Source organism: Alosa pseudoharengus, unplaced genomic scaffold, assembly GCF_046254945.1.
Source record: "Alosa pseudoharengus isolate Yale_2024_CS ecotype anadromous, Long Island Sound unplaced genomic scaffold, YU_APseudo_1.1 YU_APseudo_1.1_scf_23, whole genome shotgun sequence".
NCBI lineage: Eukaryota > Metazoa > Chordata > Actinopteri > Clupeiformes > Clupeidae > Alosa > Alosa pseudoharengus.
In genome coordinates, this window is record NW_027468685.1 from 10,368,903 (window position 1) to 10,439,171 (window position 70,269).

At 42.1% G+C, this 70,269-nt stretch overlaps 5 protein-coding genes and 1 non-coding gene across 8 annotated transcripts; 4 read left to right on the forward strand and 2 right to left on the reverse strand.

Annotated features, from left to right (window-relative positions):
• Positions 1-11,473: 11,473 nt before the first annotated feature.
• sgo1 (shugoshin 1) lies at positions 11,474-16,866 on the forward strand. 2 transcript variants are annotated; one of them, XM_076300926.1, is made up of 10 exons: positions 11,474-11,596; positions 12,215-12,386; positions 12,522-12,703; positions 12,814-12,857; positions 12,963-13,048; positions 13,405-14,382; positions 14,570-14,764; positions 14,888-15,043; positions 15,730-15,907; positions 16,546-16,866. In XM_076300926.1, the coding sequence occupies exons 2-10, from the start codon at positions 12,239-12,241 to the stop codon at positions 16,679-16,681; spliced, it is 2,103 nt and encodes a 700-aa protein (XP_076157041.1). In that variant the 5' UTR covers positions 11,474-11,596; positions 12,215-12,238; the 3' UTR covers positions 16,682-16,866. The 2 variants fall into 2 exon arrangements, with proteins under 2 accessions (XP_076157041.1, XP_076157042.1); XM_076300927.1 differs by having other exon boundaries at positions 14,891-15,043.
• A 1,109-nt stretch (positions 16,867-17,975) lies between these two features.
• Positions 17,976-21,740, forward strand: rpl14 (ribosomal protein L14). Its single transcript, XM_076301392.1, has 6 exons — positions 17,976-18,050; positions 18,801-18,902; positions 19,001-19,095; positions 20,032-20,131; positions 20,665-20,718; positions 21,638-21,740. The coding sequence occupies exons 1-6, from the start codon at positions 18,048-18,050 to the stop codon at positions 21,698-21,700; spliced, it is 417 nt and encodes a 138-aa protein (XP_076157507.1). The 5' UTR covers positions 17,976-18,047; the 3' UTR covers positions 21,701-21,740.
• Positions 21,741-30,505: 8,765 nt separating this feature from the next.
• On the forward strand, positions 30,506-40,436 carry topaz1 (testis and ovary specific TOPAZ 1). Its single transcript, XM_076300928.1, has 17 exons — positions 30,506-30,577; positions 30,953-31,008; positions 31,998-32,041; positions 32,223-32,278; positions 32,468-32,554; positions 32,911-32,974; positions 34,346-34,497; positions 34,640-34,732; positions 35,166-35,281; positions 35,781-35,847; positions 36,567-36,738; positions 37,200-37,300; positions 38,255-38,420; positions 38,631-38,783; positions 38,932-39,135; positions 39,334-39,517; positions 39,824-40,436. Exons 1-17 carry the CDS (start codon positions 30,560-30,562, stop codon positions 40,032-40,034), a joined length of 1,944 nt encoding a protein of 647 aa, XP_076157043.1. The 5' UTR covers positions 30,506-30,559; the 3' UTR covers positions 40,035-40,436.
• trnaq-uug (transfer RNA glutamine (anticodon UUG)) lies at positions 31,066-31,137 on the reverse strand. Its single transcript has one exon. It is a non-coding gene; the product is annotated as a tRNA-Gln (tRNA).
• A 1,610-nt stretch (positions 40,437-42,046) lies between the features above and the next one.
• Positions 42,047-46,917, forward strand: aste1b (asteroid structure-specific endonuclease 1b). 2 transcript variants are annotated; one of them, XM_076301395.1, is made up of 5 exons: positions 42,047-42,149; positions 42,930-44,354; positions 44,704-44,917; positions 45,155-45,347; positions 45,604-46,917. In XM_076301395.1, exons 2-5 carry the CDS (start codon positions 42,939-42,941, stop codon positions 45,950-45,952), a joined length of 2,172 nt encoding a protein of 723 aa, XP_076157510.1. In that variant the 5' UTR covers positions 42,047-42,149; positions 42,930-42,938; the 3' UTR covers positions 45,953-46,917. The 2 variants fall into 2 exon arrangements, with proteins under 2 accessions (XP_076157510.1, XP_076157509.1); XM_076301394.1 differs by having other exon boundaries at positions 42,120-42,296.
• A 24-nt stretch (positions 46,918-46,941) lies between these two features.
• wipf3 (WAS/WASL interacting protein family member 3) lies at positions 46,942-58,099 on the reverse strand. Its single transcript, XM_076301728.1, has 8 exons — positions 57,807-58,099; positions 56,455-56,572; positions 55,624-55,756; positions 53,025-53,189; positions 52,354-52,716; positions 52,018-52,320; positions 48,594-48,752; positions 46,942-48,404 (listed from the first exon to the last, which is right to left on the reverse strand). Exons 2-8 carry the CDS (start codon positions 56,554-56,556, stop codon positions 48,256-48,258), a joined length of 1,374 nt encoding a protein of 457 aa, XP_076157843.1. The 5' UTR covers positions 56,557-56,572; positions 57,807-58,099; the 3' UTR covers positions 46,942-48,255.
• Between the last annotated feature and the right edge of the window lie 12,170 nt (positions 58,100-70,269).

Here is a 70,269-nt window from a genome sequence, read left to right on the forward strand (position 1 = left end):
TATTTCATGTTTTGGACCCCTATTGTGCTCCTGGATCTGCCTGTTGGTTTATGGACTAAATAAATTATATTTTTGTATGGAACTGCTGTCTCCTGCCTCCCCTCGACACCACCTAATCCAGTGGCGCACCTCCCTAAACGTGGGGTGGTCGCCTCGGTCCCTCACAGGGAGGCATAAGTAAGGAAGGTCATATTGACATAAAAAGTACATCAGGTGAATCTGTGTTTAATTCTGATTTGAATATCTCCTCCCAAACGGCTAAAATAAGGCTAAAAAGGACAATAATGTAGTTTGTTACATTACATACAGTAGGGGCGGGATATGTGTAGACAGTTGCCATATTGGCATTACGAACTAACCCTATACATTGCTATGGAGAATTATTTGAGTGCTGTGTCTCCTCATTAGAAAGTCTTTGCCTATACCCTCTTAACTCACATAACAGCCTACAAACAAACATGATTGTTACCAAAACAATGCACTGAGATAAGAAAAATGCTTGTAATTGTATTTTGGTCAACAATAGCTATACCATAAGTGAAGTGGAGAACTTATTGTTATTATAGTTTCTAGCATTAGGCTACAGTCACCAAACAAACCAAGAGACCTGGAATTTGATCTGAGAAGGCCTTGGTCAATGACATTTGCAAAATATTACACCTGCCTCATAGAAAAATAACAATTTGGCTGATCGTGATGTGTCTGTCAAAATGACACTTTTTTATTCATGTACATGGCCTGCTGAGGATGCAGTGAAGGCTGTGAGGTCAGAGTTCAGACTCGTGCTTTACAAAGAATGAGACACGATTGGATAACGACCCATCTCTCCTATAGGCCGTTACTTGTTGTTGGCTAATGGCTACTTGAATATGAGAAGTGATTGGGGAAACCAATAAACATCGTTTTTAACAGTATTTTTCTGAGTGCCTTATTGTTTCTTCTTCATGAAAATGGTTAGGTCTTCTGAGAAGACTTGGCAAGCATCGTACGTGATATCTGTGCTGTTCAGAGATATGCTGCTTTAGGGCCTTTATTTCTGACTATGGGACCTGTTTTTGGAAGGTTGGTGATCATGATGCAAATCAGTTACTGATGTACACGAGACTTTGTTCAGTGGTTTATGAGTAAGTAATAATCTCCAAGTGAGGCTGTATGGAGGGTAAGTGACAGTGGCGTAGCACCAAATTCTGCCCCCCCCCCCCCCCCCCCCCCCAAACCAACCCAACCAACCAACCACAGGCTGTAAGCATGAGGTTCACAACTAACTACTATCTAATCACACATTGAATTAATCTAACAACTCTTATATGTACTGTATAACAGAAAATAATCTTATTACCCAAGATTTCACTGAATTTCTGTTTTATTTGAAGAATGTTTAAAAGCTAGAACATGAAATGAATGAAAACACTTTTGGCTGAGAGAACAGCTATCTATACCAATTTAACACTTTTGGCTGAGAGAACAGCTATCTATAGCTAACTGAGTGTGATGCGTTTCACAAGTTAGCTTTGCTACTAATTTGACAGCCTTTCCTCATGAACCTATAACATTGAGCCTACTAAGTTAAGCTATTAGCTCATAATAATTTTCGAATTAGTAGGCTATTGAAATGTTGTGGTAGGCTATAAATCAGGCATGATGTTATTTCTAATTTTGTGTTAATGCTGTTTTAGCACTGATAATCGTGGATTCGCGGTGGTATTGAAGTGTTTTGTAACCTTCAGGAGTTCATTTCATTTGTAGACTATTGCTTTCACATTGGGCTCACCTTTCTTGGGAAAGAAGTATGTTAACACTTGTTTTCCCTCATTTCTTTTTTTCAACCTTTCTTGCCTCTCTTTTCTTTTCTGGGAACCGGATTTAGCTTTCTTAGACTTAGACATCTTCACACCGTGACTGTCTGCATTCAGTGCATTGCCGCTTCGGCAGAATGAATGTTACTTCAAAAATGCGCCTAGCAGGGGAAGGCGGACTGAACCATTTCGTGCAAGGGAGAGGGTGCCTGCCCTCAAACAATGTTGGCTTGGACACAATTTAATACATCAATCAATTGATGCATTTACCCGAAATATTTGCATCTATATTAGTTAATAACATTTATTAAGATCTTTAAATTAAGGAAATTATCTATTATTAAGGAAAATAAAATTTAACTCCTTAGGGGCCCTCCCCCCACTTGGGGCCCGGGTAATTTATTCCCACTTGTCCCCCCACTACGACGCCCTTGGTAAGTGAAGGAATTCCATACATTGGTGAAGGCCTCTGGCATCTAGTTGGCACCCTCTGGTGGTCAATGCATTGCCTAACATGCAGCTGCTACATTCTACTCTACCCATTTTCAATAATTCCTCACAATGATGTGTGTTGGTTTTCGAAAACAAACTTTAGTTTTTCATGTGAAAGCACTAACTGCACTGATAGTTTATTGATCGTACAAGTCTTATCATTTGATGGTAATTTCATTTCTTTAGAGAAAAGCTCGTACTCAATTAAATTGCTCAGCCAACTGGGAACCAAACCTGGTGAAACAATCCTGAACAGGAGATGACATAGCACTTATAATTTGCCATGGGGGTGGGTGTGATTGAAGGTAATGTTATGTTGACAACATGGGTGATACTCAAGGGGTGTGCTGTTGACTGAAAGAGTAAATAAGGCAGATACCCATGCAAACTATACCAACATTTTAATAAAGCTCAGCATTTTCAACATTAACTTTGTTTGTTTTTTTATGTAAACAAAAATAGGCCACAATTTTCACAAACGTCTCTATACAAAAACACATTCTCAAAAAGTGTTACTTAAGTGCCAAGCTACTCAAGTGCCAAGCTTCTCTGTCAATGTTGAAACACCTAAGAAATAGGAAAGTCAATAAATAAATAAATGAAAGACAATAGTCTCACATTTCACTTTCGACTGACATGTTGGTGGTACTGTACCTTTGACAGCTACAGGATGATTGGGGAGAAGTCACAATGGAACGGCATGTCTGAGTGTGTGTGAATCTGTAGGTCAGGGTGTGTGTGACTGTGCATATCAGAGTGTGGGTGAGCGTCGGACTCTCTCCTGCTGGACAGGGTCTGTGAGGGCCCTGGCTGGGTTCCCATGGTTACGGAGCTGAGGGGGTTGCTGTCTTTGGTCAGAGGGGTGTGGAGGGGGAAGAGTGTGTTTGTGTGAGTGTGTGCATGCGTGTGTGTGTGAGGGAGGGGTGAGGTGCTGTAGTGGGATTGCGGTTGCAGGTGAAGGGAGAGGCGTCCAGGCCCCTGAAATGCACCTGGCTGGGGTGGGGGCGGCTCACTGGAACACAGACGTGACGGCACTGGTAGACACATATACACACACCATGTACACACACACACACACACACACACACACACACACACACACACACACACACACACACACACACACACACACACACACAAACAGGAAAACAGGCACAGGCAAACACAACAACAAATCACATGGGTAACAATGTCAATTTCTCAACAAAACTTCCTTTCAATAAAACTGTGCATGAGGTAGTTTGAGGTGAGGGAGACGTACTTGGGGAAAATACACAGCCTTGACATTTTAACTGTCACATTTTATGTTTCTCTTGGTCATTTTCAAAATGCTAAAACCTAGATACTTTGTTGATGTCTCTGAGAAAACAACAAAGTAAGGAATGCGTGCCATGCGTGTGTGTATTTACCCTGATGCATCTGATTATTCTGTTGACAGCAGGCAGGCACCAGACTGTTGGTCGTTGGCAGGCTGTATGTCATGTGGGTAGGGGTGTGGGTGTGGCCTGCGTGGGTCGGGCCGCTGTTCATGTATGTGGGATTTATATATGGGAGATTGGAGAGGTACTGCTGATTGAGTGTGTTTGTGTGTTGCATGGGCTGCGTGTGAGTGTGTGTCTTTGACGGATAGTGCATTGTGTTTGACATAGGCACAAACACAACATGGTGCTGTGGATCCATCTTCAATGACGACAGGTCTGTGTAATTGCTCCTACAACTCAACAAAAGACAACCATGAGGCAACGAAACACAAGCACTCTGGATTGCATAAAAACAACAAACTACGGAAACTATAGTTTACCTCTCTTTATGATGCATAACACATGTAATGATCTGAAGACATCTAAGACATTCTTATGTTTTTCTACTGGGGAAAAAAAAGACCTTAAATGTGTTGGTCTTACCATGTGTCAACAGTAGGCAGGTTGACTATATGTTGATTAGGGTCGAGAGAGAGAGACAGTGAAGCTCTACGCAGTGGAGGGGGACTATGCATGGGAGGGGGGCCTCCTTCCTGAGATACATACACCTGTCCAACGCATGCTACGGAGAGACAGACACCCACCCTTTATTTGATTTAACTTGTCTATTCAATAAACGCTTTAGACAGACACTAGCCTTACCTGCGGGGCTGCTCAAGCTACCAATGAGGGAGCTGTAGGGTGGGAGGGTCTGTGTGTGGGTGGGGGGCTGGGGGAGCACTGACGGAACAGTCCCGGAAAAATAAGATGTTCTGGAGGCAGACACAAACGCACACGTTAGGCGCACGGCAAGTCATCAATGCGACCAGTTTATGTCACTAATGCTCCATGTTAGTATGTGGTGGGGCAGCCGTGGCCTAATGGTTAGGGCTTCGGGCTTGTAACCGAAGGGTTGCCGGTTCGATCCCTGACCCAGTAGGAAAAATGTGGGCAGGGGAAGTGGTTGAGCATTGCTCTCCCATGCCCACATCCACGGCTGAAGTGCCCTTGAGCAAGGCACCTAATCCCTCACTGCTCCCCGAGCAGTGTGAGGAAAACCCTGCTGATCTGTGTGTGTGTGTGTGAGAGAGAGATAGGGATACAGACCTCTGGGTGGTTTTGTGTGTCTTTAGTGGTCCCTTCCCTGTTTTCCGCCATTTAGCACGGCGATTCTGAAACCACACCTGGAAGAAAAGGATATAAAGAATCGTCCTATTCAACACAATTCAAATGTGTGTGTTCCAGCCATCTGGTATTACAATGACGAGCTTTACTGTTTTTAGGTACCAGAAATGTTGAAAAAGTAGAAGGTAAAATGAAACGAAATGCCACTAACCATGATCCTTTGGGGTGTGACTCCAACAGATGCAGCAATCTCCCTTCTCCGATCTCCATCAGGATAGTGATCATCCTGAAACAAACGCTCCAACTCCTGCAGCTGATCTAACCACAAGCATGTCAAGAACACACAAGCACACATATCCTAGCACATACAGTATATACAGATGGCCATCATACACATGAGGACCTATGCAATATATATTCATTTAAAAAAACTCAACTCTTTCACAAGTCACTTTCCTTTTACTTCGTTTTCACATTTTTTTTTGGTTAAAGCACTATTTGAGAGAGAGTGCACCCAGCATGCTTTGAACAATGTGGCATTGAAAAAAAAAAAAAAAAAAAAAAGAAGTTACACTTCAATGAAAGTCATAGAAAACCTACAATACGTCACATAGAAACTTATTATCTAGTTGAAAATGACGGTGCTCGCCTCCCCTTTACACCCGCCCACCTAGCTTCACAGCTTTAATCATATCTATTCTCGACATCGCAACCACTTTCGGTTTGGGACAACTGAAGTGAATCAAAAAATGACAAATTCAGTCAGGTAATATGAGCAAGTTGGTAGTTTGGTAGTTAATCCTAGAACTATATTGCCCTTCTATGCTACTATATTACCCTTATATGCTTTTATTTGTTATTATTATTTGGTTTTGTTTATGTAAAGCACATTAAATGACCTTTGTGTATGAAATGCGCTATATAAATAAACTTGACTTGACTTAATCCAGTGGTCGTCAACTTCAGACAGTAACACTTTTGCTATTCTATCCAGCTTGTCAGAATAGTTCCATACAGTGGAACCCAAGTGCAGCCCATTCTTTCACACAAACATATGGGCATTTTTGGGCAGTAACCAGGCGGTAACCAGGTACGCCATGCTGTTGGAGGTGCAAACAAACGCTGCATCGCCACTGAGATCACATAGTAAGGAGCTGGCTCAAGGGTTATAAAAGTATTTTTTCCTGTTTAGTTGTATAATGAAAGCTCAGTTTTTATAGCCATCCATGCGTGTTCACTTCTGGCTCCTTGGCTATGAATTTGGTAACTATAGCGGGCTATTTGACATCTTTAATACTAAACATATCGGAGCTGTCAAATGTTGAGTTACTCCAGTCTAGATTATTTTATATGAATCACTCCTATCCAAAGTAAAGTGCCTGTTTCGAATTTAACTGATGGTCAAATCAACCAAAACTCCGATAATGTTTGCACTTCCAAGTGGTCTGTGACGTATGTTTGTGTGAAAGAATAGACTGAGGAAATGAGGAAGAGGAAATGACCATACCGCAATGTCAAGAATACTGTAGGCCACACTCGGGCACACTCACCTGCTGAGTACAGTGTCCGTGTCTTCTTCTTGGGCACAGGTGGCAGTGCGGTGTGGTCAGCAGGAGGTGCTTGTGCTTGCGTGGTCAGGGGAAGCACTGGGTGGCCGTGGCCAGTGAAGCGTGTGTACTGGCGAGTGGTGTACACCTGCGTCAGCTGTACCTCCATTGGGGGAAGCAACGTGCTCACCTCCAGTGTTTGAGAGTTGAGGATGCCCGTCTGGTGCTTCCCCAAAGCAAGTGCCTCTGGCTGGGCATCGGGAGGTTGGAGGGGTTGTGCGACGTGTCTAAATGCCAGGCCTGCACTCAGGACGCTTTGCTCTAGGGACTGCTCACACACAGACAGGACACCACCTAGGGTCATGTCATTATTCGCTCTCTCCTCACATTCACTCCCAATCCTTCCTTTCTCCTCAGTGTCTGTCTCTCCACTCATCTTCCCCTCCATCCTTCTGCTCAAACACAACATCTCTCTCTCTTCCTTTACCTCTATCTGTTCTGACTCTTCCTTTACCTCTATCCTTTCTGACTCTTTTGCCTGATTAATTTCCTCTTGCTTCACTATTTGCGCCTCTGGCTCTTCTTCATGCTTCTTCTGTATGTTTTCCTCTGTATCTTTGCTCATCTTTGCTGTGGTCATTCTCCCACTCGTGTTCTCCCCATCCCCTGCTTTTCCCATCTCTGGTGTTGAGGTGTTGTTATGCTGTGCATAATTTCTTTCATTTTCCTCCTCATTATATTCTCTCTCTTCATCTGCCTCTTGCTTTCTTTGGTAATAGTCTCCTTCTTCATCACAGATCAGGAATGGACTACCTAAAGGCAACAGGGAAATTAGCAACATAAACTGACCAAAAAGAGGCTATCAGTATTCAGTATATCAGTATCTGTAGAACCTTTTCGCCAACATTTATGGAGCTGGGGAACTGCTATATAACATGTTGGTAGTCATCCCTGTCTACACCAACGCCTGTTATTTTTCCCCATTTTGTTACCTTTTGTTGTTGGGAATAGGCTACATGTTATGTTGTTATACAACTCATGAGCTACATTAAATAATTCTGAATGACACAATTCCAACCAGTTGCTGGAATTATGATATCCTCATCATGCTGTGGCACTGATTGTGTGGCACGTGCTACCAATTAGGGTTGAGGTTGATGAAACACCTGTGCAATTGACACTTTTTCCATGGATTCGGTAGCAGACCTCTTAATTTTTTCCATATGTTCGCCTACCAATTATTAAACTTTTTAGAGAAAATAATTAATGAAACTAAATGATAACGTCTCAGTTGCTACCTTCAAAGAAAATGTCTTAAAAAGTTGCATTAAGTTAGTGTGTAGGTTACACTGAGCGAGTCTTGAAATCCACTTACGTTACAACAATATGCCAAGCTAGACCTAAAATAGCCTAAAAACCTAAACCTTCATGCCGGTAGCCTGTGTGCCCAATGAATTTAGAGACCCACGTTGTGACCTTGATTGCTTCTAATCCTACAAACACAATTCGCTATCAATCAACTAGCAATGACTACGACTGTAACATTATACAACTTCCTAATGGCCTGATAATAGAGCGCTGCAAACAGCAATGGCCTCCCTACACAAAACAACTTTGACAAGATTTGGGAAAGATTGTAGTCTTTTGAGTAATGCTTGAATGGGGGGGGGCATAAGTTAAAAGAATCTTTTCCAAATCTTGTCGAAGTTGTTTGGTGTAAGGAGGCCATAAGCTGTTTGCAGCGCTCTATATCCGTTTCCAACCTCAATAAAGTTTCCACTTAATAATGCAATTAGCTTCATGCAAGTAATTTGGTAATTAAAACGTTAATTCATTTACCGAAGTCGTGCATGGACATATCCTCTTCCAACCGTCCTCATGAGCAGTAAACTAGCAATCAATTTCTGCACCCTTTGGTACTTTGCTCTCAGTCTGAGAAGATCTGAGACCATTAGCTTGATTAGACATCATTTACGGTGGTAGTCTTCCATTATCACGTGACACAAATGCACCTGCTAGTCGCACTCCAAATCGGGGTTGGAATAGGGCTAGGACTAGGGCAGATTAATTTTGATGTAGGCCAGCGGATTTGTATCAATTGCAAGTCGAAATCTGCCCATGAACGGAAGACTACTGATTATGGGAATGACCAGGCAGGACGCGGTTTTTGCAGTGAGGTGCGTCATTTTTATGTTGTTTCGTATCGGCTAAAGCGTTTTGCGCGCTGCTTATGCGCCCTGAGTGCATCGAATTGAAAAAAAAAATCAACTTCAAGCAGAAAAGCTTGTGTTTTTATGAAAACTGCCGTCCTGTTATCTTGAGACACCCAGCCACTGTCTTGTGACTGTCCTGTCCTGTGACACTCAGCCAATGTCCCGTGTTCTGTTAGTAGTGCCCGGAGACACCCAACCACTGTCCTGTGACACCCAGCCACTGTCCTGTAATTGTCCTGTCCTGTTAGTATAGTGTCCCAAGACCCAGCACTGTCCGAGACCCCCAGACACTGTCCCGAGACACCCAGGCAATGTCCCATGACACCCTCAATGCCTCAAACTGTGTCTTGAACTGTTGGCAGCATGAATCCCTTCTCATGGATACTATCTTTGGGTCTAATAAAATGAAGTAAAGACAACATTTTGATACAACTACCTTAATCATTTTTAACAAATTGGTTTGCACTAATGCTGCACATTTGTATTCTGTCATTTTGTCAATCTGTCTGATACAACTAGATTGCTTTGCTCAAAGGAAAAGGCCTTATGTCAACTTTTTGTCCTTATAAACAAGGGAAGACAAAACCAGTTCAATGATGCTGTATGAATTCAAATTGCCCAGTGAAGGTGGCAGTATGTAGGCCTATGTTGACATATGGTTCGAACCCCGACCAGTAGGCACGGCTGAAGTGCCCTTGAGCAAGGCACCTAACCCCCTCACTGCTCCCCGAGCGCCGCTGTTGTTACAGGCAACACTGTGTGTTCACTGTGTGCTGAGTGTGTTTCACTAATTCACGGATTGGGATAAATGCAGAGACCAAATTTCCCTCACGGGATCAAAAGAGTATATATACTTATTTATACTACTTATTTTCAAGCCTCACATGTCTCTTATCACCCCACAAAAATGGCAATGACATTAAAAGAAATATCTTTGCATGTTGCATTTTCTTCCTGATCCGTTTGTAGGCCTATTAATAACTGATTTGTTTGTGTATGGTTGTGTTGTTTTGAGTGTATGATCTTTATTGTCAACACAAAAAAGACATCAATAAAGAAAGGAATTTAAAAAGACAGATTTCATTGTTCAGACCTGCACTGTGTGCCACATTCATCAGCGTGGACTGGCAATGCCAACCACCGACCTCAGCACAATGGGTGCTCTAGCCTATCTTCACCTTTGCACCCATTGTGGAATTTGCCAGCAATTTAAAACTGCTGTTAAAACCTTCATGAATTTAATATTGCCCTATTTTTGTTGAATGGTTTTAATGGTCTGTGTAAGGCCCTTAGGGTCAAGAACGGCTTCATTAAATAATAACAACAATTCTATCAATTATTATTATTATTATTATCGTTATTATTATTATAATAATAATAATAATTATTATTATTATTATAGTAGTAGTTCTAGTAATATATTGTTATAGACTGTTCTAGAGGGGGAGCTGTTCGACTTTGTACAGATCGCAGAGGGGGAGCTGTTCGACTTTGACGTGGAGGTGCGTCCGCTGTTGGAGGTGCTGGTGGGCAAGACCATGGAGCAGTCGCTGCTAGAGGTGAGGGAGGAGGAGGAGTTGGCCAGCCTGCGGGCGCAGCAGCGCGCCTTCCAGGAGCTGCGCAACGCCGAGCTGGTGGAGGTGCAACGGCTGGAGGAGCAGGAGCGACGCCACCGGGAGGAGAAGGTGAGCCGGGGAGGGAGGAGGTCAGGGTCACGGCTCCCACACACAGTTGCGTGCGTTGCAGTGCTGGAGACGCATCCCGTTTACTTTATATGGGCTTACGTCATCCATTGCCGAACTGAATTGTGGGTCCGTTGCGTCGCGTTGCCACTCGGAGCCCTCATAGTGGCAATTTATGAACGCACCCTATATTAGCTTTAGTTAGACTTAAGACTTTGCACTTTGTCCACCTTTTAAATGAGGGCCCTTACTGTACGTACACACCGCCGCCGCGGTGAGCTGCAAAAGAAGCTCTGGCCACCCTGTCAAGGACGCTTGTCAAAGAGTACGGGGAAGCTTTGGACGCTTTGGCCGCTCTGACGTGGCAGCATTCTACGTTGCTTGTCGTTTGCCGCTGAACCGCGTCATAGCTCATTAGCATAAAGTTGACCAAATTTCACGTTTCTGCTTGACGCTCAAGTCGCTCAAGACGCCCAAAAGGCGACGCCGACGGATTTGCCCCTTCTTGCAGCTTAGAGAAGCCAGCTTTCATTGAAAATGAATGACTTCCTGTATCTTTTGCAGCTCAAGTCGGCGGTGGTCTGTACGTACAGTTAGCGTGTCTTTCCTCACTAGGAAATTCTATTGGTTGTCACCCATAACTTTCAGTTTAATGGGGCCGTTGTGGGAAAGCACAGACAGAAGGAGAGACAGACATAAAGAGTTTTGGGAATGAATTGAGTGTACACTCGACTAGTGCACTTGGGAATGAATTGAGTGTACACTCGACTAGTGCACTTGGGAATGAATTGAGTGTACACTCGACTGGTGCGCTTGGGAATGAATTGAGTGTACACTAGACTAGTGCACTTGGAATGAATTGAGTGTACACCTCATAGCTGAAGAAATGTAGCAAAATCAATGTATAACAATGAATAAACTATTCTCCTTATTATATTTGACCTACATTCTAATCTGTTCCCTGTTCAATTTTAAATATTATTATGTTGTTTTGTATTTATGTGTCGCTTTGGACAAAGGCGTCTGCTAAATCCATAACCATAACCATAACCATAGAGGATTTTTGACTCTGACTCGCTACCTGGAAATGACGCAGTTGCAACTGGTCTCCATCCACCAATGATATCACTCTGCGCCTAATTCGAATCCTTAGCTATCGCTAGCTAGCCATGAAAGCGAATCGAAGGAGATGAACGGCATGTTGTTTATTGTTTTCATCACCTCACAAATTGAGTTGCTGTACATTGACCAGATATAAACGATCCATTGTAGAACCAAGCGGTAAGTTGTGTAACAAAAACTACAATCGTTTGCGTTTCTCTCTTCTGTGGGAATCAGCTCGTTGTTTGGTAGCTAACGTTAGCCACCCAGGTAGCTTCTAACGTTAACGTGAATGTCTTGATGACATTCGGGGTCTTAGGTGGGCTAACGTTAGCTGTTTAGGATTGTACGCCTATTTAAACAGTTACATTATAAACCTTAATCAGTCAGGAATACATGCCTATAAGCTACAAAATCAGCAACACCACTTTAACACAGCTAGTTAGCATAATAGTCATATGGCCTCGGTATTGGCTAACATTTTACATGTTGTCACGTTATGCTAGCCAGTTAACGTTAACGTTAGTCAGGCTGCAACAGCTAACGTTAACGTTATACTAGTTGTATACCCGTAACGTTATGGGTTGCACAACTAGCCATGCATTTAACAAATCTTTCGAAAACCACAGGTCCTCAGAATGTGTTAACAATAAGCAGTAAACTACTGTCATGTTCCAGCTTGGATCAGCTTATTTCGTACTCAAAACATATGGTTAGAGCATTACTTAATACATCAAGGTAGTTGTTGTTGCAAGATTGGGAAGGACAGTCAGTGTTTAACGTTTTGTTGCAATCCAGTTCCCTAGCTGGTTGGGCACAATCATGGCACGAGAGCGGGCGACGCAGCCCCAGAAAAAGTCTTTCCAGCAGAGTCTGGATGACATCAAAGAGAAGATGAAGGAGAAGAGGAACAAACGCCTTGCAAGCGCGTGCGCGGTCAACAGAGGGAAGCCAAAAGGCAAAACAAATGGTGAACTACAAATCCTCGAACGCACAATCTCTGGTTTCACCACCTTATTAGCACATTGTATTAACCATATTAACTGATATGGAGTGATCATGGATATAATCAAAACGTTACTATCTATGTCCACCTGTGGTTCAGGTCAGGTGAAGCCCTTTGTGCTGAAGAGTGTGCAGGTGAACAACAAAGCACTGGCTCTTGCACTTGAGGCAGAGAAAGATAAAGTGCGACAAGCCCAGGGGGTCATACTGCAGCTGAAAAGAGAAAGACAGGCCCTCTTCTTTCATCTGTTATTACTGAAACGGACTGCCTTAACAACGCAGGTGAGTACACATATTTACATGTTATAGTAACTTTGATAATTGATTGTTTTGGATATTCTCTTCGATCACTGATTATTAATACCGGTATTGGACTTTCTCCTTTGCTTCAGAGTTCCACCCCTGAGCCACAACGACAACTGGATTCTTCTTCCAGGTCAGCAGTTTGCAGTGTTTGTAGTAGTAGAGGGTGAGATGTGAAAGCATTCTGGCAAGTAAGATGCACAGGTGTTTCAACATAGCCATACTTTGTGTTTTGCAGTGGTCTATCGGGTTCTAAGAAAGGGGCTGGAGGTGATATGTGTCCTGACGACTTGGCTAAACAACCAGTTGAGGCTGTCAGCACGGGTAGGTGGAAGAAAACACACTAACAACAAACTTCACGCCAGAACACACAAATTCCATAGGAACAAGTTTCAAATCTACTGAAGGCCATTGTAACCCAGTCTAAATCTGACCATTATCTATCAGGGGGGCAGAATAACAGGAACCTTCAAAATGCAGGTTGTCTCTGTAGAGCATGTTATAACACTGTTAATGACTTGGAAAAACTATTTTTCCCCCTCCCATTTTATTCCCTGCTGCATTGTGCAAATGCTGAAGAGTGTAATATTTGCAGTACAAATAAAACAAGGAACTGCTCTGTGTCATACTATGTAAGAATATCCCTTTTATATATACCATTGTGTGTTTTTCCTTTCAAGGCGGCCATTGTCATGATAAGATATCACCACAGTTACCGGCAACGGTTGGAACAAGGCGTCGACGTAAAACTGGTGGACGGAGGTCAGAATGTATTGATCCAGCTTATCCACCACTTGCTGCTACGGAGAACGCAAGCACACAGGACCAAGAATCTCGACTGGTTGAAACTCAGGAGGAGGTAGAAGAAGAAGCTGGACTTCATGATTGCAGTGAGATGATGGAAACTTGTCTTGAACCACATAATGTACAGACTAAGGTGCACCACGCCCCTGAGCAGCCCAAAAAGAGAGGTCGACCCCCCAAACAGGCAACTCAAAAACAGGCAGCTCCCAAACAGACGGCTCCCAAACCCGCAGCTCGCAAACAGACAGCTTCCAAACAGACATCTCAGCTCTCCACCGAGGGGAACCAACCCCAAACCCAGATCCCGGATCCCCCTTGCCCAGTGAGAGGGAGGCTGTTACAGACAGGCCCACATGCCCGAAGGGTGGTTGCTGCTCCGCTGAAAAGGCCCTGGGAGAACAGCCGACCTCGCGCGCGCTCCAAGAGCCGAGATCGCACAGGTGTCCGTGCCACACAGCCACCGCCTAGCAACTCTCAGAAACACCAAGCCCCCAATATCAACTCCTCCCTGAATATGAACGACACGTTTGACTTCGACTGTGAGGAAGCAGTGCACATGACCCCTTTCAGAGGGGGCCCCAAGGCAGAACAGCGCTCAACTGAAACGGCTCAGGATCCACCTCAAGAGGACACTCAGGATCCACCTCAGGAAGACACTCCGAAGACTAACAGCTCATTGTCTGAGGATGAGGAAGAAGGTGATAGCTTGTACATTCCTAACAGCAGAACATGCAGGAGGCAGGATGTCCACAGTCCCCCCAGACGGGCACGCTCAAAGAGAAGGGCTGCGCTCCAGGAGGCTAATCAAGGAAAGACTGGCCACCGTCGCACCTCGGACATCAAGCCCCAGACAGGTAAGAAATGTATTGTGTTCTTGAAGGGCATGGTAATACTAAGCTGGAGGAGTTACAACATGTAATGAACTAGCTCCTTATTAAGGAAGTGACTTGTCCGATTGATTTTGTCAGTTTGATTTTATGGGGTAGCAGCCTTTGTATTAGTATTCTGGTCATTATTTAAGAAATCCATTTAATGTTCTAGAGAGGGATTCCAGGAGGACAGAAGCTATCATTGATGACCAAACCGAATCCTCTGACAAAGAAGGGCTCAGAGTCTCAGAATCCTTTGGCGCAGGAATCCAGCCTCTGCAGTCTCCTTGCACCGAATTACTCCCCGATTCCCCGGTGTTTGTTTACTCTGAGAATCTCGACCTGTCGGAGTACAACAAAGCCACTGGTACAGATATGTGTAGTCTCTACTTAGCCACTTCCGCTCCTTGGCCTCAATATACAGATATGCAAACATTACTTACACCTTCGGTGTGCTAAACATCACTGCTTATCCTTTTATATATTTCAGCAGACCTGGAAGATGAAGGGCCAAGGTCTCCAGCTTCTTCTGATATGGAAGAGGAGCTTTTGTTGATTGAGGACCCGTTATGTGGACTGCCAAGCCGAAGCCAGTCTCTGGGGCTGGAGCGAAAAAAGCCCTCACTGAAATTCAGGAGATGTGCAGGCAAGGATCATTTGTTGTTATCAGTGTCTTTATGGTTAAATGAGGGTTCCCACGGTCATGGAAACCCTGGAAAAGTCCCAGAATTGTAAAATCCCATTTTCCAGTCCTTGAGAATCATGGAAATCAGGAAATTCTTTGAAAGTTTGTCAGTCATTTCATAATTAGCCCCAACCTGCACCATAAAGTAAACAATTTTGTACCTATACACCGTGAACATTTGTATCAGAGAGAATGGGTGGGAGCCCTGTGAAGACATAGTCAGGGACCACTTGCTATACCTTCAGAGCACCAGTGGGTCGAGAAGAACCACTGGGTTTGAATGATTCATCATCGCTACTCGGCTACATTAATCAACTTTCTATGTTGGGTATTTAACAAGCACTAGCTCATGGACTGTATGACTGGCTTTAAGGACTGAGTACCTCTCTTTTGTCTGCTGCCAGTGCCTTTCACTTTCACATATTGTTTGTCTTATTAATTACTTGATACAAGTCTTTAATGGGACCAAATGGTTGATTGATTGAATGATTTATAATGACTGATCATTTGTTCATGTCACATTTATTTATTCATTCATTAGAATTTGTTCCCATCGTCTATACAATTTTTTAAATATACATTTTTAACAAATTGTGGTGGTGAGTGATGTTGGTTGTTGTTACAGCATGTCCTCTGTGTTTCTGCAGGTGGAGCAGTGGTACGGTCAGCGGTCGGCGTGGCTCTGACTGACATGACCAATCTCTCACCAGCGGCCCGGCGAGCCCTCCCTTCTGTTCAGAGCCATCCGCTCCCTGGCCACTCCCCCGTCATCCGTAAACGCAGATGCACTGCTGCTGTTGATTACAAGGAGCCTTCAATTAGCAAGTAAGCCTCAGTATTATATACCCTACATGTTCTAGTGATATGTGCAGTATATAGATATGATTTCAAGGTTCATGGTCAAGGTTTACTCTGATTAAAGAAATTTATATTGCTAGGGGAAAAAAATATCTCTTTAGGGTAAAGACATAGGGTAGACATTCCATTGCTGTCTCCTTTCAATTGGTGTCATACCATCATAATCTAAACATGGCTGAACTTCAGTTTAGTCTAGACCTTGACACCCCCACCCCAAATACTGTCATAACACCGGGAATACACATGGAACTACATAGACAGTAGATTACCCCTTAAAGGTGTACTGCTACACCGGTGTGAAGGGAATGTTGGAAAATGAACATTCTAAAAAATAGCAACATAGAATTTTAGAACCTTGAATTTTTGTGGAACGGAATCGGAATCTTATGTTAGAATGTTCAAAAACCCACACCTTTTAAGGGTTAAGCAGAGACAGTGTAACAGATGCAGTGGCACTGATCTAGGTTTGGCATTTACAGGCATTTACTTCGTCTTACACATAATTGGGTTATTGGGGTAACACTTTTTTGAAAAATATATTTTAAAACTGCAATAGAAAGTTATTTTGCTGACCCTAGCTCTCCTTTTTCACCTCTTCTCTACAGGAAGCTGAGACGTGGTGATAAGTTCACAGACACAAAGTTTCTTCGCTCACCCATTTTCAAACAAAAATCTCGCCGCTCACTCAAGAGGATGTCCAGTCTCGGGAAATATAATGAATCATTTGTAGGGTGCCATTGACTGTCTTTCTGTGTAGATGCACTCTTAACTGTTTGCTCGTCCCCTGTCTTATCTCTGTCCTTTTTAAGAAAACCATGATTTATTTTACATGATTTATTTTATATACATTTTACCTTGTATCATATCTTTTACATGATCATTAAAGTTTGATAGACACATCAGATTAGAGATCACTTTTGAAGTTATTTTATTATGCCTCTTGTCTTTTATGTCATGACTCGGCCCTCTATGATTAGGATTGTGTCGTTGATTTGAAAGTCTTGGTGTCTCTGAGTTCAACATTTGCTGAAAGTGTTTCATTGAGATGTTCCTTGAATGAGATGTTCCTTGAATGTGAGGAGTTCACTTTTATATTTGACATCAGTATGCAATTAACTATTGGCCTTGGGTTCACTTACAGCTTACAGCTTTCAGTAGCGTGTAGGAGCATGAAGAGGAGCTGCATCATTTCATCATTTACATTATTAAATGGCATGGTGTGCCATGTATGTGCCGCTTGCCAAGTTTAAATGAGCTAGTGCAGGGATTCCCAAACGGTGGTACGCAAGATAAAAAGGGCAATGTCGGAAAAGTGTTAAATGATTATTTTAAAATCTTAAGCCTATGTTCTCTTTGTTCTTTGTGTTTCCTAATGTTGTTCTCCACACTGTTTTTTAGTGTGAGAGTTCATATATGGCGGCTAATTTAATATGATGACTGGAATGCGTCAATTGAATGCTTTATGTTTTTATGTGTCAGATGGGGGTACGCAAACCAAGTTAGGATGTGTGTGTGTGGGGGGGTTGGGAACCGCTGAGCTAGTGGGTTGAGTCAGAGAATAAACGGGCTCTAGTTAAGGTTGTTCGTATGTGTGTGCCCAAGGACACTAGGGGGACACAAAAACACCAGTTTCCTGCTGACTGTTCACAGGATAGATACTTTATTGATCCCCAAGGGGAAATTCAAGAAGCCATTTCCTGAAAATCCTATTTTTCACTTTAAACGAATTAGTTCAATTAGTCACGTACAGTGGTAGTCACTTTAAGGGGGAATAAGCTCGAATACGAAAGAGACGAGTTAACTGACTGGTGGAGAGGAAAATATAGCAGGGTCACAGTAAAATCCTACAGAGGAACTCGTGTTCTAAGTTTTGTTGTAACATTAGTGGAAATAGTCAAATCAACCAAAATATGGGCACTAATAATATATCATTTCAACATGTAAACGGGAATGGGCCACACCACAATAATTTTAGTTTGAGACGGGCTCTGGTTTGGTTAGCGCGCTGAGGCCAACTTTGCGAACTGCGCAAACTCCCTTTTAAGGCGGAAGGAGTATCTGGGCTGAACGGAAGTGGGTTCTTTCTTTCTGATCTCGGACTGCAGACATGGTAGGCATTCGACATTTTACGGCGAAAACTTATGTTGTTTAATGTGAACTGTAATGTGTTATTGCTCTTCTACACACTATACAGTTAATATATGTGTTCATGAACCGGTGAAATTTTACAACTGGTGCTAAAATAGCCAAATAATTAGTGTATTTCTTGGAAGTTGTTGGAAGTACTGTATGCTCTCCAAAACGTGGTCGTGTAGCCAGCTAGCCATTGACGTAGCTAGTTTGCTAGCCACTTTGTTGAGCTATGCGGCGTCTTGTTTGGGCAGATTTGGGTGTATGAACTTAGTTAAAAGGGCTTTAGAAACGGATCAAGATCAGTTATGGATATATCACTCATGACAATGTTGAGAATTAAGGCAGTCCTATTGAAGTGGTCGATGTTAGCATTAGCCAACTACAGACGTTCACCTAACGTCGACTTAAGCTAACGTGGAACAGGATATTCTTAAGTTTTTACTCCCTGCTGAAGTTACTTAATTAATTTATGTGCTTGATGGAAAGATCTGTGTAGCTCAAAGTTTTTATCTAACTCAGTGGAGAGAATCATGGGTCCTGTGTGCATCGATCCAACATTGCGTTGATGTTATTGTGAGATGGTAAAAATATAATTCCACTCACGAACGTTATCATGTAAGTTTGCGAGAGGACTCAACTTGACAACAATCATTCAGTGTTACGTTAGACAATGGCAAGTGTTTCCATTTGCTTGCCATAATTTCTGACTCAACACCGTATCTTCCAGGTGTTCAAGCGCTACGTTGAGATCGGCCGCGTCGCCTACGTTGCCTTCGGGCCCCATGAGGGTAAACTGGTGGCTATCGTGGATGTCATTGACCAGAACAGGGTAAGTAAAGCTAAGTATTTGAATAGGAAATCTTGGAGTCAAAATGCGTTGACCTAAGATATGAGTTGTGATGGTGACTGCCTTTGTCTCTTTGACAGGCCCTTGTGGATGGCCCATGCACTGGTGTGAAGAGGCAGTCCATGCCTTTCAAGTGTATGCAGCTTACCGACTATGTCATCAAAGTGGCACACAGGTAAGCGTCTTGAACAGAAGTACGGAAAATAAGTGCACTGGAGACGTGTTTGATAACTTTTCGCTCTACTTGTCTAATTTGAAAGCACTTCAGCAGAGACTTTAACTTCAGGCTCAGCACATCACTTATCTTGTTTGTTAGCATTCCAATTTTGTAGTGCGTTGTCTGAATGTGCAGATTGCATAAGTATCCACCAATATGAATATCTTTCCCTCGGTGCTAGTTAAACTGTTGAAAATACCGCATTTTGTCAGCTACTTGGCTTTCGGTTTAGTACCGAACAGGTCCTTTTTGCAAGGTAATGTGTGATTTGAAGTTGGATTTGTGGATTCTACACACAAGTGGACCTGCTTCAGTGTTTCCCATACATTGACTTATTTGTGGCGGCCCACCACAATATCAACATTGACCACCACACAATGATTTTCCTGGTTGTACTAAATTGTGCTTAAATCTGGTTAGAATTATAACCACACTGCACTAATTTGTTAAAAACTGTTGCATTCAGGTTAATTCTGCAAACCTACCACCACAAATAGAATTCAATTCTGTGGGAAACACTGCTGTATTGTGTAGACTACAACTACTACTATTACTGCTACGCACTGCAAACAAGCAAGCAGCACGTCTCCATCGCATGCATCATATTTCCATACACAAAGCTGTATTGTACTGGTGCTATGCTGGTAAATCATGTGTGGCACAAATTGTTTTTTTTTGGTAGTGCATGTGATGTATATGTTGCACTGTACAGTCCTCCAATCCATTTTGTTTGGAGTAGATGTGTGCAGCTCTTAATAACGTTGATTGTATGCTCATATTTTGTGGGTTGGATCTTCTTGTTGATCAGTTATGTTTGTATATGCCCATCCTACATGCAGTGTGGCTGTTTGGTACTCAAGTGTGTTATGGTGTTTTTTTTCTTCTGTGTTTCAGTGCTCGCCAGAAGCATGTGAAGACTGCCTGGGAAAAGGCAGAGGTCGCCAAGAAGTGGGCTGAGAGCAGCTGGGCCAAGAAGATTGAAGCCAGACAAAAGGTAATGATCCCACTGACTACTTTGTTTGGTTGGAAAACACTCAAGACACAGGAAGTCCTCACTGGAGTGCTGCTGCACCGTTGTCATGTCACTCTGTTTATGGGTGTTAGGATATAAAGGTCATTATAAATACCATTGGGAGGTTGGCTTGTGCTATTAAAGTAAACAGCTTTAACTATGCTATGACTGATTCTAAAATGAATTCCTGTTGCTTTCTGTTTTGCCCTTGCATCCATGCATCTTTGTCAAACCAGGCATTTTGATCAGCAAACTTGCTGGCAAGAGATGACCCCATGACTTACCCACAGCAATGTACATCATATTTGTGAAAAGACTGCTTGATTTTCGGCTTGTTGTGCAAATTAGCTCAATCTTAAAAGTTCCCAGCTTCCCCCTTCAAAGTGTTAAAATGTTTACATTGTTTGTTAGCATGTTAACATTTCCTTATCTTTGAATACTGATTTAGGTTGTAATGGTGCAGGGTTGACTGAGGGGAAGTATTTCTGATTATTTGCTGATGTGTCTCTCAACAGAGGGCCAAGATGACCGACTTCGACCGTTTCAAGGTTATGAAGGCCAAGAAAATGGTGTGTACAACTGAACTGTTCAATACAATCCATTATATTTAAGGGATGGTTGACCTGAAATTTGTATTTGCCTCAAAAGATTTTTGAAAGACTACAGTCTCAGACCCTCTCGCATCTAAAGACAAGCCATAGATTTTTTAAGTCAGGCTATGATTTTGCAATGACTAGGGGTCTTGCAGGCTCACTATTTACAAGACCGCAATTAGATTCCTTTAAATTATTTCCCATTGTGCACTAGATATCAGCAAGAACTGAAACGATAGCCTTTCTAATACAAAAGTCATATGTTTGTGTTTCTGCAGCATTTTCATGTGACAAAACAACTCTATCGGTTAGGGATGTCACATCGTGGAATAGCTGACTAATAATTTATAAGAAACAAAATGCCAAATAATTATATAGGCTACAGCTGTCGCCTACTTTGCCCCTTCCTGTTTGGTGTTGGAGAGGTCACTATTGTTTTTATATTCATGTCACTATTTGCATGAGCCATGACAAAGACTTGTTTGATATTGTCATAACACCAAGACTAGAAAAAGACTGACTCGGACTGACTTAAAACCGCTAAGATTGGCACCTTACACTAAACGATCTAGTTGACGAAACCGCAACTCCTGTAGAACTCCCATGATTTCAATTTGAAATTTAGTTATCGACTGAAATCGCTCAAATCGTATTGTGAATGACCGGTATAAGACTAGTAACCACTTCCAAATTCAATTTGTGTGCAAGCCATATGCAAACTGTTCACTAAGTACATTGAATGCATTACAATTAGACTAGACAGTAAATATATTACTGATTTGAGTTGATCTATCTCCATGGACAGTCCCGTTTTTCTCTTTGGAACTTTTTAAGGCACTCTGGTTTTTTTTTCTGTGATATGCACATTAACATCTGTGCTCTTTTGTGTTTGCAGAGGAACAAGATCATCAAGGTTGAAGTCAGGAAGCTTCAAAAGGCTGCATCTAAGAAGCAGTGAGCATTTCCAACGTTAATAAAAAAAAAAAAACTTAAATGTTTCACTGTCTGCTTTCGTGTCTTTTTTTGTTTTCAGCAAACTTGTATATACAGACAATATGTTTATACCTGTATATAGTAGTGAGAACAGGCGCGCTCAACTTCAAATCTCACAACAATTTCGGGTGCGAGTTAAAAAGTGACAACTTAGAATAGAAAAACCGCACTCAAGTATATTCTTAACTTCTTTATTAATGCCATGTCCACAGACGCGTTTCGGCCTAAGCCATCGTCAGTGTGTGAGGGCTGACGATGGCTTAGGCCGAAACGCGTCTGTGGACATGGCATTAATAAATAAGTAAAGAGAATATACTTGAGTGCGGTTTTTCTATTCTAACCTATACCTGTATAGAGGTATTTGTCAGACTTGAATGAATTCTCATACCTTTTAAAAAATATATAATAGATAAACATATAATCGAATATCGTATACTGGTCATCAGTTATGGGTTACAGCGCCCATACCATATATGGGTCCAAGTGCCCACGGAGATTCAGGTTTGAATCCGACCTGCAGTCATTTCCCGATCCCACCCCATGTCTCTCTCCCACACACTTCATGTCCCTCTCACTCCTCACCCTATCTGAATAAAGGCAAAAAGCCAAAAAAAAAACTTAAATATATTAATTTTGGATTTCCAGGAAACAAGGTTTTTTTAATGGTTTATTCATTCATCCAGTATGCTGGCATGGAAAATGCAAAAATGTCTTACATTTCCATATTTATGGAATTCTTAGAACTTGTAGAAAATGAATGTCAAGAACCCATAGACCTCCGAACTCTTGTCCCTGCGAGAGTTGCAAACAGGTGTGATAATTTACAATCCCCAAGTTATCCGCAAGATACCGGATCTCCTTATATGGACAAAGATGGTAGCTTTTTTTGTAGGAGAACTTAAGAGGTTTTCCCATATGTACATCCTGTCGAAGACAAAAGCCAATCGCATTCAAAAGCTCAACTTCAGAACTGAGAATATAGTATGTAGGAAATTTTACATGTGTTCACTAAATTCGCTAGTCTCTTGTTGCAGATGATGCACAGTAGTGGAAAAAGGAGAAAATGCATCAAGTGATAATCTGCTCCTGTCAATATGTTTTCATTCACCAAGTTTAAAGTGTGGAAGCTAAAATTACAGAACTTACAGAGCAGTCAATAGATGTGGAATGATGCCAATATAGGCCCAAGTGCCAAACCCAGTGAAAGTTTATACAAAAGAAGAATATGGCATCTGTATTTTTATTCTTTGTCATTTAACTTGAAATTTGACTAGACATCCGGTAAGGATTGTCGCAGAATTGTAGAGAAATTTGTCTGTCTGCAAGTATTCAATTTCAAGTTAATGTATGAAGTTTGACATTTCAGGGAATACTATCCTTGTATGCACTATCCTTGCTTTTGTCAGTGGAGGAGGGTATACAGGCCGGCCTTTCACTCTTTGATGGCAGAGAGCGAGTAATGGCTAATCTCGCGGCATCTTGTCCAGTTCCTCAGGGAGGCCTTTTGCCAGCCCACCCCCAACTGGATCAGCATATTGTGGGACTGGCCGAATTAAAGTCGGGTATATTTGGTTTAGAATGTCACAAGGCCAAATCTTTTGGCAATATTGAGGTATGACCCCTTAGCCTAAAACTTCAGAGCATGTTTTTCAATGTATGACATGGGTGTCCCATGGCACTCAAGCTATCAGAACTCTGAGCAGTAAAGGCTGAGAGTATACTGTGTTGTCCAGTAGGGGGCAGCGAGGATGTTCTCTTCCCTCCATATCCATAAAGGTGTCGGTGAGCACTATGCTGACCCCATTGCAGGGTTCCCACGGGTCATGGAATATCATGGAATTTTGGAAAGTCTGTTCCAGACATGGAAAGTCAGGGAATTTCATATTTTTGGGGCCAAAGTCGTGAAATATCAGGGAATTTGTTGTAGCACTTAAAAGTTTACATGCCAAAATACATTAATTAAAATATTTCCATGCAGAATTGGTGTATACTCTGTCTGGTTTATTACCTTAACTAACTTTGTTTATTCAATGCTCATTTATTCATTTCCCGCTCTAAAAAAGTAATAGATTAATGAACACTATGCGGCTGCTCTGAAATTATTGGTTGGTATATTGTACCATGCATTATAAAGTCATGGAAATTCAGGGGAAAGTCATGCCATTGCAATCTGACCTATCTGTCTGTCTCACACTCCACTCCCTTAACATCAGATTGTATTTTTAGCTCTTAAAACTTCTCTTGGGGATAGAAGGAGGATACTCCATACCTTTGACACCAAAATAGGCCAGCAATGAGATGTTCAGATTCAAGGAGAATTTATTTGTGTCTGTGTGGTGGGGGTGGTGGTGTCTAGAATAATAAGAAAAGTAGAAGACCTACAACCCTGCGCTACCTTTGATTGTGTCTGACCCCTAGCCTGGCTGACACCAAAAGAGTTTTCTTGGTCTGGACACTCGGTTCACTTTCAATTTCCATGGGTGCAACTGGTAAAATTAAACTTAAATTGTACATTAAGCTCTTCCTGAATCCTTTCTGAATTAAAGCAAGAACATCGATCTTGTAAATGAAAGTTCCAAAAGTACTAACCAAATTAACCCCATCGGTGTTGTGGGTTATACACAAAGCGGTGCCATCCGTCATCATAAAAGCCCACGCCAGTTTTAGCTTTTATTTGACAGGATAGTCTGGAGATAGTCAGGGAGTGGGTTCAGGAAATGGACATTTGCAGGGAACTAGACGTCACCACTATTACAGTTGTGTTTTCAAACACAAGCTAGTTACGCCCTGGGGACAATCTTATGAAGGTATATTGGGTGCAAAAGTGGCGAGCACATTTAACTGCAGATTTTGCATGTGCACACTAAAGTCGTAAATGTGTAACAGTAAAGTTGAAGTTGTACATATTTTTTTATATCTTGTTAACACAAAATAGGGGCTACGGGTTCACAAATCCTTTTTACAGGTACACAAATCCTATCCTGTGAGTCACAACTTTCAAGAGTCACGCACTCGACACTTTTGCTCCAATCATTGCAGCGCAGTAGGTGCGAAACACATTTGCACATCCGTGTTTCATAATCTGAGAACATGCACAACATTCGTGCATTTGTAAACCCAAATGTGAACTAATGCATCCGAAGTTGTGCATCTGTGAAATAATTTCTCATTAATACAATTCTACAGATCGCTTTGCTTTTCTTGCACGACTACAAGTCAATTGATACAAGTGCTCGAATCTGCTTCTACGAGTGACGAGTGACTTTTGCTCCTAGCTAGGTGATATAATAGGTGCAAAAAGATTTGTATGTGTGCACGTCGAGCAATCGATCGAGAAAACAAGGCGGCCGGATCTGGATCCTGGATCACGCTCAGACTACCATTGCCTGCTCATAAAGTAAGTAACCTCAGCATGTTTCCTTATCAATGAAGGACACACGATTTATAGTTTTTCTTTGCACAAAGCGAGGAAAAAAATGTTGCGGTGTGCGGTGTTAAGTTCTACGACCTTATTATTCATAATGTCTGCACAGCAAACAATTGCTAACTTGCCTTGCACTATCCAATAGTCTTCGTGCAAGATACAAGTAGCTGTTCGAAAATTGCAGAACGATTGTGTCAGATTGTGTGTCCTAACGATTTTGGACGGGCATATATTTCTGTACTTCTAAACTAGTTATTTATCTAGCGATAGCTAGCTTGATCTGGCACTGGAGGATTTAGCAAGCAGGTAAACTAAGCTAAACATAGCTGTCATGATAATGTAAACCAACAAACAAGATAACTTTCTTCATATTATTATCATGTTACTTACCTTATGAGCAGGCAATGGTAGTCTGAGCGCGATCCAGATCCGGCCGCCTTGTTTTCTCGATCGATTCGCTCGACGTGCACACATACAAATCGTTTTGCTCCTATTATATCACCTAGCCAGGAGCAAAAGTATCGTCACTCGTAGAAGCAGATTCGAGCACTTGTATCAATTGACTTGTAGTCGTGCAAGAAAATCAAAGCGATCTGTAGAATTGTATTAATGAGAAATTATTTCACAGATGCACAACTTCGGATGCATTAGTTCACATTTGGGTTTACAAATGCACGAATGTTGTGCATGTTCTCAGATTATGAAACACGGATGTGCAAATGTGTTTCGCACCTACTGCGCTGCAACGATTGGAGCAAAAGTGTCGAGTGCGTGACTCTTGAAAGTTGTGACTCACAGGATAGGATTTGTGTACCTGTAAAAAGGATTTGTGTACCTGTAAAAAGGATTTGTGAACCCGTAGCCCCTATTTTGTGTTAACAAGATATAAAAAAATATGTACAACTTCAACTTTACTGTTACACATTTACGACTTTAGTGTGCACATGCAAAATCTGCAGTTAAATGTGCTCGCCACTTTTGCACCCAATATACCTTCATACAATCTGTGCTTCTTAGAAATATTTTTATAACTACTTTCTAAAACAAAATATGAAATTGACAGTTTGCATGTGGTTATTGCAAAAAACATTATTATTATTGCTGACTTTTTCACAGGCCATAAAAGAACCAAAAATGAATAAATAAAACATGTTTGATGATCAGAGTCAAGAATGTTTACTCGTGGTTTTGATCACAAGTTAAAAAGGTTTCAGTGGTGTATATGTCATTAAAGTCTCTGGTCCTGAAAAAGTTCAGGGAACTCTGAGGGCATTGACATTTTTGTTGTTTCTTTACCTCCTATCATACACGAATCATACCTTGGGGTGTAAACTGGATGGAAACTGAGGGGGTCATTCTAGGCTTAGAAACTTACTTTATTTAGGGTTTAGTGCTGGAGGCCTACCCTACATCTGGCACTAATGTTAATTTATTTAGTAGGAAAACGAATATACTATAACGGGGCTTATTCATTGTGTCACGGCAGTCTTCCTCTTCCCTACCAGTGACTCATACAAGTTAACGTTATGATTTGTAAACAAGGCAGAGTCAGCGCCAGAAACATTTGCAGGACAAGTGGCAGGCCCACGAATTTCGTGGACAACTCTTTTATATTAATGACGCTTGAGACTCGACGAAGAAAATATAACGATCAGACTCCACGCTGGCGTGGAGTTTGCGAAAATAAAGAGGCACGTGTGAAACTTCGTAATGGGCGAGATGACGCCATAGTCACCGTTGTGAAGGCGCATGGCGGGGTGAAAACCTGCACCATAGAAATTGAAGTGGGTAGAGAACGTGTCTGTGTTGAAGAAAATTTCCAAAGCAGATCACACAGAATTGAGCAAGAAGGTGGTGAAGGGATTCAACTTCAGTCAAGCTATCTCTTGGGTAAGCGTAAGTCAAATAAACATTTTCAACATTAGTCAAGCTTAATGAAAAGGCCAGACTTCATGGTCTGCCCACATGCTAACTAGCTAACGTTAGCTTCATTTGATTTTAGGAGGTAAATGTGTTTTGGAGTAACATTAGCTAACACATGGTTTTATGGACTAAACACTAAAAGAACCTAGTATGACTTCGGAAATAAAATAACTTAAATTATATGGATTTAAAGTTCAGTATTATTACGTTATTGCTATATATTACTCAAATGTATCATCCGAAAGTCAAGGGTGTTTGGGGTCTGAACGCCTCATGGTCTGTCCTAGGGAAAATTGTGGGACATTATCAACTCTTGTGGTTGTAGAAGCTACCCCAGGACCCATGATTAAGGAAGGGTAAAGAGCAACGATGTCATCCTGCATTGAGCCCAGTGGTGCAGTCTTCGTGTTACGCAGGACTATGCACTTAAAAAGCATCACCATCTCAGTATACCCACTTAAAATAGACAAGTATTAACATTTGGAGTTGATCACAGTATACCCACTACAGCTAACTTGACTACACCACTGATTGAGCCTTATATGTCTCCGTCGTCGGTTACTTTATTTAATTTTAGGGGCTTAAGTGTATAATGTATAATATAATAATTTGTGGCACTGTCATGCAAGAAATTGACAGTATTCAGTCAATCATAGTGCAGTATCACCATGCAACATGGTCTCAATACACTTTACAAATTTAACTTTTAAAATTGTATCTCTTTTTACAGATACTAATGAGACCCTGCAAAAAAGGCTGTGCCCAACTTCCATGAGATCGGTCTTGCCACGGTACACGAGAAGGACGCGCAAACAAAGAGCTACCAGACAAGTCTGCTGTGCTTTGTGTGGTGTCATTAAGTACACCCCACCTGTGAGAAGGAAGCTGGCCCCTCGCAGGGTTCCCAAAGTAAGAAGTGTTTGTGTGAAGGAGCAGGACAACCAGGTGTCTGGTAACTCCGAGCATAAGCCCAGAAAGCTGGTGATCTGGTTGAGGAGGTATCCTAAGGTAAAGCTGTGTGACATAGGGCGAGTATTTGAGGTTTCACGTCACTTTTCCTGCTCTCTCCCTCCGGCCCTTTTCACCATCAGGCAGAGGAGCGGTGTGCACTGCTTCAAGAAGCAAGTCTTAGCGCTAATGTGCCAGGAGCTTCTTGGAGATGGGAACGTCAGCACAAGCAGTTTCTGCCAGTCACCGCACGACAATCTCGGCGTGTTAAGCTGCGGCTCAGGGTCACTGGCAGTTGGAGCTGACTTGGCCATTAAATGGCCGAATGATAGACAAAGCACTAACACAGGACAGGAGGATGTTACAAAAAAGAGAAAGAGACAAATTACTGATGAGGTGTTTCACATAACTAACGATGACCTTTTTTTTTTACCACGCGAGGTCGATACCTGCCAAAGGGCACGGGTATTTGTCCGGAGAAATCGCTACCTTTGCTCACGCACATACATCACCTGGCCATTTAACCGCAATGACCCACCGCCTTGTGCGATGTCACCGTCATGCAAATCCCCTGCAGGGGTCTCTGCATCTCCCAGGAACCCATGTGTATCCTCTCCGGAATCAAGGCAAAATGGAGAGGACATTGAGAACATGGTTAGAGGGCAGGTAAGAAGTGAACAAGTGGTTGTACCATCTCTGTTGGAAGAGAGTGAGGTGAAATCATCAGCTGCCCAGGGCAATCAGTTAACTTGCGTGCCTGGAATATTCCACCAAAGTTACTATGACCTCACAATTTCCAAATCGGCACGTACATTTTTAGCGTCAGAAAACGTAGTGTGTCCGTGGCTCAAAAGGGTCCCCGACAAGCTCATACCAGCCGAACAAGAAACTCTGTCTCCAGCTCAGAGCCAGGATCCTCCCTATAGTGAGTCATGGAGCATTGGAGGTAGGTTGGCTGTTGACAGTCAGTCTGCCACCTCCAGTGAGGAAGACCTTTCTATAGAGGACCGCCAGAGAGACAAAAGTGAAAATGATGAAGAGGTTGAGGATGCTGATGGAGACACGCTTGACGGCAGTGATATTATGTGTGATATGCTGGACCCCGTATGTTCACCATGCCATGAAGCATCTGCTGTAGCTGACAACACAGTGAATGAGATCCAAGTGCATGAGCAGGATGCCATTGTGTTGGATGTAATAGATGATGACCCAGATCTCTTTGGGTCCATGATGACTGAGATAAAGCAAAAACCAGTCCAGACCCAGTTAAGTATAGAAAAAAGGGCTACTCACTTCACAAAGCCAGCCAACAGCACTAAAGAGAAACTTTCTGACACTGACAGGTGCGGGCATCTTTCATATTATACTTATACCAAAGAGTACAATTGGAGGCAGGAAACTCTCTTTTTTTGTATAGTAAATTACCTTGTTTTTGTGTTTAGATATGTTGGAGAGCCAACTGTCAATGCAGAGGTGAAAAATAGTCTTCAGTGTGAGGGTAAGTCTGGCTTGTATCATTCCATCTGTTCCTTTTATGTGATAAATGTGTTTAGGCAAAATCTAATCAGAAGTACAAATCCCAACCAAAAACAACATGGTTTCATTTTTGTGTTACAGCCAGCACTGCAACATTCATAATAAGTAAGGTTTTCATACCAAAAACGTTCGAAACAAAAAAGTCTGCAGAACATTTTACCAATATTTCCTTAGACACATCCCCAAGTTGGATTGACCTGGTGAGCACTTTCTTTGTCCCATACATTCAAACTACTACATACAAAAAGGAGAGGACATTTCCAAACCTTTAAACAGTATCTACACACACACACACACTTTTTGAGGTCTTATTAAAACACCTGTGTCCTTTATAAACACAAGCATCTTGGCAAAATTGGTCAAATTGGGGTGATCTTATTCAACAAGCAGGCAGACTGGATGTCACTTTAGCCAGCAAATCTGAATCGCTCATTGAATAATTTCCTTATTTTCACTCTGTAGACGGTTTCCATTTTTTCTGAATGGCCCAGACTGAGCCAGCTGTTAATTCCTCAGTGTGGATTACTTACTAAACTGGGTTGTGAATTATGTATCACCACATATGTTCTGGGTAGTGGAGAACTGACCTAGTGAAACAGTAAAGTAGCACATTTCCTTACCGAGCTCAATAGGAAGTAGTATGGTGCGTTAGGGAAGCTTTGGTGACAGTTGGGGTTGATTGTGGGGTGGGGGTGGGGCATTGATGCTTTTGATACGATAATTAGTAGTCAGTAATGTAATTTAATAATTTAGTCATTTAAAATGTAATTGTCATCTGAGTTATTGCTTTTAGGTTTAGATTGCCAGTATGTGAAACCTATTTTTTTGTTTGTTTATAAATTAAGTTGCGTACATTAATAGAATTCCGATCCTAAGGATATGTTGTGTTTGTCTTGGAAGTTGAATGAATGATGCTTCTGTGTTTTAGAGGAAGCCACCTCAACAAGAAGGGTGCCATTGTTGCCTGGCAGCAGCTGGACTCAGGTTGGGGACATGTTTATTTTGCAAGAGGTATGTGTAATGAATGTTCACTCCACACTGTGTAGAACAGAGAATGAAAACGGCGCAACATTAACAAACGAAGAGAGTAATAGTTTTGTACATAAGAGGTAAATACATTTTTGTATGGTATAGTTTGCCTTTACATAATTATTTGCTTATTTTAGAAATAGTGCTGTAATGGAGAGGAATGAATGATGGGCTCATTTCAAAAATAAAAATACAATAGGATTTTAAAGTCATGTCTCTGCCAAATTTTTACAGTTGCTCTAAAAGTTGGTACAACTCGTTGGTTTTATGTAAATACGGGATGTTTTCAAGTAGCAGGTCTCAGTTACACAAAGACACACATGCTAAATGCTATCTGTGTGCTGTGTCTGTTTGAAGAATGAGATTGATGGCGATGATAAGTCTGAGGATTGGAACTCCGGCTGGAACTCCTGGTAAGTTTAGCTTATGTTTACTTAGCAGATGCTTTAATCCAAAGCAAAGCAAAGCAAAGGTTCTACCGAGATTTGAACTCGGATCGCTGGATTCAAAGTCCAGAGTGCTAACCATTACACCATAGAACCACTGTGAGTAACCCTGCTGATGCAATCATACAACAGCACTGTTAACAGTCAGTTGGTAGTAGGAACTGGGAAGGTCACACAGAGTTTCATCCTATGTCCTTTTATATTTCCAACAAGTCATTTATTTAACCTTACCTAACCTGTTTGGAGTAGAATTAGGCATTCCTATCAAAGGACTGTTTGGAATGTTAAGTACAGGGATGTAGTGGTAAAATAAGAGGTGGGTAAACTATGAATTCTGTGAGGTGGACTGTGCCATGCGGTATCAGAGTTTTGAAAAAAGGCATTCAGAACATGTTTGATGATGGTGGAGGTTATTTTACAATGTTTATAATGATATCCCCATGGTATTAAATGGTTCCTAGAGTGTACATATACAGAGCGATTTTTGAATGTTAAAAGTTGCAATTGGTGAATAAACTCTTCTGAGATGTGGATAAACTCTGATAAGAGGTGGATAAACTCTATTTCTGAAATGTCAGAGGTGGATAAACTGTGTTTACTTGCGTTTAGCCTCCCCTACATCCCTGGTTAATTATGTTTTTCAGTTATCTTGGTGCACACATGTGGGTTGTGCATGTTCTGTAGAAACTCTGACACATTGTCTGCCTTCATGCAAAGTTTGTTTAAATAAATAAGCAATCAGATTCAGTTCCAGTGGCTAGTAAACAAATGCCTTATTTAAATCTTAAGTTACTGTGTGTATTTATTCCCATATCCCCATGTCCTAAGTGGGCTGGGTGGCAAAACTAGCATGTTTTCTATTAGGATTTTTGATGTCGAGTGCATAGATTGAGAGAGAGAGAGAGAGAGAGACATGGTGCAATGTTTTGAATGTTATATATTTTGCCTTTGACTAGGAGGAATTTGCCCTCAAACCTAAAGCAGAACACATGCAACACAGGTATGTATTCAGGAATATTTTTTATTATAGTAAAGGAATAGCTTTGGTTATAGAACAATTATAGACAACTTTGGTATACACTGAAATTTAGGAATTTAGAATTTAGAACATCTCATTGCCCTTGCAGTGAAACATTGTACAAAAGTGATTGATATGCACTGTGTGTTTTGTTGATATAAAGATAATTTCACACTTATGAAGAATGGAGGTCCATCTAGACCTGCAACCTATGGCACTGTAAGTCACTCACTCAGGCGCTTACTAACTCGGCTCACTCACACTGACACTCACTCACTCTCTCACACACACATACACACTTACACACACACATTGGCATGACATACTTGACATTTTCTACGCACTTCAATGTATTTACTTCTCTTCACGACACTGACCTTTGACCTTTCTCTGGTACTTCCCCCTCAGTACTGTAAATATTACTTCAGTGAGAATCACTCCTGTTTGAGGAATACCTGCAGTTTCCTGCATGTGCCCCGGAGTGGGGATGAAAAGGTAATATTCCACCCTATAACTCTGAATGTAAAAAGTAATCTGAGCCAGGACAGCTTATTTAAACATTTGGGGGATTTGTTAAAATGGTTAACATACCGTAATTTCCCAACTATTAGCCACAGTTTATACATTGATTTTGATAAATTTCTTCAGCTATGAGGTTAATACACAGGGGCAGTTAAAATGGTATTACAGTTTTGTTTTTTTAATTTGCATAAAACACTGTCCTGCGGTTTATACACAATGTGGCTAATACACAGGTAATTACTGTAGATAGCATAGGTGTGTAGGCATGAAAAAGCCAATGTATTTTGGGTATGAGGCATTTGTAATTTTTTTTGTCTGCTTTCTTGCAGTTCTGCATGGCCACGGTGCAGAGGTTTATAGTGTCGACCAACCCGCTGTATGTCAAGCGAGCTGGTAAGACTGATACATGCACACTCAGATTCATTGGTTCTGACACACCAACCGTACATACTGTAAGCTCTTTGATTTGGCACATTTGAGGGAACAACATACCAAGTTCATTTATTATTATATCAAAGAAAAAGTCCCATGGTTATATGATCTTCCAATAAGGTCAGAGCAGAAAGTGTCGACTGAAGTCCAGTATTGTTTTGCAAATTTCTGATGATCTGGCCGAGAAAACTAACTGTTGTGAGAACATATAAATGGCCATGTGACCATCTTTTGTTATCATAAGCATTTTCATCTAGAGGTCTGTGCGGAACAGATTTTTCAGTCCCACTCTCGCCCGCCCGCTACTGCAACATTCTGTCCCGCTCCCGTATTAATGTGTAATTTTTAGTCCCGCTCCCGCCCGCATCTGTAACATTTGGTCCCCTTTCGCGCCCGCAAAAGCCCGAAGGATATGCGGGAGGGATATTCAGTTTTGCCTTCTGTCTCACAAAAGGAGCACTTCACACACACAACTGAAAAAGACTGCCAGATGTCTGATTTTAAGTTTCTTGATTCTGAATGTAGGTTAGGCTACTGTAACACAGCTATGCTAGCTGGCATCCGTTCTTTAGAAAGCCACTAACATCTGAAGTAGCCTAGTGGTGTCCCCTTCCTCTGTCTTGCTTTCGATTTCGAGTTTCGGCAACGGATCAGCAGGAAAGAATTGAACCCACATAGGCCTAAATGACCGTATCCGTCAGTTAGGCTGCTTAAACCCCTTTTTTTTAATGCTGCCTAACACAATATCCAGCTCAACTATAATTATATAAAAAAAATGTTATATTTAATATGTGGGAGTGCTGTGAATCATCTGTTTCTCCCGCACCCGCAAACGCACCTCTCATCCCGCTCGCTCCCCCATAAAGCTTTCAAAACTTGTCTAGTGCCGCACTCTTTTGCATCGCGACCCACGGGACTCCCGCAGGAGTGCAGACCTCTATTTTTATCCTTGTGTCCATCCGCGGCACAAGGCTATTTCTGATTACAAGGCTATTTCTCAAAACGCATACAAGGCTTTGTTAAGATTTGAGGTGACTGAATTGTCTACTATGTCTGCCATGTCCGTAGACAGTCGTCGTTTATAGCAAACCAGCAATGTTTGCATTTCAACTAGACTATTTCCATCAAGCTCTGTGGGTCGCTTGTAAATGTTTGTAAAGCTAAACTGTGTGTGTGTGTGTGTGTGTGTGTGTTTTATCAGTAAGGTTATACAACTTAAAATTTAAGTTAAAATGTAAAAAAAAAAAAAAAAAAAAAAAAAAAACGGGTGTCAGGTTTCAGCATGGTGATGTCAGAAATGTAATCTGGTCTCTCTCTCTCCCTCTTCCCCAGTTGACCTGTTTACAGGCTACTATAAGATGTGTTCTCCAGGCTTGTGTTTCAATGTTGAGGTGGTGACCGGACTTCTGGCTTCGCTAATCAGACTGGGCTTCCTGTCTGACACATTCGTTGCACTCAACTTGCTACTCAGACATAATATACGGGTTTGTTCTTGTGTGTGTGTGTGTGTGTGTGTGTGTGTGTGTGTGTGTATTAAAGTGTGTTCAGTTTGTGATTGTGTATATATATTATTGTTAAGGAACCTCACCATTTGTTTTCGCTGGATTTCTTTTCCCTTCTCAACAGCCCCCAGCTGAATGTGTGTTGGCTGTTTTCGAGCATGCTTGCAAGAGAAAGTTTAACAAAACTGTGCCCCAACTTATATACCTGATTTCCAAGGTTAGCGCACACTTGCACAAAACACATGCACTTGTCCACAGCTTATTATCCCTGAATCTAGTTTGCTGTTTACACTAATGTCCTGTTTTGACCAAAGTTTGCTTAGCTATCATGGATCTTGCCTAAGATGGACATTATTAACTATATTATTAGACAATATTCGTTTATGTAGACAAAAGGGGAAACCACCAAGATAACATGGTGGATTTAAAGTAGAGATTACTGTTCTCTGCTTTTTACCTAAGATGTCACATAACTTGGTAAAGACGAATGTAACCATGCACAAATCAACATTCTTAATCACACTAATGTTCAGACACTGCCTTAAATATTATAAATACACACAGATAACAGAGGCTTATGTTTGCTATAATACTGTATCAACATTTCAGTACGCCTGTGTTTTTAAATGGCTGTGTATTGGTCTGTGTAGGTGGTCGAGAACGGTTGTGTGTTTTCTGTGGATCAGTGTGAAAGGCTGCAGAAATGTCTCGAGTGTTTGAATGCCCCCAAATCACAAATGGATGTATTCATCGCGGTCAAATGCAGGTAAGGAGGCATGCACGCAGGCAGTTTGCTCCGAGATCTGCTGGTCAGTCAAGAAGATTCTAAGACAATGGGATGTTGCGTTGGGGTGACTAGCATTACTACACATTGGGATTGGGGAATAACTTATGATTTCTTTACTTTCTCCATTCTTTTCTGGGCTAATGTCCTTAGAAATGTTCAGTTCATAGGTTTGAATACTTTGCTGAGAAAGGACCTGTGAGAGGACTGATTGGGTTTTTATTAGGAATCATGTCATTGGAAGATACCTGATTGCTTGCTAGGCTATGTCAAAATGTTGCTTGCTGAGTACGAAGCCTTGGAGGGTTCCAGATACAGCTTATCTGTTCATTTTGGAATTCCTCCCTTCTTGTTCTCACATAGGTATATGTTTCTCTCTCTCTCTCTCTCTCTCTCTCTCTCTCTCTCTCTCTCTCTCTCTCTCTCTCTCTGTGTCTCTCTCTCTCTCTGTGTCTCTCTCTGTCTCTGTGTCTCTGTCTAGGGCGCTGGCTAACATCTGTGTGTCCCCTGAGATGTTTAACGTAGCACATGCCTTTATCGATTTGGAGGTTGGTTTCTCTCCCATAAACATACCCAATGATGTCACTTGTTTGTACTCAAAATGTTAGAATATCTTCTATAACTTGCTTTGGATGATGACAGTGCTTTTGTAGTTTGAGATTATAACTGATTATTATACGGCTCTTCACAATGCTAGTAGAACGCTCCATTGACTTGAATGGAATTTCCCAAAGTTCTAGCGGTAAATAAATTCATGTAATTACCGCTGCAAACATATAATTACCGCTGTCAATGGCAACGGGTTTTGTGCTTCTGATACGTCTTTCATATCACTACGCAAGGACTGGAACATAATTCAAACGTGAAAGCAGACGGTTGATCAGCTGTGTTCTAAAGAATGTTTGATTCAAGTTCAGCAGCGTGTGTTGTTGCGAACTATTTGTTTCTCAGCAAATGCCACAATGAACGTAACAAATAGGCTAGGTTATGTAGGCTAAAGTGATATCGTGGGGAGTTTATTATTTCGTTTTGGCAAGTAGCCGTATAATAAGCGGGATAATGTATAGAACGCCGGTCATTACTGTGAAAATAAGTCCCTTCAGGGCGGAACAAGACCCCTCCGCTGTCCGTCGGGGTCCGGTTCGCCCTGTTGGGACTTATTTTCCCAGTAATGACCGGCGTTCTATACATTATCCCTTACATATTGAGTAACCCCTCCCCCCCCTCCCCTCTGTGTGTGTGTGTGTGTGTGTGTTTGTTTGTGTAGCTTTGTAAGAAGCAGGAGGACTGGAAACAGATGGCGGCGGTGTTTCTGCGTGTGTGTGCGAGCCCCTGCACCACCAGCCACCTGCTCAAGTTCTGTGTGGCTGTGGCCACTGCACTGCTGGTGGAGTCATCTCAGTCGCGCACCCCTCCCTACAGCGGCTTTGCTGAAGCAGGTAACCGCTTTACTGGCAACTTCATCTTGTTGCAGGAACTGGTTCACCGGCAACTTCATCTTGTTGCAGGAACTGGTTCACTGGCAACCTGTGCCTTATGGAGAAATGTCTGTATATGAAATGTCTTTCTCATAGAATTTCTGTTAAGTGCTGTCAGAGAACTTGAGAATGCACACTACCATGACACTTTTACTGTCTCATTTGGCTGATCTTAATTACTATCTTCTCAAGAAAGGAGTTACAAAAAAGTCTTCAGTTTCATTGGCAAAAACGTTTTAGCCACAGGTTAAAACATTACACAATATTGTTTAGTTGTGTAATAAGCACCAGGACGGACGGATGGACGGCACATGAACAATGTGAGAAACAGATACAGGACCGGACACAGACAGATGTTGATCTCTCGCTTTTCCGTAGTTTCACAGCGTAGTCATTTCTTCAGTGCTTTGTGTGTGTAACAGCGGTCACTCAGCTGTCAGATGAAGGACTGGACCGGAACTTCTTGGGCAGAATTGGAATCTCCATGCTGATCCACTATTACAGGACACAGCAGTGGAGCAAGGTATGGCTGTCCGTCCACTCCACTGTGCCACATACCGTATTTTCCGGACTATAAGTCGCACCGGAGTATAAGTCGCACCAGTCAAAAAATGTGTCATGAAGAGGAAAAAAACATATATATAAATATAAAAAAGTGCGACTTATAGTCCGGAAAATACGGTAATCCTCTGTGACCTTGATCAGATTTATTGGTGTCAAGTTATGTAGTTCAGTGGTTCTCTGGTGAACCATGGTGTCTGGCATCTCTTCCCCCCCCCCCCCCCCCCCCCCCCCCAAAAAAAAAAAAAAAGAACATGGGCCAAGTCTTGCAACCCCCTTCTCTCTAACCTATCGAATCGTATTTGGTTTCGAAATTTTGTGAGATAAGCATGGGAAGCAGAGGCAGAAAATGTCTTCTCTCATAGGTAGGCTATAACAATGGCAGCCTTTGACTATAAACCTTTACAAAAATCATTTCCCCTCCAATATTTTTGGCGACCCCCAGTTTGAAAACCACTGATGTAGTTCACACTTCGGCTCTTTGCCCAAACCTGAAAAAGGCCTATTCAAGGACTGAAGGACGCAAGGGACAACTAAGTTATCTTCTCTGACTTCTTTATTTAATTCCAGTTTAGTTTGATGGATTTCAGTTTGTAGGTAATGGTAAGTACAAGCAGTACCATCTAGAGGTGAAAATGAAAGAGACCAATTGGTGTTTAATATGTTACTCCATTATCACTAGGAAGATAAGAAAAACTACTTATAAGAAAGAGTACTTGCAGTAATAAAGCCAGGGAGGGGCTACTCATTCGTATCTTAGCACATTTGATGATGCTAATGAAATTTCATTGAGAACTAGAAGGGCACTCGGGAGAGCGCAGACCTCTGCCAAGGCCACATATCTGGTCTAATGCAGTGTTGTTAGTTATTGTCTGAGTGGATGGTAATTGGTCGTCCAAACGTGTGTCTTTTTCAGGGACAGAAGATTGTAGAAATATTGTCTCAGCAACAGCCATGTTACTCTGTGATGAAGGGGGTTTTTAGTAACGAGGATACCACCTCTCGTTGTTCCCTCATAACCATGGCAACAGAACTTCACCTGCATTCTGGTAGCATGGAGGGAGCCCTGAATGTCCTGAAGGGTAATGGCCCAACTCCACTCAAACATACACAGATGATGAATGCATGCATTTGCAATTAACTCAATTATCAGTTTCAGTACTGTTCAGTAGTGTTGTGTAGTTGTAGTGTTCAGTAGTGTTTTGGCAAGTAGCATGTTTTATTAAAACCAGAACACTCAAATAAAGTGTCTGTGTCTGCATGGGTGTATTTCTGTGTGTGTGCGTGTGTAGAGAACAACTGGTTTGTGAGCTGCAGCAAGTGGCCGTGTGAGCGTGGGGATGTGGTGCACCGCGTGGCTGTCCAGACGCGACTGGCCCAGTGCACCTCTCACAGGGACGCGCTGGAGGTCCTCATGCACCTCCCGGGCCTACAGCCACTTGGCGGTGAGATGAGTAAATGAACGCAGCAGTCATCATGGCCGTGCCCATCTCCCGAACCATACAGATCAACTTCACTTTATTAAGTCTGTGTAAATGAAGACGTATTTGTCCTTCATCTGTGTGCTTGTGTGTCTGTGGATGCGTGTGACAGATTCGGCTGATGTGGGTGAATACACAGGCCTGTTCAATTCCCTGCTGAGGTCGTGTTTGGAGCGGAGTGCCTTGCTCGTTGCCGCGGATACGCTGGAGTTCATGCTGGGCAATGGACTGCATGCGGAGCTGTTGCTGGTCCAGAACCTCATCTGTGACCTCGGCAAGCGCAACCGCTGGAATCGTGCCCGAATACTTTTCCAACGTAGGCTCAATCACAAAACCCATTTACATTGCAATTCCCATAATTCTAAGTATGCGCGTGTGTGTGCGTGTGCGTGTGTGATTACCTCCTCTGTCCGTACTCTGATTAACCAGCAGTATTAGCAACTTATAAATAACAAATGATCTGTCTTTTTTCTCAAGAAATTCCATGCGTCTTGTTGAAATGTAATGTGTGTAGGTGCCTTGAAAGTGGGGTACTACCCCTTGGTGGAGGTGGTACCAGGTTCCCTGGTTCTGGAGTTGCCGAGCTCTCTGAACGAGGTGGAGATGGCCGTATGTCTCGAGATGTTCATCTGCCGCAACATCCCTCACTCTCCCGATATCCCCAACATCAGTCCTGCTCCAGTGGTTACCCTGAAAAGGTAAGTAGCAAGGGCCCATATTCTACTTTCACCCTGCCTTGCAAGATGGCTTCATGCACGGATGTGTGCAGCAGACAGCATAGCTAGTGTGACTAATTCGTGTTGACTGACATCACGATAAGCCAGTTGTTTCATAATCTGTTAGTGTGTGGCACTGTGGGAGTGTATGTAAGTGGGGGTAAGTTCTAAGGGTGTTAAGTGTCACTGCCTCATTTGGGAAGACTTAATGAGACCAATCCAAGGAAACAGCACTTCACAGGTGTGATGGATGCAATGGTAATATTGTCTGTGTGTGTGTGTGTGTAGGGCTTCAAACAACGGTTCTGTTCCTGAGAGTGAATACTTGTCGGCTGGCTGCCGGCTGCTCTCCTCAGCCCAGCTCCCTAACCCCAAACTCAGACTGAGCTACACCACCGTCAATCCACAGCAGGAGCAGGTGTACACCATCGAGCCAGGCTCCGCCCACAACTGGCTCAGCTACAATCATAGCTGGGCCCACAGGTTGTGGTCTGTGTGATCGTACGATCGGACATGCATGTACATACTCCACCCATCATGCACTTCAAGATGACATGCTCAAATGTATAGAATAGAGGTTCATTTTCTTATTGTAAGAACAAATTTTAGTTTGTTTGCTGTTTTTTAATTGTTTTATTGTTTTACTGATATTAAGTTGCATTGTTTATTAACTGCTGTTAAGTTATGTTAATAATATTTACTTTTAATGTTAAGTGTCTGTTAATCATTTCTTTCATGGTTATCTTTGTAATACAAATTGTGAAATTTTGCGACTTTTTTTTTTTATACCAACCTGTTCAGTTATCAAGCCGGCCAGCCATATCTACTGGAGTTGGAACTGTTTTAAGACCACCAGAAAGCTGGTCTGATTAGCCCTATATTGTTTTTTGTGTTTGGGCCAAGTAAATAATAAATAAACAGCATTTCTTGGATGATCTGGCTAAAGAATGAACTTGAGTTACTGTTTAATCTTCAGAACATACACACAGCTACAGCCTACATCAGTGTACCAGCTCCGTGTCCATTTTCTTCACATAAGTGCAGACCTATGAACAACATGTCAGAAATGTTGCCGAAAGTTTCACCATGTGATCATTAACAAAACTTGAGGGTTTGGCATGTGCAGTACTATATATGAGCAAGCGTTCTACTTTTACTTCATTAGACCAGGGCCCAGTTCCCCGAAAGCATCTTAAGCCTAAGAGCGTCGTAAAGTCCCTCTTACGAACGTCTTAAGATTTGCCGACTGAGCGTCGTGAAAACACTCGTAGATCTACGAGTGCTCCAGAGTTGTCGTTACCGGCTAAGAGCGTCTTAACAGGTCACCAACAGGACATACAGAGGAATTACAACTTAGAATACATAATCCAACTTACGTTCCTATTCTTTATTGTGTTTACCTGTGATGAATTAGATTTTAGCGTGCAAAACAGCATAGCCTACATTTAATGGTCATAATAATGTGATGAAAAGCGGACAAAAATGCAATCAAGTTATGAAACGAGACGTTGCCAGAATAGTTTGCCATTATCTTTGCTAAGTGAGGGCTATATTTTATTAGGCCAAGCAGGGTACAAGCAGAGAAAGGAACATGTGGTTTAGTCTGTAGGCCTACTGCATCAAAATCTAAGCCTACACATTTCCTCACTTTTCTCGACTTCTTTCTTATCTTCAAACGTGTTCTTAAGTGACACAGCGAAAAAGTAGCCTATTGCATGGTGCAACAATCTAATCTTAAATAATAACAATTATGTATGTCTGTGTGTGGTATATAACCTACTTGGGATGCTTACATGCAGATGTCAAAGTTTTTCTATTTTCGTATTGATGTGAATTAATGTGTAGATCCGAAGCTTAAACGGTAGGCCTATAGTTGTGACGTGCAGTCACCTGACATCACCATCAAATCAAGAGCGTCTTAAGAGCAGTGCACGCGCGTTCACGCTACGAGCATGTTTGGGAAACAGTCGGAAAAACCAAACGAACGATCATAAGATGAATCGTAGAAAACCCTCTTAAGAGCGTGTCTCCGTCGTTATCGGGAAACTGGGCCCTGACCTAGGCTTTCAGTGGTATCACCCACAGTGGAATCTGGTCAAATATTTCTTTGTTAGTGGTTTAAGCACAGTAGAGTTTTCTATTACTTGATTGAATACCATACCAATTTAATTTTTTTATGTTAATTGTTTTTAGAACGAAATAGGCCTACATACTGGAAATGTCCTTAGATTGGAAACCAACATTATTTTTTAAACTAGAATATTTTTTCATTATTTGAATTAAAGCACCAAGTGTATTATATCTAGACATACTGAATGAAAGTGATCTATGCAGATGCTATTTGGCTAGGTTTTGGATATAGGACTTTTGAGGTTATAAATCAAATCAAGGAACGTATGATTTTCCAGGAGTACAATGGTGTATGTGAATATAGCCTAACACATCTAAAAAACACAGTTTTGAATGGCACTGGATTGCTTCCTGCACCTGCTGCCTGGATTCCAGTCCACTAGATGGTGGTAGTGGGCCAATTACGCGGATTTATGTAGTTGGAGCAGAAACCAAAGAAGAGTACCACCAGAGCCCGTCCAGGAAAGTAACGTGACATTTACTGGTAGGAAGTAATTGCTTAATTCGATGACATTTGATAGATTTTTTTTATCCTTAGGCATGTACAAAACATATCTAAAAGTCCTCTGATGTCGGGTCCATAGTAAATGTGAATGATTACCTCAAAGCCAAAGAGGAACGTATTCAGAAGGTAGGCTGTAAGAACTGCCTTACTTTCCCCTTGTTTTTTTTTTTAACGCTAGCCGCTCTTATTTCCGACAGGGATCGTTAGGGGAATGACCTGGATTAACCGTTAACCATTAAAGGTTTAGAGAAACTTGAGAACATAGTTGCAATGCAATATGTCCCTGCGTCCTCAGACTTAGATGAATGGGTAGCAAAAAGTCATAAATATAAAAACATCCTGACGCCCCTGAATGTATGCATAAATTTCAGTTTGTGATCCTCAGGGCTGTTTATGTATTGTATGTGCGTGCAATCACAGCTCTCTAGCTATTACAATACCGGTAATATAAAAAGTATATCCGACCTACCAAGTGACATTATATGATAATAATGCCATTCGATTTCTCACCTTTCCCCTCCAGTTCCCTAAATGATATTGAGTGTTACAAGTCATGTTGCGTCTTGGGCAACAACACCCTCTGTGGCTCAGTAGCTACAGCTTTTCAAGTTCATGTGAAGAAACCTGCCGCTACATTCTGTATTTTGACATAAGTTGCTTAGGACCAGTAAGTCACTGGCTAATTGGCCAAGTAAAGCCAGCATTTGTTTCTTGGTGGATCAGTGAGAGTTTCCTGTTCTCTGCCTCTTATTTGTCCAGGGTCATGCTATGGGGGTGCATGGCCTCACCAGCTACGTGGAGAAGGACCGCCGCTTCCTTGTTAACGTGCGTCTCCAGGACACCCGGCTGGTGATCGATGGCAGCAGCCTATACTACAGCCTGTATTTCGGCTGTGGCGCCGACCAGCAGTGTGGTGGGGAGTATGAGGCTTTCGCAGAGCAGGTGCGCCACTTCTTCGCTGCGCTCTTCACCTGCAGGATCCAGCCCTTTGTGGTGTTGGATGGGGGGATGGATCACAGTGACAAGAAGTTCGCCACCTTCCGGCAGCGCGCCAAGAGGTCCATCAACGACGCCAACTCCCTCTCCCGCGGAACGAACGGTTCTGTGCTTCCCCTGCTCACCAAGGCCGTCTTCATGCAGCTGCTCTCCGACTTGGCCGTCCCCTTCTTCCAGTGTGCAGCAGAGGCCGACATGGAGATCGCGACCCTGGCCAGCCAGTGGGGCTGCCCCGTGCTGACCAATGACAGTGACTTCTACATATTTGAACTGCGTGCGGGTTACATACCCTTCAGGCACTTTCAGTGGGCCAGCGTGGCGGTGGGCAAGCAGGCCCACCCGTCTCAGTGTTCCGTCTCGGCCCGCTGCTACACCGTGCAGCGCCTCTGTTCCCACTTCAGGGGACTGACCCCGCAGATGTTGCCTTTGTTTGCCGTGATCATGGGGAATGATTACACTCCCGCTCACATCAAACAGCTGTTCTTCAGCCGCGTGGAGCTGCCCGTGGCGGCAGCGGGGAGGAGGGGGAACCCCCAGGTCGAGGGCCTCCTCCTGTGGCTGTCTCAGTTCAGCAGCCCTGCTGAGGCCCTGGAGGAGGTGCTGGAGCTTGACGCAGGAGGGAGAGAACAGAGGAGAGGCGCCACGCAGTCCGTTTTCTCTGCAGGGATGCAGGACTATACTCTCCCACCTCGAAGCAGCTTGGCGCAGTTCTTCTCTGGAGGTTTGAACCCTCTTCCAGGCTCGATGGAGATCCCTGAAATACTTGCTGCCCAGCCACAGTGGCTCTTGCGGGGGATCGTCACGGGCAGGTTGCCCTCTCTGGTCCAGGATGTGCTGGTGCTCCAGAGGGTCATGCTGATCGCCCAGGTGGAGAACTGCAGGTTACCCAGCAGCCACTGCACCTCGCTGGCCATTCGGCAGGTCATCTACGGGCTGCTTCTCCTTTGCCGCCAGCAGGCCCCTGCTCACGCTCCTGCGGGCAGAGGAAGAGGAAGAGGAAGAGGAGGGCGAGGCAGCAGGGGGACAAGCGGCTGTAGACACGGCGGCCAGTCAGAAGCAGATGGATGTGTTCACATCGCACCCACTGTGGTGGAGTATGACAGATGTGATCTCAACCTGACAAAAAGCACAGTCGACCCTGTTCAACTGAGTGGTGCTCCTCATGTGCAGATAGAGATGATGGACCAGGTATGCATGAATGTACAGAACACCTTTGTAGTGAGACAGCTTTTAATCTGATGGTTTCAGTTGTTTCTTTGCAATGACAGTCAGACAGGTAGTTAACATATTTTTTCCTGTTCAACTATTTACAGCTGATGTATGTCATATGTATGCATGTATGTATGGTCTAATATACAAATACTCATACACACACTCATGGTAGCAGTATGAAAATGGCACAGAAAATATGTGCCTGGCTGCTGCGCAAATAATGTATGCCAGTACATAACTTCTTACTTTTAACTGGCAGAGCAGCTGTGACATTTTAAAAACAACCCCAGGTTTCAGACTTTGTTTTTTCTCTCTCCCTCTCCAGACGTCAGTGTCTGCGCGTGTACAGGTGCTGTTGAGAGTTCTTCATATTGAAGAGCGTGCCTTGGGCACAGTGCCCCCCACCCTCAGGCTTCCTATGTGTGTGACCTCTTTCTGGCTGCAGCGCTCCAGGCCTCGGCCTGACCCCACCATCCTACAGGCTGTGATTCTGGGCCTTACATTTGGGGAGCTGAGCTATCGCAGAACCATTACTGGAGGTACAAAATAGCCTTAGTGACCTACTTATGTTACTCTGCAATCATTTTTCAACTTGGTGTCAGAAAGAACTGTAGTGGGTAATTGTCACTGGGTGTTCTGTGTTCTGTTATGTGTATTGTCACTGGGTGTTCTGTGTTCTGTTATGTGTATTGTTACTGGGTGTTCTGTGTTCTGTTATGTGTATTGTCACTGGGTGTTCTGTATGTCTCATTCTCTCTGATATGTGTCTCTGTCAGATCCCATGTGCAGCAGGCCGGGTGTTGCTGCCGTTCTCCACCAGCTCCACCAGCTCCGCGTCCAGAGGAAGGAGCGGCGAGGGCTGAACCTGGAGGTGGCCCATGCTCTCAGCCAGTGGCAGTCATGCATGTGGGCAGCGCTGTGTCTGAACCAGCTGCTGTGTTGCCCCCTTCCAGATCCTCCATGTGCCTGGTAGTGTATCCAGTCAAACAATATCCACTGCCTGAAATGCTTTACCCCAATCGCTACTGTGCCCTTTCAAGGTTTAATATGTCAACTCACTGGTTCTGTATGGGCTCAGTATGCTTTAGCCAGAGGGCTGTGAATCACAAGATACAAAGTTAAAAACAAGTCTATCTTTGCAGAGTTTGATGTGAAAAATGGTTGCTGTTATAGTTCAACTTGTTCTCTTTTTATCTCCCTTCTTCTCATTCGGTTTGGCCTCAAGGTTGTTCAGTGGGACTCTGCTTCATGCTGTGCAGGCAGCGCTGAGACAGGGGGCTTCTGTAGAAGATTTCCTGGCTGGGGACCCCTTTCCTGGGCAACTCTTCTCTTCTCTAATGGAGGCCACACTACAGCCATGTGGCCCTGGCCCCACCGGCCATCTTGGACCATCTTCTTCAGGGGCCAGGAAGAGGGGAAGGGGACAGAGGAAGCATCCATCGCAAGGGAGAGGCCAGGCACCGAGAGGGAGGGGCCAGGCGCCGAGAGGGAGGGGCCAAAGGGTTGACGAGCGTGGCCTGAACAACCGCTTTGCCATGTTGATGAGTGATGAAGACTATGATGAAGAAGAATAAGCTTGTTATTACCGCTTGTGCCTTTAAACAGCACATTTTAAATGGATTCTCTCAGAGCAGAGCTGTGAGACATGCTGGACTCTGACTTAACAGTCGATCAAGTTCCTTAAAGTAACCCAGTCTCATACGCACGGCCTATGACAGCATTTCGGTGTTATAGGTTAATGCAGGGGATTTCTGGGCAGCTAAAATAATACAGTGGGTTTTATATGTACAATGTTGTGGGTTTTAATCAACCATTGCAGGGTTGGCACTTTATCAGTGAGAAAAGAAGTGGCATCTTACAGGTTTTACATGTCTTTTACATTTCAGGTCTACAACTTGGCCTTACGGGTTGTTAAGTACAAGATGGTGCTTTTCAGACGTGATGGGCCCACGTGGCTGCAGTTGCCAGAATTTGCCTATATTTGTGCTTGTTTACAAATTGATGATATTAATTTTTCTGGCTGCCAGTTGTGCCTTTCATCTGCTCTTACCGCATAGCTGCTTTTTAGTGTACATTGTGTTGGCAGGATCTCAGTGGGAAGGCATCCCATTCTCATGAATTAATTTAACCCATGAGTTCAAGTCAATCCTATGTTCTTCCGAAGGGCACACATGGTACATGATATTCCTGATTATAACCTATGCCATAAAATAATTACAATGATCCCTGGCATCTCATGGACCAAATGTGGCTGGGGTTATCCATGTTTGCCTTTGCTTTTGACTCTGATCTTTGCCTATTTCTATTGCAATATATTTTATGTCATGTAAAAAATGTATTTATCCACATTTACATTAATACATTCATAATGAAACATTATTTAAATACATTTCAAAATTCATATTTAACATTTATTCTCACACTGAAACATGTTTAAAATGTTAATAATGTAATTATATTGTTATTGTCATTACAATGAATTATGAAATGAGTATCTTTATGTCAACAAATAATCTTCACAAAAACAAACAAACTTCACATTGTACATGGATGGATGAAAATAAATATTCAATATAAACTCACAAGCCAGAAATTCATATGACCGATGGTATTCATATTTTTTGGTATTCATGATAATTCAGCTTTTCCTGCATCATCATTTTGACAATACAGCCATTAAATCAGAGTACATTTTTATTTGTATGAGAGGGGCTCAAACTCGTGAAAATTTTGGTTACATCTGCTGAAATACAAATGTATTCCAGAAGGTGGCAGTGCTTCTAATTAACCTGGTTGATTATCACAAAGGTGAAGTAGGAAACACATTGTACACATACGAGTTAAATAAATACAAAAGTCAGTTCATTTTCTGCCTTACAAGCAAAATGTGTCACAAAAAAACAAGTACATAGTGAAAAAAAATATTATTTTTGCTTCATCAGTCACAACTGAAATGCAGGATTGAACATTCCTGCTAATGGCCAGTGTAAAGAATCTACTATAATAGAAACACATGATGTCCAAGAAGCTGAAATGCATGATGACCTATAAAATGGAAACATATTCTGCGTTCTTGTTGTAACTCTTATAAAATTAGTTACATTTTGGACAATTTAACTGACTTTATAAAACCATAGAGTATCAAAATCATGTAGACCTGAGGGTTGCTAGTCAGTATTGGCCCAAGAGAGCTTACAAGGTGCTGATTGTAGCTACTAATCAACAGAGCTTATGAATTTCTCACTTGACTCTACTTATTTTAACAGCCTTCAGACATCACTCATCTGCCTACTAGATTCTGCAGTTCTTTGTTTTTTGCTGTGAAGTTGCAAAAGGGATGTCAGTTACTCAGACACTGGTTGGATCAGATGATGCCACTGAGGTGGGAAGGAGGTGGAAGACATGCAAGGCACCATCAGCCATTCACCGCAGGTGAGTCCTGATTGCCGGTGGCTTTGGTGACACTTGAAAAAACAAAAGGGTTTAAGTCTCCTCCACATACACTACTCACAGAAAGTTAGGGATATCTGGCTTTTGGGTGAAATTGAATGTTTCAGTACAGAAAGTACTGAAACATTGAACTGTTGGACATACGCATTCAAAAGTTTAGAGAAGGTCACATTAAGTTCACCTGTAAAGGTTATAGTGGGTTTTAGGTTCATCCTTAAATTTCACCCGAAAACCAAATATCCCGGACTTTTTGTGAGCAGTTTATCACAATGACTGTAAACCAAATTGTTGTCAATCAGTAATCATCCCATCTGCTATCAAGGTGACAAACATGTATGGAAAGAGGATTGTCTTAACATAAGCTTCCCACTCCTATCTTAATGCTTGTGATATTTTAGTGTTCATCAGTCCACAAGAGAGAATGAGCCTATGTAATGAACAGAGGGAAACACAGCTGGTTTTGTGCTTTATTACCTTGGTTTATCTTGCTCGGGTAAATTCGTGGAAATGGAAAGAACTCTTTGGGTGGCGGCAAGTCTTTTAAGGGGTGAAACTGAAATTTGGACTCAAAGTCATCTGAAAAAAGAATCAGAACATGATTATCTGTCTAAACATTTGGAGTCTCTCACTCTCACTAACTCTAAGGACTCACAGTATTAGTCAGACCACACATACGCTTAGTGCCTTTGCCTTGCAATTAAAAATGCGCCGTGTAAATATGCTGCTCACACTGGAATCATTTTCCACAGCAGGCACATTGCTTACCCAGGCTGTGAAGATGGCCATTCCCCTGATTGGAGGACTGGGTGTGGTAGAAAGGTGGAGGAGGAGGGGGAGGAGGAGGAGGCAAGTGAGAGTAGGCAGACAATTCTGTGGTTGGAGATCGTGCAGGTGGAGCAGGAGGCAGACCTAGCCTTCCAACACCTGTCACACAGTCACATGGCACATCAAACTACATCTAGCGCTCATACAAATACCAGTCAATAGGTCGCTATGGGAATGATAAACACACTGGAAATGTACTTTATATTTGAAGAGTTTGGTTCCAAAACGCTATATCCATTTTAATGAATTATACATCATTTTATTTACATTTTATTTATCAAGTACTTTCAGTGGAAATGTAATTGGGTATTGTTATTTGATTTATCTTTACTCAATCAGAACAAAACAAGTGCTTTATAGCTGTTATTGGTATTACTTGAAATACTCACTTACAGTAAATAACATAACTGATTAGGCCTAATAAAATGGATTTATAGCGTTTTGGAAACAAACTCTTCATTTACTCATGTTGCCCTGGCAACATAGACTTCCATAGAGTAGAGTACAGTAGAGTAGAATAGAGTAGAGTAGAATAGAGTAGAGTAGAGTAGTGTAGTAGAGTAGAGTAGTGTAGTAGAGTAGAGTAGTAGAGTAGAGTAGAGTAGTAGAGTAGAGTAGTAGAGTAGAGTAGTAGAGTAGAGTAGTAAAGTAGAGTAGAGTAGAATAGAGTAGTAGAGTAGAGTAGTAGAGTAGTAGAGTAGAGTAGTAGAGTAGAGTAGCGTAGAGGAGTAGAGTAGTAGAGTAGAGTAGAGGAGTAGAGTAGTAGAGTAGAGTAGTAGAGTAGAGTAGTAGAGTAGAGTAGTGTAGTAGAGTAGAGTAGTAGAGTAGAGTAGTAGAGTAGTAGATTAAAGTAGAGTAGTAGAGTAGAGTAGTAGAGTTGAGAAGTAGAGTAGAATAGAGTAGAGTAGAGTAGTAGAGTAGAGTAGTAGAGTAGAGTAGTAGAGTGAGTAGAGTAGTCGAGTAGAGTAGTAGAGTAGTCGAGTAGAGTAGTAGAGTAGAGTAGTAGAGTAGAGTAGAGTAGTAGAGTAGAATAGAGTAGAGTAGAGTAGTAGAGTAGAATAGAGTAGAGTAGAGTAGAGTAGTAGAGTGAGTTGAGTAGAGTAGAGTAGTAGAGTAGAGTAGTAGAGTAGAATAGAGTAGAGTAGTAGAGTAGAATAGAGTACAGTAGAGTAGTAGAGTAGAGTAGTAGAGTACAGTAGTAGAGTAGTAGAGTAGAGTAGTAGAGTAGAGTGAGTAGAGTAGCATAGAGTAGTAGAGTAGAGGAGTAGAGTAGAGTAGTAGAGGAGTAGAGTAGAGTAGAGTAGTAGAGTAGAGTAGTGTAGTAGAGTAGAGTAGAGTAGTAGAGTAGAGTAGAGTAGTAGAGTAGAGTAGTAGAGTAGAATAGAGTAGAGTAGTAGAGTAGAATAGAGTACAGTAGAGTAGTAGAGTAGAGTAGTAGAGTAGAGTAGAGTAGTAGAGTAGAGTAGTAGAGTAGAGTGAGTAGAGTAGCGTAGAGTAGAGTAGTAGAGTAGAGGAGTAGAGTAGTAGAGGAGTAGAGTAGTAGAGGAGTAGAGTAGTAGAGTAGAGTAGTAGAGGAGTAGAGTAGAGGAGTAGAGTAGAGTAGTAGAGGAGTAGAGCGTTTTGGAAACAAACTCTTCATTTACTCATGTTGCCCTGGCAACATAGACTTCCATAGAGTAGAGTACAGTAGAGTAGAATAGAGTAGAGTAGAATAGAGTAGAGTAGAGTAGTGTAGTAGAGTAGAGTAGAATAGAGTAGTGTAGTAGAGTAGAGTAGTGTAGTAGAGTAGAGTAGTAGAGTAGAGTAGAGTAGAGTAGTAGAGTAGAGTAGTAGAGTAGAGTAGTAAAGTAGAGTAGAGTAGAATAGAGTAGTAGAGTAGAGTAGTAGAGTAGTAGAGTAGTAGAGTAGAGTAGTAGAGTAGCGTAGAGGAGTAGAGTAGTAGAGTAGAGTAGAGGAGTAGAGTAGTAGAGTAGAGTAGTAGAGTAGAGTAGTAGAGTAGAGTAGAGTAGTAGAGTAGTAGATTAGAGTAGAGTAGTAGAGTAGAGTAGTAGAGTAGAGTAGAGAAGTAGAGTAGAATAGAGTAGAGTAGAGTAGAGTAGTAGAGTAGAGTAGTAGAGTAGAGTAGTAAAGTAGAGTAGAGTAGAATAGAGTAGTAGAGTAGAGTAGTAGAGTAGTAGAGTAGAGTAGTAGAGTAGCGTAGAGGAGTAGAGTAGTAGAGTAGAGTAGTAGAGTAGAGTAGTAGAGTAGAGTAGTGTAGTAGAGTAGAGTAGTAGAGTAGAGTAGAGTAGTAGAGTAGTAGATTAGAGTAGAGTAGTAGAGTAGAGTAGTAGAGTAGAGAAGTAGAGTAGAATAGAGTAGAGTAGAGTAGAGTAGTAGAGTAGAGTAGTAGAGTAGAGTAGTAGAGTAGAGTAGTAGAGTGAGTAGAGTAGCGTAGAGTAGTAGAGTAGAGTAGTAGAGTAGAGTAGTAGAGTAGAGTAGAGTAGTAGAGTAGAATAGAGTAGAGTAGAGTAGTAGAGTAGAATAGAGTAGAGTAGAGTAGAGTAGAGTAGTAGAGTGAGTTGAGTAGAGTAGAGTAGTAGAGTACAGTAGTAGAGTAGTAGAGTAGAGTAGTAGAGTAGAGTGAGTAGAGTAGCATAGAGTAGTAGAGTAGAGGAGTAGAGTAGAGTAGTAGAGGAGTAGAGTAGAGTAGAGTAGTAGAGTAGAGTAGAGTAGAGTGAGTAGAGTAGTAGAGTAGTAGAGTAGAGTAGAGTAGTAGAGTAGAGTAGTAGAGTAGAATAGAGTAGAGTAGTAGAGTAGAATAGAGTACAGTAGAGTAGTAGAGTAGAGTAGTAGAGTAGAGTAGAGTAGTAGAGTAGAGTAGTAGAGTAGAGTGAGTAGAGTAGCGTAGAGTAGAGTAGTAGAGTAGAGGAGTAGAGTAGTAGAGGAGTAGAGTAGTAGAGGAGTAGAGTAGTAGAGTAGAGTAGTAGAGGAGTAGAGTAGAGGAGTAGAGTAGAGTAGTAGAGGAGTAGAGTAGTAGAGTGAGTTGAGTAGTAGAGTAGAGTAGAATAGAGTAGAGGAGTAGAGTAGTAGAGTAGAGTAGAGTAGAGTAGAGTAGTAGAGTAGAATAGAGTAGAGTAGAGTAGAGTAGTAGAGTAGAGTAGAGTAGAGTAGAGTAGAGTAGAGTAGAGTAGGTTAGAGTAGTAGAGTAGAGTAGAGTAGAGTAGAGTAGAGTAGTAGAGTAGAGTAGAATAGAGTAGAGGAGTAGAGTAGTAGAGTAGAGTAGAGTAGAGTAGTAGAGTAGAGTAGAGTAGAGTAGAGTAGAGTAGTAGAGTAGAATAGAGTAGAGTAGAGTAGAGTAGAGTAGAGTAGTAGAGTAGAGTAGTACCTGAAAGACACGGTATAGCTGGGGGCCGTCTGCAAGGAGCTGTGGAGGGATAGGTGGGAGGCAGGGGTGGGACAGCAGGTCTGTAGGGGGCCGGGTGTGACGGCGGCAATTTAGAAGGAGGAGGAGGAGGAGGAGGGGGGAGATAGGAGGGACAGCTCGGGGTGTATGAGGAGGGGTGAGGTGGAGGTGGAGGGGGGAACGCGTCTACTCGCTCCTGTGGCTCAGAAGGGGAAGTTGACAGCGGAGAGGGGTAGTAGGCACCTGGGGAATAGTTGGGCAGTAGAGAGGGTGGGAGGGAGGGGGCTGGAGGTGGGGGTGGGGGTGGGGGCGGAGGGGGAGTGGACGGCATGGTGGTGGGCTGCTGGACGGGTAACCAGTTGGGTTTGGTGATGTAGGTGGCGGCTGGTGGGGGTGGTGGAGGAGGACAGGTGGGTACGGGTGGAGGGCAAGTCTTTGGTCTGTCTAAGGACAGATAGGACGGAGGAGGAGGGGGAGGGCCTGAGGATGGAGGTCTGGAGGGGGCAGACAGCGCTGGAGGGGGTGGAGGGGCTGCTGTAGTCGGGGAGGGCCGAGACCATCTCCTCTCCAGAGGCTTGTGGGACGTGGAGAGATCTGGAGCGCTGCCACGGAAATCCCCAGAATTCATTGGAGGGTTCCACAGGGGCTGCCTCAGACATAGAGACGAGCCTGACCGGGATACTGATACACACACGCACACACACACACACACACACACACATGATTCCCATGACAGTTATGTCCTAATTTCTCTGCATGCAGGTTTTTGGTACTATCCACTTTCACAAGTAATTCATCAACAATAGTTGAAGTATTTTCAACATCAATGTATCTGCCTGTAGGAGTATGTATTTTATATAGTAAGTAAGTAAGAATTTATAACCCTTTTTAAGCACAATGGCCATTTAAAGCACTTCACACCGACACAGACATGTAATCTTTTGCTGTTGCATTATGTGTGTGTGTGTGTGTGTGTGTGTGTGTCTTACCAGGGTTGTGCAGGGGTGTTTTAGATTCCCCCTTTGCTATAGATCTGAGCACGGGGAAACCTCCAGCGAACAGACCTCCGATAGCGGACGCTCCTGCTGATGGGCCACCTGAGCCTCCTGACCCTGAGCTGCCACCTCCCAGTGTTGGGCCTGTCCCTCTGGGCTCTGTGGACACACACATATACTGTCCGGAGAGGTCCATGTCCATCACATCCATTACTGTTGTAACAGCTACAAAGTATTCACTAATTCTATGATATGCCCTGCAACTATGTGAATAATAATCATGATGGGGGGGCAGCTGTGGCCTACTGGTTAGGGCTTCGGGCTTGGAACCGAAGGGTTGCCGGTTCGATCCTTGACCCAGTAGGAAAAAATGTGGACGGGGGAAGTTGTTGAGCACTGCTCTCCCATGCCCACATCCACGGCTGAAGTGCCCTTGAGCAAGGCACCTAACCCTTCACTGCTCCCTGAGGACCGCTGTAGCAGGCAGCTCACTGCTCCGGGTTAGTGTGTGCTTCACCTCACTGTGTGTTGTGTGTGTTTTACTAATTAATGGATTGGGATTGAGACCAAATTTCCCTCACGGGATCAAAAGAGTATATATACTTATATACTATACTAATGGTACTTGGCACATTACAACTTATGTAAATGTAGCATTAATCTCATTTGAATGTTTTATACAGCCATTCCTATGCCACAGCGTTAAACAGAAGTGAGGTATGAAGTGGAAAGATCAATGCTAAGAAGGGACTGGCCCAGGGGAAGGGAGACGTCAACAGGCATTCATTCCCCAGAGGCTGAGCGCCTTCATTGCCAACGTTGAGGTCTCAGTCCATGGTGAAAGTGTGCTGCTTGATTTCAATATCCCTTTTTATAGCTGGCTTCAGTACACTGTAAAGAAATACAAGAAGTGGTATCTTTCTTTCTTTTTTTCTTTTCTTTCTTTCTATTCTTTCTATTACATAACTTACATTTGAGTATTGAAATAGGGCCCTGTGAGTGTTACAGATGCCCATATAACTGGCATCAGTATTAGAGTGCTCTTGGTGAGCTTTACTGGTGTACTCCATGCAATGATTCCCCTTCTCAGGAGCTGGTGTGGGCATGGTAACATTTAGTAATTTAGATGAAACTATGCCACAATGAGTCTGTGTTTCCCTCTCTCTCATGACTCACACACCATCCCACAAGGCATCAAGCATCAGCATGTGAAAGCAATTACATACAGAATCTCTAGAATGTGCGTGCACACACACACACACACACACACACACACACACACACACACATGCATAAACAAATGGAGCTTAAAACATGATCTGTCTGACCAGTAGGAATTATATGGTTTCAAAGAACGTCAAATTCTAACGACTTTTATAATATTGTTTTACTGATAAACATTGTATTTACACCTCACATGACATGATTTCATTAATGTAAAGTTGCATGCACACACCTGCTACCCACTCTCTCTCAGTATCAGACAGCCCTCTGTCAACTGTGGCGACCTTCAGGTTCTTGGGAACCAGCTATTTCTCAGGACCTGAAGAGGTCCAACATTAACTCCATCCTTTAAAAAGCTCAGCAGAGGATGTACTTCCTGAGACGTATGATGGTCTGCCATAGGGGCTGGTGACCCAGTTATGCACTGCAGTCAATGAATCTGTCCCATGCACTTCCATCACAGTCTGGCTAAGAGCAGCCATGAGACAGGAAAGGAATAGACTGCAGCGAATAGTAAGGGCAGCTGAGAGTAGGGCTGTAGTCAAGACCACCTTTGTCGAGTCCAAGACCAAGTCAAGACCGAGTCCAAAGAGGTTCGAGTCCAAGACAAGACCCAAAAGCCATATTTGCCAAGACCAGTGGCAGAAACCAAGACAAGTCCAAGTCCAAATACCAGTCCGAGTCCGAGACAAGTCCGAGACCATAGAAAAACTGTCTCGAGTCCGGACTCGAGTCTAAGACCGGACTCGAGTACTACAGCCCTGGCTGAGAGCATCACAACACTCTATACATTGTCTGTCTCTTAAATGTATCCATGACTTAGGAGCTGACATATTAAGGGGGAAAAAACATGCATAGGTTGTCTTTAAACAATGTGTATTTAACTTGTGTATTGTGTCTTCTCAAAATAGTATGTAGACCTAAATTGTCTATGTATTGTGTACAAATTAGCACTTTTCTGATACCTGTAGATTTAAAAAAAAAAGTGAGTTTGACTTTTTCTCAAAGTGAGCAGGGGCAATATGTTTTCATGTGTGGTTAAAATGGTCGCAGACAGTTGCTTTATCAAAATATTCATATTTATATGACAACAAATGTATATTAGAAGTGGATCCCTCTTCTAAATCTGCACTAACATGTGTTGCTGTTGCACAGCTTGGAATATTTGTTTCACCATGACATAAATACAGACACATGACTATATTTCCAGTTTCCTAAAGGGAGGTTTCCTAGAAGTTCCTTACCACCACAGAACACAATAGGAAGTCTCTCCATCTAAAAACATGTTCTCATAATCCAGCTTGTTTTTTTTCCCCAATCAGCTGTGGAGGGTGGGCAGGAAACAGGAAGTGGCTGCATGGAGACTTACTGTCAAGCTGCGGGGCACTGCGGTCATTAACCTGCGCGACCTTCTTCAAACATATTCCTTTGTGGATGTCTGCCAGGAGAGCATTGCGGCCGCCCCACTCTGATGACCCCAGTGCAGAATGGCCTGTCTGGGACTGAGAGAGAGAGAGAGAGAGAGAGAGAGAGAGAGACAGTTATACACTTTCCATACAAGTATTACAACACAATGTTGTTAAGAGGTTAGACACACAGTTTGTCAACTGAGAACCAACAAGGTCTACCTGACATGTCCATGACAAGTTTTTTTTAAACATATTATATTATTTATTAAACAGATACATTTAATTTAATTGTGGTTATTTGACTGTTTTTTGTATGTTTTCTCAAAAGTGCATTGGACCTTGGAGTTTGTTCTCGTACTGTACACATGATAGACAACACATGGTTTTGGGATGGTTTCAACACCCCAGTGTCATAATGCTGACAGTTACCAGGTGTTCTTAAACTGCCTCCTAGTTCTAGAGCATTCTACAGCCCCACTGTTGTTGGATGAATGGCTTTTAAGAACTAAAGGGTGTTTTCCCATGGTTAAGGGAGGGGGACAGGGACAAGAGAGGGACACAGAGATAGAGAGAGAAGGAAAGGGAGAGAGAGAAATTTGACACCACTTTGCCACTGCATACCTTCTGCTGACTGTGTGTGTGTGTGACAGAGAGAGAGAGAGACAGAGAGAGAGAGAGAGAGACCGTGTAATTTTATCTCCGATTAATAATACAGACTCCAGGTTGGTGGATGAGCAGAGCCACTTGCTGTGTGCACATAGAGTCTTTTTTATGTGTCTTAGCTTTGTTACCTGTGGTGGTGCTGCCGTTTGATGTGGGGGTGGTAGGCCTGGCGCTGTTGGAGGAGGACCAGGTGGAGGAGGAGGTGGTGGTGGTGGTGGTGGGAGAGGCATGACCGCTCACCAAAATCTGCAAAAGATGCACACACACACACACACACACACACACACACACACACACACACACACACACACACAAACAGTTTTAGAGTCAGCTGTCACAGTCTGGGTCAATCCAATCACTGTCTTCCTCAGGTCTCATCTGCCCCTTGTGTGGCCGCCACCAAACCAAAGGCAGGAAGACATTTCAACACCAACAGGAATCAGCAACAGGAACACCGCCCTCTGTCTCAGGATAAACCGTCCCCTTACTCCCACAATGCCTGGCCGAGGCCCTCTGTAAAAGAGTGGGCGCTGGGAACAATGGAGTGTGTTGTCTGGGAAGTGATGCTGTTTGCCCTCTAGATAGGCCTCTCACATACTTGATGTCCATATACAGAGAGGATTCAGTGAATGTCCGAATCTATGAGGGTTGTTTTGGAAGAATCTACACACTGGGTCCTTTTGAGTCCATCTTTTGTGGGCGTATGGAACTGTTCACAATTGAAGGATGAGGCAGATCCATATTCTTAAGACTAACTCTAGACACATGTATATGTATAGGATATGGATGAATTAGGATTTGGACCCAATTTAAAGTAGCATGAAGTAATTGCTGATAACAGACAACCAAACAAGCCATTAAACGAAAAGCAATACATTTTTACAATATTTTCTTGAAGCCAGCTCCGCAAATGAACAACTCAATCAAATAAACAAATGTTAAAAATGTCACTGAGTATTACATTAACTAAATAAGATGGGTTGCTCTTTGAACTCACTGTCAACTCCTAGGCTACTATTTTCGTCATTAAAATCCTTCGATAAGTTTGCGGCTGTTCCACGGAATGCGCATTTACGCACGGAATTGCGGCAGTATTCAGGTAAGCCTACACTTTGGTCACATACACTCCTAAAACTTAATGAACATGCAGTGGGGGGAAATTATACAAATAGTCGAAACGAAGCCAAGGTGCAGTAGCCTATACGTCAAATAATCGTAAATATCCTGCATGTGAATGTGCATTTATGTTCACTGATAGCCACTGACATTTCTAAGTAATCATCGTCATAACTTTTTGCAAGTTATGTATGCTAACAGCTATACATTGCTGTTGCCATAGACATTGCTGTTGCAACAGCCAAGCGGGAGGTAAGGCATAGTTGTCTAGTAACCTACGAGTGGACGGCACGCATGTGAAACAGAATACCCTCGCGCTCATGGTCTATTTTGCACTCATGAAAAAAGTGTTTAAAACACTCACCCGAATTCAGACTGTTGGTGTTCCGTTTATCGACGAGGTGGGTACGATTGTTTTAGCAGGAGCGCCTTCTAGTCAGCGGGCACAGAGATGAAGGCTACAGGCACTCCAGACACAGTTCACTTACTGGTGTCAACGCCAGAGTTATTAATAGCCTACGACGACGAGTTTCGTGTCCAAAACAGACCGTATTTTGTTGCCCCTAATTTTCTTTTGACTGTAACGTTATTTGCCTATATAATATAGCCTACTCAACTACCCTACACTTACCTCACTGTCGCAGTTCCACGGCAGCTCCACTGACACCTGAATAATTCTCCCACATAACGCACTACTATGCTATAACTGACACGGGCCTGTAGGCTAGTGCGACTCCTGGGGCCTGGACCACACCATTGCACACTAACAGATTATGGAAGCAACAAGTGGGTGTGCAAAGATGGTGATCTAAAAAAAAGATTAACTTTTACTATTTACTAAATGTGTGAGATAATGAAGACTTGTTGGTCCACATTTTCTCAACAGGTAAAGTACTTGACCAGGGTGCTGAAATAGGCCTACTTTGCAGGGGTTACAATATAACTTATTTTTATGCCTACTTTATTGTAGGCAAAAGGGAAAGAGCTGAAATGTGTGGGGAGCACTCAATAAGCTGAAATGTTCTTTCTGAGTCTGCAGATCGGTTAATACAGTCTTAATAAACATTGTAATCCACTCTTAATGTTTGGACTGTGGTCTTATTGACAGGCTGGTAAGGAAAGCTGGCTCTGTAGTGGGAGCTGAACTGGAGTGCATCATTTCAATATCTGACAAAAGGACCCTGAACAAACTGATCAACATCTTGGACAATGAGTGTCATCCACTCCACAGCACTATTGTTAAGCAGAAGAGCCTGATCAGCTGGAGACTTCGCTCACTGCCTTGCACAACAGACAGACTGCAGAAGTCATTCACCCCCAGGGCCATTGAACTGTTCAATGCATCACTTAAGGGAAGAGGAGAAATAGACTTCTCCGCATAGTCTGTCTGCCTCTTTACCACCTCCATGTCTTGAACTGTCTGTCCACTAGCCACTTTACCATTGTCTTCTGCCTCACTGTTTGCGTGCTTTATTAGCACATTTGCACAACCCCTCCCTCCATGCCACAGCCGAACTGTGACCACACTTATACCTTTCTTAATATAGTTATTTAAATATAGATATATAGACTTTATTCTTGAACTGTCGCACTGTTTGACTTACTCATTTGCACCATCACCATGACACTCATTCACAAAGAGCACCTTACCTTACCTTATGCACAGAGGACCACAGGCTCAGTCCCTGCTTCAGTCATTGCAAGCGCACCTGATTGATTAATTACCCACTATGTGGATACTGTTTTTTAGAATTGATTTAGATTAAGTTTTATTTAGTATACTTTGTATTTTAGTATATTTAGTATATTCTTTATCTTCTACAGTCCTTATTGCTTAGTTGTGTTTTTTTATATTATATACTTTTAATTACTTTTTCTGCTGTTAGTGAATGTGTGTGTGTATGTTGTCTGTATGCTACTACTGAATTTCCCCTAGGGATCCATACAGTATCTATCCATCTATCTATCTTAATTATCAGCATATAGGACCTGAATAGGTAGAAAGTAAAATACTGCAGCATATGAAGTTGAGTTGAAAAAGTCAGCTCTTTATATTTCTGAAGCCACACACAAGGAGACATAAGCTGAACATGTGAAGCATTTGTCCCTCATTTATTCATAAAATACAGACTTTTATGTAGGAAAAAAACCCAATTACATTCTAGTCAATGATATACTCTTATCCAAATGTCTGTAAAAGAGAACTCATTGAGCACACCTTTTAAAGGTCAGCAACTCTCTCGGAAGATCTAAAAAAACTAGACTAAAACCTAGTTTATGCAGGGTACAACCTGATGGCACAGCTACAGGAGGTACAGACAGATATTTGATTGATAATCCTGACAGCTCAACATGTTGATTAAATCCCTCTAAAAGATATGTGTTTGTTCTAATGGAAATTTGTAGTAAAGTGAAGTAAACTTTATGAATAATCTTAGACCCATGAGCCAAACAGCAGCTCTCTCTGGAGGAGATTCTATTGGTCCTGAGCTGGTCATGTCATGATCCAGTCCTCTTTCCCAGTTATTGAGAAACAAGATCAATGAATAAGCAGGCATTGCTTGCAAGTTGCTGTGCAACCAATATAACCTTATAGCAGAATCAATTTACTCTAATGGGGTTGCACACTTGTCACATTTCAATTCTCTGAAATCTTCGAGGTACTATATTTTGAACCATCTCTGTGTTTTTGTAATGTGTGCAACTTTTATCTCAGTTCTCATTGCCTGTGTCTGCAGTCAAATAGAACTGTTTCTGTTCTTAATGTGTTGATCATATTTCATTTACTATGAAATTACTTCTATAAGTCATATGGCTCACAAACATGGAAATTAAAAATCAGACAATAAGTTAGACAAACAGTTGATAGTATTTGTACTAGTAGTATTGCCAGGCTTGGATTAAATGATGTTTCTAAAAAGCAAAGCACCCACACAGGCCTATGACTGTCTATCTACTGAATGCAGCTAGTGCCCAATATCTCTCAAACATAATCCTATCAAATGTCAATTCAATGACATTTATATAGACACCAACATGGTTAGTTTAATATTGTTAACTGTGTAGTAGTTCATGAGTTGTATACACAAGATGGCCCTTACAAAAATGAAATGTTTGCGGCAGATTTGCTGCAAACTTGTGGGTAATTTGTGGGAAACAAATGAGTTCACTAGAAAATATTGAAAGAAGTTTGCCAATGTTGCCTGCTACAGGCAAATTTCCAGCAAAGTTCTGGCAACAATGAGAACTTTGCCACTAGTGGCAAATGTGTTCGCCAGTGATTTGCCACCACCCTTAGCCAATAATGGCAAACTTCCAGTGAACGTCTGGGGACAAACAAACCTAATTTACATATGCCATTGCTGCAAATTTGCTGCAACATTGCAAAAAGTTTACCACAACCATTTGCCAGAAACCTAATTGCATGTGAAAATATGACCTTGCCACAAATTTGCGGCAACTGTTCGCCAGAAATCTGAAATTTCTGTGAGTGGGTGTGGTGTAATTTCAAAGTATCTTCAAATCATGTTTTGATTTAAAGTCCAGAGCCCTGACTACAGAAACAAATACATTTAGCAGTGGGCTCAGAGACATAGAGATAAATGTTTCTATAGGTAGACTACTCCTGTTGTCTTGTCCATGTGAAATATACAATTGTCCAAGACTCATGACTATCATTATAATCTACCATTCTACAGTAAACAGTGTCTAATCCCAGGGTTAGAGTTAGGAAGGACACACGTGACACGCTCAAAGAACCCCATGGACCCATGACCCCTTAGTTAAAATATTTAACTTTTAAATTAAAATTCTGTTAGACATCTTTTCACAATTAAACATATGGCATGATGCATGGTGCATTTCAAACTCATTCATTAAAAACATATTTAAGTATTATAAGTGTATAGTTGAGAAGTACATAAATAGCTCACAGAGTCTTTGGATGGATGTGTGCTCTGGCTGTCCCCTGTCAGTCCCACAGTCTTGGGGACAGAAGGGACGGTAATGCACAGTTCAGCCGCCTCGCTCTGCTGAGGGGACAACAGTTTTAGCAGTGCTATTGGCCTTGTGCACTAGCATCATCTTTATCTGAGGACTTGTCAGTGTGCTCCTCTTCGTCCTGAAGCAGACTCACTCGAACCCGCTTCCTCTCCTTGAAGCGCCCTGAGCGGGACACACGCAGGTTACGCCGATTGGTCGACTCGTTGAAGGTAGGCTCCAGGTCAGCCACACTGTTGTTCCTCTTCTCAGAGCAGGGCCTCTGTGGTTCTGTGGCTGCGGCAGGAGTGTGATCAGCGGTGGTTGTATGGGTGAGTTCTGCAGAAGGCTGGGGGATCTCCACCGACTGCGTCTGAGTGGAGGTTTGAGGCTGGGGGGCCTGGGCTTGCTGCTGAGCGAGCATGGCCTCCCTCGCGGACTCTCGGGCAGCGCTCCTTCTCTTGCCCACAAATGACCTCCACCAAGGGCTTTTGTCAGCCATCTTGGGGGTGAGGGATGAAATCTGCACACATGCACACACACTCAGCTACATTTCTCCTCCATCAAAATAATCACCTAAGATCATCACTCCCAGGAACTACTATCAGAGGCTGTAGTAGCATGTCACTGTCAATAGTATAATTACCATCATCATTGTCAAGGTGTTATGTCACTCAGCATCCTCACCATATTTATCTATACAAAATGTTTTAAACTACTTTGATTCAGTGATGGTTGGTGATTACGTAGGACATGTATAGTCTACAAATCTATGGTCAATTTAAGTCAGATTAATTATATAAAAATTACAGTAAAACACCCCCCACACGTACACAAAGTAGCCTACCTCACACACTGCAATCGGAGAGCAGGATGCAATGAATAGGTCACTGATGGGGTCCCCTCCAGATCACAACTGGACTAAGACTTGAGAAAACGACAGGCGCAGTCAAAATCTACACTGATGTTTTGTTCTGTGAGTGACAGTGAAGTCACTAAAAAGACGCATGTAGGCAAAACATTGAAGTGATGAAGTTGCACCTAAGCCAAGACCCGAGTTAACATTGAACAACTACGATGCAGTTCACAACTTTATAAGCTGCACCGTATCGCATTTTACCGGACAACTTCAACCGGGATTCCGCCTCCGAAACCAGCACGAGAGCACCTGTCCTCTTTTCTCATTTGTCGAGAGGCCAAAGAATCGGTCACGTGGAACAGGCCTGCATTCAGGTATTCTAACAACAGATTGGGCAGGGCTAGTTGCTAAGGAACCTTTTGTGATTTGTGAATCTGTATTTTTTCAGTGAAACTTCTACAGTAGCTGCCAAGTTTAGAAAACATGCATGGAGAGCTATCTTGCGCAAAATGAACACATTCTTGATATGTTACACTTCGATCTTGTGCTCGATCGTTTCATGAAGAATATCATTGTAGCCTAATAAATAGCCAGACGGATAGCCAATAGGACGGGTTTTCCTTCTCATTAGACTGACAAACGCGTAGGGGCTTCTCTCTCTCTCTCGCACACAGAGAGATGTATTTATTCAGTCAGCCACCTGAAGAGGTCAGCAATGGGGCTCTGATTTGCCCCAATTTACAGTGTGATTAAAATAAATCCTTGAAATTGCAAGTCACATTTATTTCGATTAATGGCCTACCTGCAAAGGATAGAGCTGTGTAGTGATTAAGGTTGGTTGGACGGTAGGCTACATAAGACCAAAGCTTGAGCCTGGTGGGAATTCAGGTGCAAATATCCTAATTCAGTACAACACCACAAGCCACCCACTAAGACAAACAGAAAAAAAATCATCATCATATTCTGTTCACTTAAAATGCAATGCATGGTTCAAACAATACAACACATAGGCTATAATACAGACTTAAACATCTACTATTGTAGTGGCCAGCTTGGAATTTCACCATTTTAGGGGCAAGGCCACTTGGCCTTCAGTTGGGCAAATTTGTGGGGGGCACAAAGGCCACATGTCAGGGCACCAAGGCCAAAGTTAACTATACAGTATAAAAAAAATGATCAAAATTGTATTTAGCCTATTCACAGCAGTAGGCTAGACCTGCATCACTGTATGAACCATTAAAAAAACATGAAACATGACATATTACATATTACATAGAACTGTAAATCATCTGATCATCTAATATTTACAGATATCTAGGCTATATTTAACGTTTATTTTATATTTGGCCTGTTATGAAATTATGTATTGAACAATTTAGGCACAGCTCAGCTTTAAGAAACTCAAATAGCCTAGATGCATGCTTAGCATTTTGTGATCATTAAGGCTACTTTAACAAACTCTTAGTCAGCTGTATATCCTCTGATTTTAATATTTACAGACATCTAGGCGATATTTGTTACATTTATTTTGTATTTGGTCTGTTATGAAATGACATAGAAAAATTGTGAAACACTTGTGAAACTTAAAGCCCAAATTTGGAGACATGCATGTCGAAATTGGCTGCAAATTCAAAACCGGATTACTCTGGAACGGCTAACTGTACAGGGGACTGTACCTTCAAGGTCTGCTGTTTATTTTGATATATGGTTTGCCATGTTTTGAACTAAGGGTTGGTGAAGTATTCCACCAAGATGAATGGGTAGGGAGATAGGCGCAGAACCTTTATGATTCAGTTTAATTATAGTAGCCTATTTATTTGTCTCGCGAACCGTTCACCAAACGGCTAACATCGTTTAAAAGCTGAGAAAAAGCTCTTTCATGTGATGTGATAGGCCTACTTGTGATGTCTGTATGATGAGTAGGCTACTTCGCAAGTAGCCTAGTTCAAATGAGAAGAATGGGTGAATCTGGATGCACTTTCTTTCTTGCTGTGTTCTGTCACTTTCTCCACTGCATAAAAGACTACATTAATTTGCGCTGTGAATGCTAAGATTATTTTGTCAGGCCATAGGCTAATAAAATACGCTATTAGTCGGACGCAAACCAGAATATTGAAAGAAGGGGGCACCAAGGCCACAGTGGCCTGTTAACCTCTGATTTTCAAAGGGGCATCACGGCCAACGCAAGGGGCAACGACGTGGCCGCCATGAAATTACCCTGGTAGTGGCAGTGTCACACTGCACCTCTGAAGATAATACTGGTGCTTAAACACTTCTAATTGAGCTAGACGGACTCAGTTGTTGTAGGCTACCTATTTGTCAAAACATACCATATTCAATTAAATGTGCATTAAAATAACTTTTTGCATTTTATAATATCAGCATTAATAATGAACATTGTCTCAATATGCATTGCAGTCAACTCCTTTTTTAAACGGCTGACCAAAATTAGCAAATGTGAATTCCCTGCACTGTAGCCTACACAAGAAACCATCTGTCAAGGCTGTCAGGTTATTAATTACCAGGACTCTTCTCCTTAGTGACAGCTGTTGCTACATCCCCCTCCATTTCCCAAGCTGAGAGAGAAAGGTTGAAAGAGAGAGAAATTTCACAGATCCTACGTTTTGTTTCAGTAAGAATCTGATAGAGTGTGTGGAATGCAGCTCATGATTCGCACTGCACCTGCCCTTCCACATACCTCGGGAACTCCCTTCTGGACTGAAACTGCACACACACACACACACACACACACACACACACACACACACACACACACACAGAGGAATCCTATGGAACCTCCTCTGTGCACACTCCCACTCACTAGTGCTGATTTCATCACTGGTGATGGAATGTGAGAGTGGGGATGCCTGTAAAAAAACAGGAAGACATCTTGTTATGTGATCAGGGTTCTAAATTAGCACCCGCCAACCCGCCAAATGCGGGTTAAAATTCATTTTGGCGGGTGTTAATAAAAACTTACTAGCCAGTTTGGCCGGTGATGCATGAGGCATTACACAAGGCTCTGTTTTCGCTCATATATCCCCCGGCAGTACTTCCTACATTTCCCATGACCACTGTGCCGTAATGCTACGTCGGCTGCACGCAGTTTGAAACCAGCGCGAGAGACCATGGAAACGAACGGAGCGTCCACCAGGAAACACAAGGAATTAGAAGGACGAACGGAGCCAGAGCAGGGAGCATAGACTGAAAGAGGAGGGAGTTAGCCAGTAAAGCAAAGTAAAAAGTACCTAACACAAGTACATAACACAAATACATAATGCATTACGAAATATTAACGCATTGTGTTTACCCATTTCCTTTGTGGGGGGCTGATGTCATGTAACGGAGGCCGCAAAACCTGAAGCAAGATCGTTTATTTTATTGTCTATGGCGGTGGTCCCCAAACTTTTTCTTCCGAGGGCCAGCTCAATATGCCTGGCTTTAAGAGAGGGCCAGAGACTCGGAGTATATCAGTAACCTTAAATAGCTTAGTGCTGTGAACAACATTTAATCATAGGCTACTGCAATTTAATACCATTGTTAACGGTGTTTATATTACTATCATGCCATGTAAAATGTAGCTCAAATGAAATAATACTAATAAAAAAGACTTTAGCATTCCCAAAAGTATTAGCAGAGTCCCAAAAGTATATTTTATCTAAAATGTGTGAACTCTGAGTCTTTGCATACACAGCTCAAGTTGTGAACAAGCAATATCCTACAAATAATTTAATAACCAAGTTTTATGAAGTGCTGGCAAAAACATCTGAAATGACCACCATTCTAACTTTCACTCACCTGATGAGAACTTTGTGAAGTGTGAATTTGGATGAACATTTGAACGAGTGAATAAAAATAGAAATAATTATCCCAGGAAGTCACAGAAATATGACTTGAATAGAAGTTAGTTAGTTATTAACAATTAATTGATACACTTTTACTTAAACTTTGAGCACTGATGCAGTTAGCATAGGCCTCTTTACATTGTTTGTAAGCATTTCATTCCGTTTTCAATGGTAAACGCGAAACAGCGCCAAAACAACCACCAGTGGACAAAAAGAGTATTACACGTGTACTGTTAAGACTCGCCACAGAGAATGAATGGGGGAAATTACGGAGGTTACAGTTTGGCGATGTCATACTCTTGTGCGGGCCAGATGCTATATACCAGTGTTTCTCAAACTTTTTCATACCAAGGACCACTTAACCAATAAAAAAAAAATTCACCTATCTAAAAAAAAAGTAGTACATACTTCAACAGTATATTACACAAGGCCTACTCACTGAACCACTTTGCTTATTGTGTCAGAGGATTAATATGATTTAAACTGGCATAGTTTACATAGGCAGTGTTGCAGAACTGTTTGGATTTACATAGAAGTTGGTTCAATATTGCATCTATACTATATTTTACCACGTCTGCTCGCGGACCACTTGGGATAGCTTGCGGACCACCAGTGGTCCCCGGACCACACTTTGAGAAACACTGCTATATACCACAGATATGTTTTGGGGGGCCACCCAAAATGAGGTGGCGGGCCGGGCCGTAGTTTGGGGACCACTGGTCTATGGAGTTAGCTGAAGATGGAACGTGAGGAGCTTGTAGGCGAAATTTTTCAGTTTTAAAAAGGTAGCCTGATCAGTGATCACCACCACCACACGCATCACGCACTGTGCGTAGGGCACCAAGAGACAGAGGAGGGACCAACATTTAGCCAATAAATAGTAGCTGTACTGCAAACTGTATTTTCACTCTTGTTAGAGAAAGTATACAATGTCAACATGCACCAACAGCATGTTACATAAAGATGATACTTTTCGGGTCCTCTATAAAGATCCAACTTGAACATAGGCCCTATGCTACTCTATGAGAGGGAGAGAAAACGAGTGGCAGGTTCTAGCTGGCTTGTCATTTTTGATGATAATTGATATCTCCTTTTTATTAAGTTAAGATTAAACTAAATGCGGCAGTGGTTGGGACAGACTTATGGGGGCGAGAATAGGAATGAAGCAGGGGATGAGGATATCGACAGAGAAATAGATAGAGATCCCAAACATGAAATGAAGTGTTTGCACTTTCTGTGTATATTTTGTGGTATGTATTCATGCCAACAATGTTAATAAAATGACCAAATGCATTCAGTGACACTCATCTCATAAACTCATAATTCTCTTATTTTCACCAGAAAAAAATTGGCTAATATAAATTCTGATTGGCTAGTAACTTTAGAAAGTTACCAGCCACATTGGCTGGTGATCAAAAAAGTTAATTTAGAACCCTGTATGTGATTATTACTATGAAACTATTACAAATTTGCATATTAATCTCAACATTAAACATTTCATCAAAGAACAACTTGCATCCAGTTACCCAAGGTGTCGTATTCTTTAAAAACAGGAGGGAACAGGGCAGGATAACCTGCTTTTTGGCAAGCTAAAATTATTATAAGCTTGCTACTGCACTTACCAAAAGGACAATGAACAGTAAATTGTTGTCAATATGAGGTCAAATGTACTTGTTAGTGAAAGTTTATTTGTCCCCTTTGTGCATGGCTGGTAAGCTTGTCTGTAGAAAAAAAAAAACACAAAGATTATCATGATACAGAAAACAGCCTGCTAAACTGGTAGAGTTACTTACTGTGTTCACAAGGCTTGCACAATGAAGTACTGTACTTCAGCAATATTTCAAAGGACACTCCTCTCTCTCTCTCTCTCTGTGAGTATGTGAATGTGCCAAATGTATCATTATTACACACAAGGATGAAGTGAATGTCAGGCACTCATTTGGCTCTTTCGGTCTCTGACCCCTCCTTTCGTGAAAGTATTTGTCCTCTCACTCTCTCTTGTGCACCATTCCTTTTTCGTTTCACTCTCAGAATGATCACACATCATGATTTGTACCAGGATGTGTCCATATAGACAAAAATGGATTACAATCTTCAGAGCACTGATTTACATGAAGGACTTGGGGAAGGAGATATGGAAATACACAGACTTCCTTGTCATTGGACGAAAAGCATGAAGAACTGTAACAGACTATGAAACTATTTTTGCTGCAAATGTGAATGAGGTGTACAGGTTTCACAAAAACACATTTTATGCTACCATGGTTGGAAGCTCTATTTATCTCATAGAATCATAAACTCTAAGGAATTTAGCTATGTGGACTCACTTGTTATTGTTCACAGATTAGATTACTCAGTAATCAGTGATGTCAAGCAATAACCTAAGATAGCTAAAGATATTGCCCCATGGTTACACACTTGTTTTCTATTAGTTGTTTACTAAGATTCAAACCCCGATTCGTTTATCAGGGCCATCTTCTTCGTTGTTTATTCACCTAAATGTGTACTGTCTGGTTCACAAAATGCAAGAAGAGCATTTTGCTTTTGTTAACCAGAACCAAAAATATTCATAATCTCCAACTTGAGGATTGATTACAAAAAGTATTGACTGCTATTTGAGAGTTGAGTTGGTGCACTGTGGTAGTGTCTGGATGGGTATGAGAACAATTCTAAATAATTAAATTCTTCCAGTTACGTAAACATCCAACCTACCAACCTGACATACTAACAGGTCTAGACAACTGTGTAAGAAAAAAGGTTCGGTTTGGGCTTAATCCAATGACCTTTTTCAGAACCTTATCTAGATAAACTAAATTGAAACATATAATATTCCTAGACCATAAAATGCAGTTCTGACCAGACACAAGTTCTTGCACAAGTATCTTTTTTTGTCTCAGATACATTTACTGACATGGAGGAATTCATCTAATTAAATACAAAGAAGCAGAGAATGTATAGGACTGGTGTGGATTTAGAAACAGTCTATACCAAAAACAATATTGCCCACCAGCAATTTGGCCACAGGGGAGCAGAGTTGCTACAGGATTCTATCAGGAAGTTTTCCCAGGTTGTGAGAGAATGTTGAGGATTCTACTTGGGTGAGTACTCATTGTCCTGGAAGCTCTGTATTTATTTTTTTATGTGAATGTACATTAGATATTTAATTTCTTTTGTGTGAATTTATACACTTTAAACCAGCACAATTAAACACTCTCAGTACATTTAGACAAAGTTAACTATAGAATATTTGGTTAAAGTGTCAGTTCAATTCAGAAAGACCACTCTGACTGGTTACACTGAGTAGTTAATAAGACAAACAGCTGAAATGTTTTATAAATAACTGTAACAAATGACTGTATGTTAAGTGCACAGCTAAGGTTGGGGACAAACAAAATAATACAGAGGTCTTAGAATGTGTCAGTAGTACTGGATGTTGTTGTTCAAGTGCTATACCTCATTGAGTCAACAGAATGGTGTAAAAGAGAATAGACGACACCTTTGCAGTGTCAAATTCATTTCATTTTGTGGACGGAAATATCTTTACACGTACATTTATACATATTTCCATATCACATTTGCTCCTAATACAGACACTTCTCCAGAGAGTTTTATTACATTTATAAAAGTTTCATTTTCATTATATTATGCAGGAATGTAGACCTGTACATAATGTTCTATGAGTACCCAAAGTTGAGTAGGTCCACTAATTACATGCAATTTATTGTTTTAAAGAACATAAATATAATATGTCATCATAACCTGATTCCAGAACCTACAAACAAGTCATACTTCCAGACGATGCATGAATAAAACAGATCCAAAATGTTGATCCCTGTTCCAGGCAATGGAAACGAATATCAGTCAAACCAATGTGTGTGACAGCATTTCACAGGATTAAGACTACAGTTAAGTCCCACAAAGGTATTCCACCTAAACATACAGTAGCCTAGTCACATAAAGCCGTCAGCATTTCAGTGTGTTACTTTACATACAATAACACAAAAACTATTCTGGCTGTTTAAACAAACATTCTGTAGATTGTAGACTGTAGACAGCTAATGCAGATGTTCCCCTACCATCCTTCACCAACTCCTCAAGTTAGAGACATACTTGTGATCTCCTACTGTACTCGGTTCCCTACTGGA

What these genes read in the sequence shown, in the direction of transcription:
- sgo1 (XM_076300926.1), top strand. Translation starts at nt 12,239, where the DNA reads ATGGCACGAGAGCGGGCGACGCAGCCCCAGAAAAAGTCTTTCCAGCAG. An exon ending in GCCAAAAGGCAAAACAAATG is followed by an intron (nt 12,387 to 12,521) that starts GTGAACTACAAA and finishes CCTGTGGTTCAG; the next exon opens with GTCAGGTGAAGCCCTTTGTG. An exon ending in GAAATTCAGGAGATGTGCAG is followed by an intron (nt 15,044 to 15,729) that starts GCAAGGATCATT and finishes GTGTTTCTGCAG; the next exon opens with GTGGAGCAGTGGTACGGTCA.
- rpl14 (XM_076301392.1), top strand. An exon ending in AGATTGAAGCCAGACAAAAG is followed by an intron (nt 20,132 to 20,664) that starts GTAATGATCCCA and finishes GTCTCTCAACAG; the next exon opens with AGGGCCAAGATGACCGACTT. An exon ending in TTATGAAGGCCAAGAAAATG is followed by an intron (nt 20,719 to 21,637) that starts GTGTGTACAACT and finishes TTGTGTTTGCAG; the next exon opens with AGGAACAAGATCATCAAGGT.
- topaz1 (XM_076300928.1), top strand. An exon ending in GGACACAGCAGTGGAGCAAG is followed by an intron (nt 37,301 to 38,254) that starts GTATGGCTGTCC and finishes TGTCTTTTTCAG; the next exon opens with GGACAGAAGATTGTAGAAAT. An exon ending in CCAGTGGTTACCCTGAAAAG is followed by an intron (nt 39,518 to 39,823) that starts GTAAGTAGCAAG and finishes GTGTGTGTGTAG; the next exon opens with GGCTTCAAACAACGGTTCTG.
- aste1b (XM_076301395.1), top strand. Translation starts at nt 42,939, where the DNA reads ATGGGGGTGCATGGCCTCACCAGCTACGTGGAGAAGGACCGCCGCTTC. An exon ending in AGATAGAGATGATGGACCAG is followed by an intron (nt 44,355 to 44,703) that starts GTATGCATGAAT and finishes CTCCCTCTCCAG; the next exon opens with ACGTCAGTGTCTGCGCGTGT. An exon ending in TCGCAGAACCATTACTGGAG is followed by an intron (nt 44,918 to 45,154) that starts GTACAAAATAGC and finishes TGTCTCTGTCAG; the next exon opens with ATCCCATGTGCAGCAGGCCG.
- wipf3 (XM_076301728.1), bottom strand. Translation starts at nt 56,556, where the DNA reads ATGCCTCTCCCACCACCACCACCACCACCTCCTCCTCCACCTGGTCCT. An exon ending in AACACCCCTGCACAACCCTG is followed by an intron (nt 52,717 to 53,024) that starts GTAAGACACACA and finishes TGTGTGTATCAG; the next exon opens with TATCCCGGTCAGGCTCGTCT. An exon ending in TGGCCATCTTCACAGCCTGG is followed by an intron (nt 48,405 to 48,593) that starts GTAAGCAATGTG and finishes TTCTTTTTTCAG; the next exon opens with ATGACTTTGAGTCCAAATTT.